Source organism: Gracilinanus agilis, chromosome 2 (assembly GCF_016433145.1).
Source record: "Gracilinanus agilis isolate LMUSP501 chromosome 2, AgileGrace, whole genome shotgun sequence".
Taxonomy (NCBI): Eukaryota; Metazoa; Chordata; class Mammalia; order Didelphimorphia; family Didelphidae; genus Gracilinanus; species Gracilinanus agilis.
This window is the reverse complement of record NC_058131.1, coordinates 584,850,689-584,922,777: the sequence shown is the minus strand read 5'-3', so window position 1 is coordinate 584,922,777 and position 72,089 is coordinate 584,850,689.

Below are 72,089 nucleotides of genomic sequence, written 5' to 3'. Positions count from 1 at the left end.
GTAGACAAGAGTAAGGTGATGAATGCATTGAATCCAAAGGACCAATAATGAAGAATACTACCCTACCTCCTAACAGAAAGGTGATGATGGACTCAAGATTCAGAATGAATGCATTTTTATGGCCAATGTGAGAATTGGGAGGTAGAGAAAAAGGGATGGAGGAAGACAAAGGGAGACAAACAGAGAGAAAGAGAGAATAAATGCTTACCAAGTATAAAAATAAGGAACAAGAAAGGAAAGTCAATAGAGACAGAGAGAGACAGACAGAAAGAAGGCTGTTATTTTTGGCAATTAAAAAATCATGGTTAACTTTGGAGAGCAGTTTCAGTTGAATATTGAGACTGGAAATCACATTACAAAAGCTTTAGAAGAGAGTGAGGAGAAAGTGAAGGAAATAAGTGTAAACAGCTTTTTTTTTTAACCTGTCAATTTGGTGTTTGTACTTTGTCATCCATGTTTGTCAATTCTCCCAGCTTTGTGTCACCTTTGAATCTGATAAACATGACATCTATGATTTTATTCAAGTTATTAATAAAATTATTGAAATACACCTCACTAAATAGCCTTTCCCCCTTTTAGGTTCTCATTATCCAAATTTATCAACCAATCCAGATCCTGACAAAGGCTTCCTACTGACTCCCAAAGCATTCTTCCTCTGTTCTCAATGATTTGAGTACCTAGCCTAATCTTCTTCTCCATCCCAGCCCCTACCCTTATACTCAAGGACTTCAAAATAAATACTGATGTTTCCTCAAATACCCTAACCCTCCTAAGTCCCACAGGAATCTATTCAAATTTATGGCACATTCCTTCACTCCATCTCAGTTACATACAGGCAATCTTGATCTTGTCATTTCCTAAAAATGTTCAACTTCCAGGTCAAAGAACTCTGAAAATCCTATACTAATCATAGTCTTCCATCATTCTATATCTCCATAAATCTTAAACTCTCTAAATCTATTCTTAGAATTCTTTCTATGACTTCCAATCCCTTTACTCCTAAGGATTTCCCCAAGACAAAAATCTCTTTTTTCAGCTACATTCTAATCTATCCATTCCACTTTTAAAATTTCCACAAAGTCTCTATATTTAATGTATCATTATTTACCACTAGATATTTTGTATTAGAGTTTGCAAATACAACACTAATCATCTCTGCTTCTTTATATTTGCTTGTCTTCTTTGTGGACCAGTACACAACTGATTTTTGTGAATTTTGGAAAAAAGTTTATTCTTTTTCTTGTTGAGTTCTCTATATATCTTTTCGTTTTTGTTTAATATTCTGCTTAGCTCTCTAATTTCTTTTTTCTTCCTTATTTTATTGGATTATAATATATTTAATTAAAATTTGTTTTTAATTACATGTATTTGGCAATTGTTTTCTGATGTTTTGCAATTCATATGCTCTCCCTCTCCCCTTCACTCCTTCCCTGAGGCAGTAAGTAGTCTGATATAGGTTATACCAATGCTTTAATACAAAATGTATTTCTATATTTCCCATGTTCTAACTGAAGACACATATCACATACACAAAAAAAAGTCATAAAGTAAATAAAGTGAAGGATAGGGAGCTTTGATCTGCACTCAGATTCCAACAGTTCCTTCTTTGGCTGTGGATAGCATTTTAAAATTTTTATCCTGAAGACCTCAGAATTATCTTGGAACTTTGTTTTGCTGATAATAGTCCTTCAGAGTTAATCACCATATATTACTTCTATTACTGTATATACACTGTTCTCAGCTTCTGGTCACTTCACTTTGCATCATTTCATATAAGTCCTTCCACATTTTTTTTGAACTCATCCTATTCATGATTTCTTATGACAATAGTTTCCTTTTACCACGATATGCTACAGATTGTTCAGTCATTCCCCAACTGATGGACACTCACTCAGTTTCCAATTCTTTGCCACTACAAAATTGCTCCAAAAATATTTTTGAGCAAGTAGGTCCTTTCTCCCTACCTCTGATCTCTTTGGGATAGTGATATTGCTGGATCAAAGGAAATGCAGAATTTGATGGCCTTTTGAGCATGGTTCCAAATTGCTCTCCCGAATGGTTGTATTAGTTCACAGCTCCACCAATAGTATATTAATATCCCAATTTTCCCATATCCTCTCCAACATTTGTTACTTTCTTTTTTAGTCATATTAGTTACTCTAATACCAGGTATAAGGTGGTATTTCAGAGTTATTTTAATTTGCATTTCTCTAAATAGTAATTTAGAGAATTTTCTCTTATGGCTATAGATAGTTTTAATTTCTTTACCTGAAAACTGCCTGTTCATATTGTTTGACCATTTATCAGTTGGAGAATGCTTTGTATTCTTATAAATTTGGCTCAGTTTTCTATATTTTTGAGAAATGGACCCTTGTCAAAGAAATTTGCAATAAAAATAATTTTCCCACTTTGTTGTTTCCCTTCTAATCTTGGTTTCATTAGTTTTGTTTGTATAGAAACTTTTTAATTTTAAGTAATTAAAATTACACATTTTATTTTTCATAATGTTCTATATATCTTGTTTGGTCATAAATTCTTTCCTTATCCATAAGTCAGACAGGTAAACTTTTTCATGTTTCTCTAATTTTTTATGATATCCCCCTTTAATTCAAAATAAAATATCCATTTTAACTTTATTTTGGCATATGTGTGAGATATTGGTTTATGCCTACTTTCTGCCATATTGTTTTTCACTTTTCCCAGCAGTTTTTGTCAAATAGTGAGTTCTTCCTCCCAATATTTTAGATCTTTGGATTTATTGAATACTAGATTAATATGTCATTAACTACTTTGTGCTGATTTCCTAACCTATCCCATTGATCCACTATTTTATTTCTTAGCCAGTACTGGATCATTTTGATGATTTCTGCTTCATAATATAGATATTTTATATGTTGATAATGAGGTAATAAAATCTCCCACTAGTTTAGTTTTTTAAAAATCCATGATGCTTATTTTTTTGTAATCTAAAAGATTTCCTTGAATTTTGACACAGTATTAAGAAAACATGTATTTAATATTAAGATTCTCTTATTTGGTATATAACATTTTGGCATGATATAATGTCCTGGTTCATCTCTTTTTATACATTTCTAATTAATAGCATATTGCTGTACTCTGCTTTTTACTTCATTCTTTGATTCTTTTTCATTTTTATTGAAGCATTTAACTTATTTGTATGTAGTAGTTACAATACAGTTTGTATTTTTCTTTTTTTCTTTATTTTTTAAACCCTTACCTTCCATCTTAGAATCAATACTGTATACTGATTCTAAGGCAGAAGAGTGGGAAAGATTAGGTAATGGGGAATTAAATGATTTGCCCAGGATTACACAGCTAAGAAGTATCTGAGGCCAAATTTGAACTCAGAACCTCCTATTTCTGGGCCTGGGTTTTAATCCACTGAACCACTTACCTGCCCCCTAAATTTGTATTTTTTCAAACCACCCTATCATGAGGAAATACATTTGCTTCCTTATTTTTTATTTTTCTATCATTAATCCAAATTTTGAACCAGTCTAAAAATTTCTTTGTTTTATATTAAGAAATATTTATTTCTTTAACTTAGATATCTCCTTTATTGATAAAAGGTTTGCTTTGGGATTATACTGCCCTGCTCCCTTACTTTTCTTTTTCCCCATCTCTTTTATTCTTGTTTCTCTGAAACCTTTAGTCATGTATCAACTGTCTTATCTTAAAGGTTTTTAATACTTATCTTCTGTCTGAGAGCTAGATTTGAGAACATAATCAAAATAAATGTTTCTCTATAATTTTTTAGTCTCTTTTGTTTCTCAAATGCCTATCTGTTGTCATCATAAAGACTGCCAAATTCTCAGTTCTATAAATTTTCTATTCCACTTTTAATGATTCTTCATTGCACCTTGAAAAGTCCTCTGTGACCCTAATTATGGTCCCATGTTAAGTGATTTCTGCACCTCTCTGTAGCATTTTTCCCCTCATCATTGTAATGCTAAAATTTAACTATTTTGTATCTAATCCATGAGTTTTTTCCTTATTAGCATGTTGTGGGCGTTGTTGGGTTTTTTTTTTAATTACTCACCAGTTCTAGGAAAATTTCTTTGATGATTTCCTGAAATATGATATTCAAATTATTTTGTTTTTCTAAGTTCTAGAAATGAATGTCCTGAAATTGGTGTGTCATCTGTCTTATAAGTCTCTCACATGAGACTACATGTTTTCCAACAGTTTGGATTAAGGGGTGATTTTGAGATTATATTTCAAATTCTTCCTTATTGTGTATAATTCAGCTTTCTGCCAGAGTAAATTTGCTTTTGCTCATTTTTTCATTTTGGTCTTTATCTTCTTCTATGTTTTAAGCCATTTTCTTCTCTTTTGCATTTCTCTTTGTTGTTTTTATGTGGAATATGTGAGTAAATTGGCTTCCTTTAGTTTTATCACTCCTATCTGAGGTAAGGTAGGGGTTCACATTTGACATGACGGTTGCAGTTTGGACAGCTAAAAGGTTTGCCATCACTGGCATAGACTGTTCCTTCCACCACTGCCCCTATTCCCTCTTCATTGGTACATCCTACAATCCTTAGCTTCCTTCAAAATTCATCTCTGGTGTTTTCCTTATCTTTAAGCCTTTCCTGATTCTTCTAATTGTTAGTTCTCTCTCCTTCCACAAATTAGATTGCCTTTACCTAACCGCATAAACTTCCCAATAAAACATAAGCTTCTTTTTAAAAATTATAAAACCCTTACCTTCCACCTTAGAATCAATACTGTGTATTAGTTCCAAGGCAGAAGAGCAGTAAGGGCTAGGCAATGGGGATTAAATGACTTGCCTGGGGCCACCCAGCTAGGAAGTGTCTGAGGCTAGATTTGAACCCAGGACCTCCTGTCTCTAGGCCTGGCTCTCAATCCATTGAGCTATCCAGCTCCCTCCAAAACAAACACTTCTTTTATTTTATTTGAAAATTTTTATTCAATTAATTAATTTAGAATATTTTTCCATGGTTACATGATTCATGTTCTTTCCTTCCCCACCTCCCAATCCCCTCCTGTAGTCAATGAGCAATTCCACTGGGTTTTACATGTGTTGTTGATCAAGACCTATTTCCATATTATTAATATTTGCATTAGGGTGATCACTTAGAGTCTACATCCTCAATCATGTCCCCATCGACCCATGTGATCAAGCAGTTTTTCTTCTGTGAAAAACATAAACTTCTTAAGGGTAGAGATAAATGTTGTTGGAGTTGTTACACATCATAAGATGCTTCTTAAAAGAAAGGATCCAATTCTCCTTGTTCCATTTCTTATCCTAAGTCAGAGCCTAGAGATTTAACCAGCAATTAGAACACCAAACTCTCAGTATCAGAGATGCCAACAGCAGAAAGCTCTGTCTTTCACAGCCAGTATAGGGCATAATCTACTTGGGGAGACATTTCCAAATGTCATGGTAGGATAGAATCCTCCCAAGAATCATTTTCAAGTTTTTTAGATGTTGGTTTGCAAGGAAATTTCAATGTGGGTCTTCACATCGCCATATTTATTGTTATTGCATTTTTTATAACAGCTGAATCTGGTATAAACTCATTATAATAGTATGGGCCCTAATGGCCAAGTACATTACAATACTATACTGCTGGGACAGAAATTGCCTTGACGTGTGGCAACTGTCTAGAAGTTCTGCCTTGTTAATAATTGCCAAAATATGATGTATCCCTCCTACAGTCCAACAAAAGTGTATGTGAAACCACCCCAGATTGTTGAGATGATGTCAGGGACCCTGAAGCCAGAGCCTCTGCCCAACCCTTGGAGGGAGGCAGGCAGCCCTGCCTTTAGGTCCCCAGGTAATTTGGATACCCCTGTAGGCTTCTTAGTCCCTCCCAAGGATAAAGCCCTGCCAGCCACACACAGAGAAAGTTCAGCATGCTGCTGGCTCAATGAGGCTGGCTCAAATTCCTGCCAGAAGACTTTAAATCCAAAGGAGCTGGCCAGAGACGATGGAGTTAAGCAGAGAAGCCTGTTCTCTCCCATCATAAAAGGCAGCAGAGAGATTCCCAGCAGCTGTGTGTGTGACCAGAGATTTCAGGAAGCTCCACTGCTTAGCATTTCTGTTCCTTTGTCCCACAGATTCCCTGGTCACCACTTTAGACTACTTATAATATGGTTGACAGCTTTCCACCCTTGGCTAGATACCTGGCTTAGTCATGACCTGGACTAATCGGAACTGCCTTATTATCCCCTTGTGGCTGCCCCCCCCCCCAGTGACCTAGACTAGTGACCCTGAGAGTGCTCCATCCTTGGGGACCCAACCCTGAGTCACAGGTGCAAAGGATTATTGGAGGCACTGCTGGATGGAGGCATCCTTCTGCTTAAGAATAGCTCACTGACCACTTGCTGTGAGCATATTCACCTCACTAGATGTCAGACATGGAGACTGAGCTCTCATGGCTTTGCTAGTACACTCTTCTACTCTGGTTCCCATCCTTTCTACCAGATTATTCCTTATTGGACACTGATTGGCCTGATCCCCTTCACCAGACACACGAGAGAAAAAGAGCATTCATTGAGAACTGGAAGGGACATCGCAACATCCTCCTCATTTTTCAGATGAGGAAACTGAGGCCCAGAGCAGTTTAGAGGTTTGCCCAAGGTCACGCAGGTAATATACTTAATAGAAGCTAGATTCACCTGATTCTAAAAGAACACCACGTTCACAGGTTGGGCCATCTGGTGGCGCAGCCAGGATGGTACTTTTGCCATTCTACTAGGGGTCCCTGGCTAAACCAATTGGCTGGTAAGCCGAGGAGGAGCAAAAGATGACAAGTGGCATTACTTTACTATTACTCATTTTTCATATTTGCTTTGATTCCTCTGAGAAATCTGAATTTTTTTTCCTTCTTTTTCTGCATAGGTTCTCCAGATGTTTCCACTGAGTGCCTGAGCTTCAGTAAGCCCTTCTTAATTAGGACCTCACTTATTTGGAATTTGTGAAAAATCTAACTGGAGTTGAAATGAAGAGTATTTTTTCACTATGCATTTTTTTCTAAAAGACTGTTAAGCCAATAAAGAGAGCTCTGATTTAACTACAGAGAAGTTGTTTTCAAGCACTTTTCCAACAGGAGGTTACATCTGATCAATTGATATGGGAATTACAAAGCACTCTTATCTGCTCATTAAAGCAAATCCCCCAAGGATCAGTACTTTCTTGGCAGTCCTTCCATAGCCTAGTTCAGGTTACTGTTTGTACTTGAAAGCAATGAAATTGCAGGTCTTGAAAGTCTTTTGGACTTCAGATTTGTTGGCCTAAATTAGTGAGATTTTACTCTCAGATCAAGTCCTTGATGTTATTATCATTACCTTTACTGCTAAAGGTCTGTCTTATCCTTTGGGGTATTTTTACCAGACATTTGTTTTCCATGTTCAATATTTTCCTTTTGATTATGCAATGCTCCATTAAGAAGTAACTCTGGGAAGGGAAGGCACGCTGTCCTTCTAGTGTTTTGATCTATTGTTATCCATGTTCACTCTGGTCCCCACAAGATCAAAGAGTTTAATTTATGATGGGTGGATAGATCAAGTCCAGTCGTCTGAAGCAGACATTGGGCAATGAAAACCTTGGAACAATAGCTCCTCAAATGTACAAATGGTTCTGCAGAGAAACAGCCTTCCTGATAAAGGAAGTTCCCATTTTTCTTTGCCTTGCTGCTCAGGGAACTAAATGATCTTCTCTAACAGGGACCTCAGGACAGCTGCAGGCTGTCTGTCAATTTTTCCTCTCTTCCTCCCCTAAGTTCAATATCCCCTGGGCATAACCCGACACTACCAGACTCTTCCCGAAGAATCCAAATCAGGCTGCTATGGGGGGAGAACAGAGCACACACTCCAAAGTGGCTCATTCACAGGTTTGTGCCCAGTGTGTGTGCCTTTGGGAAGTTTCCTTCATTTTTCTGTGCTTCAGGAGATTTCAGACTGACCTGACATTAACCACGCAACAGATGGTTTAGCAAAGACACGAGATGTTTCTCCCTGGAAGCTGGTTTCAAACTGGGGTGGGCAGTAGGGAGCCAAGAGAAGACAGGCAGAATAACAGCTTGGTGGGTACCTGGAATATCCTATGAGCCAGTTTCCTCAAAGACCAATGTGTTATGGGCAGAACAGATTCTTTCCCTTTTTCTGCATTTCCTGTTAGCCCCGAGTCTTCTTTAAAATGAAGAGCAAAAAGACTGACAAGTATTTTCAGCAGGAGTGGGAGATAGATGCAGTGAAAGTCAGAGCAGACTGGAACCTTTATCTAAAATTGAAACCAAACCCTTTTGGAAGTTCAAAGGTTGGGCTGGGAAAGAGTGGGGGAGAAATTTCAACAACTCTCTGTTAATTCCTGAGTTATTTTTCAATTTTTCTCCACCTTCCAGGATCCAGCTGGCTGTGTGAGCCAGAAAAAGGGGATCTTCTAGAAATCTGGGGAAAGAGAGACACCCAGGGAGACAAGAGACAGACAGACAGACAAACAGAGATGGAAAGAAAGGAACGAAACAGGGAGAAACAGCCAGGAAAGGGACAGGGAGATAGACAAGAGAAGAGCGACAGAATGAAAGAGAAATTGAACTTGATCTCACCTGAGTGGAAGGAAGCCTCTTCATTTTCTAATGTTATCCCTTCCCCTATATTTTTTTTTCTTTCCTGACTTCTGATTTCATCTGGGTAGGGAACAACCTCAAGCAAAGTGGTCAGGCAACTCCTGTAACTTAATCTTACAGAATTGCTTGGAACTGAAGTTAAATTACTTGCCTACAGTCACACTAAATGTTGTCAGAGACAGGACTTGAACTCAGGACCTCCCAACTCTAAGATCAGCTCTTCATCTGCTACACCCCTATGTTGTAACTCTTTGTATTTAAGGATGAGAGTTAGAAAGAACCTCAGAGGCCATTAGTCTAATTTCTTCATTTTGCAGGTAAAGAATTGAGATCCAAGAAGGGTCAAGAGGCATGTGTCTAAGGGATTGATCCTGTAGTTCTTAAGATATTAATAAAATGCTCTGATAAGGTGACCTAAGTATTTCCCAAAAGAGAAAGAATCCTCCCCCTTTACAAATGTTTTATGAGGCAGCCACGTGCCACAGTATAGAGAGCACTGAGTCTTACATCAGGAAAACTCATCTTCCTCAGTAAAAATCTGGCCTCAGACACTTAACAGCTATGAGACTCTGGGCAAGTCACTTAAGCATGTTTGCCTCAGTTTCCTCATCTGTGAAATGAGTTGGAGAAGAAAATGGCAAACCAACCTAGTATCTCTGCCAAGAAAACCCCAAAGGGGTCATGAAGAGTCAGACAGGATTGAACAACAAAGGCCTCTCTCAATACAGCTCAAGATTGCAAACGTTTTATGACTGATGACAATGGCATGGACTCTTATGTAAAGGCTTATTGTTCAGTCCTGTCTGACTCTCTGGGAACCCATGGACCATACTACTCATGGGATTTTCTTAGCAAAGATACTGGAATGGTTTGCCATTTCCTTCTCCAGTGGATTAAGGCAAACAGAGAGAGTTTAAGTGACTTGCCCAGGGTTGCATAGCTAGTAAGTATCAAAGATTGGATTTGAGCACAGGTCTTCCTGACTCCAAGCTTAGTGCTCTATCTACTGAACCACCTGTGTCCTAGGCAATAGAAGTTAAGTGACTTGCTCAAGATCATACAGCTAGTAAGTATTTGAGGTGGATTTTGAAAACAGGTCTCCCTGACTCTAAGCCTGAGCTATCTAGGTGCCCTTGTGTAAAGGCTTCTTCTTTTTTATTCTGTTAAGTTGTGTCTGACTCTTCATGATTTCATTTGGGGTTTTCTTGGCAGAGATTCTAAAGTGGTTTGCTATCTCCTTCTCTGGCTCATTTTAGGGGTAAAGAAACTGAGGCAAACAGGGTTAAGTGGTTTGTCCAGTGTTACACAGCCCAATGTCTGAGGACAGATTTGAACTCAGAAATATGAGCCTTCCTGACTTCAGACCCACCAGGCTATCTACTATGCCATCTGGCTGCTCCATGGGAAAGCTACCAGAATTTGAGACAGAAAATGAATAAATTGTATTGGAAAATACCTGAGTTCCATGAGGAAGGCCACAAGTATTCTGATGGCCTGATGGCTACCTAATACTGTCAGACCTTGGATAGGGTGTTTAGTGACAGTTCAAAGATGTTTCAAAAGCAGTGTGTCAAAAGCAAAAGTATTTCAGAATGATCCATGCTGCTTGTGATCTTAAGAGTTAAACTGGAGATGGGGAAGAAATTGATAAAATTAAGCAGCTCTGTGGGAAGGTAGTCATAGAAAGAAGACTTTGTCTTCTGGTATGCAGAGGCCATCACCTGCTCCATCTTGAAAAGGAGTAGTGAGGATGGTGGTAGTGGTGGAGACAGCCAGAAATTGTTATCCAAACGATAAGATCTTTCGTTTATAATAAATTTAAGCCATTCTTTAGATCCAGGGAACAACAAAAGTTATTTTCAATTTAATAATTGAAGCAACTGCTCGATATACTATTTATGGGGCTATGAATTGGTCCAATGATTCTGGGAAACAATTGAAATTATGCTTTCAAAAAATGACTAAAGTGTCTCTACCCTTCGGCCCCCTTAATTGCTAGGCATATACATCAAGGAAGTCAAAAAGAGGCAGAAAAGTCCCATGTACTCTGAAATATTCATTGGTGCACTTTCGGGAGAAGCAAAGAATTAGACACAAAGTAGATCCCCAACATTTGGGGAATGACTAAGCAAATTTCAGTACCTCGATTTAATGGAGTATTACTATAACTATAATAAATGATGCCTTTAAAGAATTTGGAAAATCAAGAGAAGACTTGTGAAATTGTGTAAAGTAAGCAGAACCAGAAAAGCATTTTATACAACAACTAAAATGATGTAAATGAAAAGAACAAATTAAATTTCTATACACATAATTGCAGGGAATTGGTTTAGACCCCCAGAAGAGTTAAGGTGGCATAGCTCTCCCTTCATGGAAGAGGTCAAGAGCTAAGGTTGCAGAATATTACATACACTGTCAGAAATAAGTTGGTTAATCATGGTGAATTTTTTTTCATTCTTTTTGCAACAACTCTTAGATGGAGCTCTGGAAAAGCCTTTGGGATTTGGAGGTCTTCCCAGCTTAGGAAAAGAGGAAACTAACAGAGGTTAACCATCAAAAGAAGATGGAGAGGTTTTTTTCATACATGACTATGGTGAGATGGAGAACTGTTGAAGGCAACAGGGAGAGAAGGGAAAAGTAGTGGTTGTCCCACTGCAGTAGCATAAGACCGAAGCAGCAGCTGTTGCTGGCCATATCTTTAGTTACCTTCTGTAAGGCTACGAGAGATGATAAATCACCTCTGTCTGAATGGACAAACTGAGAAGTACATATGACCATGTGTTTTATCATGGATGCTCTGCTCACCCAGGAACAGAAAAAATTCAGGAGACAGGAGTGAGTGGGCCCTGCCTTTCTCCAGTCTTACTTCTTTTTTTGTTTTTCCCCCTTAAACTTACTCAGTTAAGGAATACATCTACCATGTAAATAATTTTCTATTATTTATAATAGGTACCCAGAGTCATATTAACTTTGTTTGTGGCATGATGGCAGAATAGTAGCCACAAGGGTGAAGGGGACCCTTCCTAGCACAGGGATGGAAGCTCAACCACAGCCCATTGTTAGAAAGTTTTCAAGGGGGTGTGGGAGAAGAGGAAAGGAGAAAGATAAACATAAGTCATTTCATGATTACCATTCGAAGTGCAGAATCACTGTTAATTTGTTTCATAAACTTGAGTGCAGGTAACATTTTAAAACCTAAACTATTTAGAGAGAAAGTGAAGGCAGTGCACTGAGACTTTTGGAAGTGTTACATTAATGTAAGAAAATTCAAAGAGGGGCATGAACAAGATATAATTTTTTAAAATTATTCTAGGGGGGACAGCTAGGTGGCTCAATGGATTGAGAGCCATGTCTAGAGATAGGAGATCCTAGGTTCAAATCTGGCTTCAGACACTTTCTAGCTGTGTAACCCTGGGAAAGTTACTTTATTTTCCATAGCTTAACCTTTATTGCTCTTCTGCCTTGGAACCAATACATAGTACCGATTATAAGATGGAAGGTAAGGGTTTTATAAAAAACTTTTTAATTATTCTAAATACCAAAACAGAACATTTCTATATGCACAACTCAACCAAAAAAGAAAGAACTGTTATCTTTAACAGACCTCCATTTTATCCCATACATGCTAATTTAAAAACTATACTTCCTTCTGAACCTTCTGCTCTCTTGGAGGCATTTTTAAAACATCATTTCTGCTATCCACTTTCCCTTTATACTCCCTTCCACCAATTGCAATTAAAACAAGATGAAAACCTCTTTATCAAATCAATATGGTCAAGTAAAAAAGAGCCAAAAGTGAATATGTCCAAAAACATGTCCCTTTCTACACCTTGAGTCCCTTACCCAAGCAGTATCATAGTTCCTCTAAAAATGTGGTTGCTCATTGCTCTAAGCAGATTTCTTAAACTAACATATATTCTACTTTCAGGTAATAAAGAATATTTCCCAGAGTATATTTCAAAGTATGGAGTAGTGGATAGAGTGCTAGCCTTGCAGCCAGGAAGACCACTGACTTATCCTTGTTATGTGCCTTCAGGTAAAAGTCTCCTAACTTCTCTGTGTTTTAGCCAACTCTCTGGACTATACATTTCAGAGAAGATATATTATTAGAGTGTCTTCATTAAAGAGTTATCTAAACCACTGAAATCTCAGATCTGGTCCCAGATGTGAGAAATTGCCTATAAAGGTCATGTGTAGTGGCAGAGCACCAATTAACTGCTTTAAAAATCAATAACCTTGACTTGAGCCAACATGAATAGCAATTATATGACACTTCAAGGTTTACGAAGTGCCTTTCCCATGACAGCCCCATAGAGTAAATAGGAAGTATCCTTTATTCCCAAGTTACAAATAAGGAAATGAAAGCTTGGGCAAATCACTTACCCAAAATTAATGCAGATAATAAAGGGCAAAGTAAAAATTCAAATTCAGATCTGACTCTGAGTCCAATCTGATTTCCAACCTATTAATTAGACAATGCAATCGGCTGCCAACCAGAATGAACAATTCTCTGCCCCAGGAGTGATTAGTTTGGAGTAGTAGAAACAGTACTAGACTTGGAGTCAGGAGAGGTCTGGTTTTGAATTCAGCTTCTGGAAAGATCTATAGTGTGCCCTTGGGCTAGTTACTTAACCTTCCTTAGCTTTGATTTCTTCATTTGCAAAACAGGGGAAATAATACCGATAGCTTCTGCATTATTAGATTTTTAGGAGGTTCTTATGAGATAATGTATGTCAGGAATTCCCAGCTTTGTTCTATGAATTCCTTTCAACAACAACAAAAGATGTGTTGTGAATGGCCAGTGTAATTTAATATTCTACCCATAATATTCTTTTAGATTATTCATTAAGTGCTTACAATAAGTATAATAACCTCTTGCCCTATAAATTAAGATTTTCTTCATATAATTAAATTAACTCATGATTATTTTATGTGTAATATTCCAAGAGAATGAAAAGAAGCATTCCTCATATGTTCACTATTATCTGCAGGACTTCACCTCAATCTCCTTATTCTACCAGTTTTGTTGAACAAAAATAATATTTTAACAAAATAAGTTACAACTTGGAATATAGCTAACATAACAATAATAATTATATGTAAGATGAATTTATATCTTGGCCTTTTATTCTGAACAAAGGTTTAAAAGCTCAACACCAAAAAAGCACAGCCTGAATCTGGTTAAACACTGAATTTGCTTTTATATTTTGATTAAAAGGAAAGCTATCATGAGAACACTTGCTTATGTGGCAGGAGCATTTTATAAACTCTCATACTTAGAGATAGAAATTAAATTTTTCAACTAATCAATCAATGAAAATGAGCGGTTAGCTATGATATAAAATATTTACTTTTCTACTCATTCATGATAAACTATATTAGATAATAAATGTGCTTAAAGTTCAATGAGGTAGGTTGCTTCATTTTTAGCAATGTTTATATGTAATCTAATTTGTATAAGGAAAAAAAATCTTTTCAGACATGACTTTCTTCTATTCTAGCCCAACACACTGGCTATACTCTCACAGAAACTTGACCAGTGTTACCAACAAGTTCATTTGAAAATCCACCAGATAGAAAAATAGCAACATGGGAGAGGATCAGTTTAAAGCAGAAAATAGACTTAATCCTGCAATGAGAGATGATATAAAATATATTTCTGCAGAATATTTGTGATGGTCCATGATCATTTCAAGATGGGTTATAATAGGCATGCCCAGAGAGCACTGCCTTCAAACACCCTGATAGTTGTGCTGCAAGAACACAAATGTTCATAATGTCTTGTCACATGATTACATAGCTGCTGTGTAATTAGGATAACAATAGAATAGGAGAGTTACTCTGGTACAGCGGACAGAACACAAATGAGAATATGCATATGTTTCTGATAATCCATTAGAAATAGGTTTGTGCTTGAATGGCAAAGGCTCGTGGCAATTTGGAAATAATTTGATGATAGGTTGAAAAACTACAAGAATATATTACACTTGGTCAGGATTTGATGAAATTGCTGTACCAACACCAAAATCATTACATGCACAATCATGATGGTTAAAAACCACTGCAGAAACAAACCTATAATGCTTCAAACCTGTTTGTTGCCAGAGAGGAAAAATATTTGAAGCATAATTGGGAAATTTATTAATACTTAAGGTGCCATTAAAAAATTTTTTTTGCCAGTCTCTTGAACCATTATCAGGAACTCCAAAAGGATTTGCAAGCCACTAAATAAGAACCACTAGTGTATGTTAAATTTTATGTAAATGCCAAATGTTATCATCATGCTTCCCTTCCCTCTGTCTTTCAGAGTCCTCTAAAAAATTTCTCAAAGCTGGAGTGTCTCTCTTCTATGGTTCATTGTTTTATTTGTTCTGCTCATAATCAGAAACAATATAACTAATTATCCTTTTCAAGCTACTTTGTCAACAAATTTAGTCAGAAACCCTCCAGTCCATTACAGAAAAGCCAAATGTCATCTAGTATAGCTTTTGAATTATTTATTTGGGCTGGGTCTGTCATTTCGTTGATATAGGGCAGATTTGTCAAACATGCAGCCCACAACAATCCTGAGAGCAGTCAGATTAAAATGTAATTGGGGGCAGGGGCAACTAGATAGCACAGTAGAGAACACCAGGCCAGAAGTCTGGAGATGTGGATTCAAATCTAGCCTCAGACTAGATGTATGACTCTGGTCAAGTCATTTAACCCCAGTTGCCTAGCCCTTGTTGCTCTTCTGTCTTAGAACTGATACTAAGACAGAAGGTAAGAATTTTTAAAAATGTAATAGAGAAATATTTAACAAAATACAGTAAAACATAGATAGTATTGATAAGTGGTTTTCCAAGTCGATATGCAGCTCTAAGGAATCTTTGTGTACAGTTTAGTGGCCTACATTTCTATTTAAGTTTGATGCCACCAATATTAACGTAAACACCTGCTCTGTCACATGGAAAATTAAAGTCACTGGGACAGCTAAAAGGCAAAACGACTTCCCTACTCAGGATCACATAGCCATTATTTGTCAGTGGCAGTTCTTGAATACAGGTCTTTCTCACCTGGAAGCCAGTTTTCTATCACTCAGATGAAAGGCTTCTCTTTGGCTTGTTACTCAATGCAAATTTGAGAGATCCTTTAGGAAAGTGTTTGCCTTATAGCTTACTGGAACATCTCCTGAATTTGCTATTCACAGAAATGAATGACTCCCTCACAGTAAATAAATGCAACTCTTTTGTGTAACAAGAGTTTGACACTAGGTAGGTCCCTGGTATCTCCCATGTTAATGTCTCCATTTTACATGGTCTGGGCATGTGCCAAATATTATTACAATAGCAACAAATGCTTGTTGACTGATTAATTCATTGATTGATAGTAACTCGCATTTACATAGTACTTCCCCTATCTGGAAGGTAGTTTCTTCCTTGTTCCTCTAATTTGATCATGATGTTACCTTTTACATATTTGGAACTTATTTTGGTATGTGGTCTGAGGTCTTGATGTATACCTCATTTCTGCCAGTTTGCTTTCCATTTCCTTCCACAATTTTTGGCAAATAAAAAGTTCATGCTCACATTACCCAGAATCTTTGGGTTTATCAAATTCTAGGCTAGTAGGCTTATTTGCTTCTTTTTTTAAAAAAATGTTTTTAAAAGTATTTATTTATTTACTTGTTTGTTTGTTACATTAAAATTCCCAGGTATCTCCCTCCTTCTCTCCTTTTCTCCTAGAGTGACATCATTTCACTAGATGAAGGTATCATTTGACAAGAAGATATGTGTATATGTAAAACTATGTCATGCTTATTTCTATTTATCAGTTCTTTCTCTGGAGGTGAACATATATGTCACTCTTCAAATAATATTTCTGTTGATATATATATATATATAATGTTCTCTTAGCTCATTTTGTCCTTTATAATTTCATGTAGGTTTTTCCATTTAAAAAAAATCTTTAGTTTCTGTCTTAGAATCAATACTAAGTATAGGTTTTAAGGCAGAAAGGTGGTAAAGGCTAGTCAAATGAAATTAAGTGATTTGCCCAAGGTCACAAAGCCACAAATTTGAACTCAGGTCCTCCTGACTCCAGGCCTGGCTTTCTCTCTGCTGAGAGTTTGCTTTCCTCATGATTTTTAAAAAATGAACCTGCTCATCATTTCTTATGGTGCAGTAGTATTCCTTCACAATTATATACTACAACTTGTTTAGCCATTCCCTAATTGATGGGCATCCCCTCAATTTTCATTCTTTGCTATCACAAAGAAAGCTTCTATAAATATTTTAGACCATATAAGTTCTTTTACGTTTCCCTGATCACCTTAAGGAAATAAACTGAATGGTGGTATTACTAGTGTATCACTAACCAGATCCACAGAGATCTTTCTACTTTTAAACGGTAGCTAATCATCTCGATGTTGATGGCTTTGTAGTATTGTTTTGAGATCAGACTAAGCCCTATTCCTTCCTACCCTTTTTCATTATTTCTAATGAGATACCTGACCTTTTGTTCATCGAGATGATTTTTTTTACTAGCTCTATAAACTCCTTTTGTAGTTTAACATAAGAGTAAGAGTCAACTAAAAAATGGTCAAAGGATATGAACATCCTGTTCTCAGTAGGAGAAAATCCAAGATATTAATAGCCATGAAAAAGCTCTCCAAATCCTTAACAACTAGATAAATACAAATTAACACAACTCTGAAATTTAAATTTACACCCATCAGGTTGCAAAGTTGACAAAAAATGATAATATCAAATGTTGGAAGGCTACAAGAAAACAGGAATACACTGCTATTGTAGCCATGAGTCTAGCCATTTTGGAAAGCAATTTGGGACTATGCCCCAAAAGTTACTGACTTTCATACTCTTTGGCCCAGATTTATAGGGACCACTATATCCCAAAGAAATCAAAGAAAGAGGAAGAGGACCAATATGTACAAAAACATTCATAGCAGTTCTTTTTTTGTTGACTGAACTAGAGACTAAAGGGTTACTGATCAGTTGGGGGTTGACTTGAGCACATTAAAGAGTGTGAAATTAACATAAAAATGCAGCCCCCTAACTGGCACATGTGCATTCTGGTAGGACACTATGGATTGCCAATATGGCAGAAATTCAGTCCCTAACTTTGGGAAAGGGAATGGTGGAAACCCCTGCGTGCCTGGTGATGTGCCTGGTTCAGTCAGAGAACCCAGCAGGAGTACCATCATTGGCCATATAAAAGATGGAGATGTGGGGCAGCTGTGTGGCTCAGTGGATTGAGAGCCAGGCCTAGAAATGGGAAGTCCTAGGTTCAAATCTGGACGCATACACTTCCTAGCTGTGAGACCCTGGGCAAGTTGCTTAACCCCCATTGCCCACCCTTATCACTTTTCTGCCTTGGAGCCTATTGGCTCCAAGATGGAAGATAAGGGTTAAAAAAATTTTTTTTAAAGATATATACTTTTGATCACAGTCATTTCATGAATCTGTTTTGCTTTACTGTGAATATTTGTTACAAGGGGTTTTGGTTTTCTTTTTTTCCTTCTCAATGGAGAAAAGGGGATGTGGGAGAGAGAGAAAATAAACTCTTAGTAGGTGCAATGGATAGTACTGGACCTCAAGTCAGGAAGACCTGAGTTCAAATTCGGCCTCAGAAAATTGTTAGTTGTATGATCCTGGGCAAGTCACTCTGTCTGCCTTAGTTCCTCAACTTTAAAATGTGAATAACACTTACCTTACAAGGTTATTATGAGAACCAAATAGGATAATATTTGTAAACTGCTTCGAACATATAATAGGCACTTAGTAAATACTTATTCTGTGCCCTCTCTTTCCCTTCACTATTAATTGAAAAAAAAATTTACATTTTAAAAATTAGCCCTCCACAATGAACTTGACAGATAAATAACTATCCAAAGGATGACATTTCTTACAATCATTTTTTTTAAATAACACTTTAAAGTTCCCAAAGTGCCTTCCTAACAAAAACCCTATGAGATATTCAGAAGAATTACTGTACCCATTTGGCAAATGAAGAAACTGAGCACAGGAAGGAGATATGTAGCTTGCTCTGCTGAGTCACACAGCTAAAAAGTATAGAAACCATAACTTAAACTCAGCTCTTTTGATTCTAAAGTCAGTGCTTTTCCCAGTCTACCAAGTTGCCTCTTACTGTAAGAAGAATCTAAAAACCCTTTATTTCTCTTCTTACTCTCTCACCCCAATTTTCTTTGGCATTTTCATCTCTCTCAATATTCTTTGATTAAAGGTTTACCTCACTTTCACAACTCAGCATTTAGATCATATCATAGATCTGGAGTTGGAAATAATTTCAGGGCCCCTTTAAGCTATTCCCTTTTCATTTTACAGATGAAAAAACTAAAGCTCAAAGGTTAAATGACTTGGATAACTCCAGTCTTAGAGAAAGGATTTGAATCTAGGTGTTGTGACTCTCGCTAGAGCCAGTGCCCCCACAGATATTTTACTTCTTTTTTTACAAATATTAGAATTAGATACTAAACTCTGTGGAAAAAGACAAATCAGTTTACTATGAGACATGGAGCAAGATTATAAAAATAATTTTTGTATTTTTTAAAAAATCTCAATCATTAGAATTCCCATTGACTGAAATCGGCACGATCACGCGCTAGTCTCAGGGTGACTCACAGATGATGCAGCTGGTGATTGTCTACTCTGAGGTAATTGAATTAAATGAGTGTTTTAAGATGCTTAGTCTTTTAAAAAAAATAGCAAACAATGTACACTTCCTCTCCCAGACTTGAAGCTTATTGTTCACTATGAGGCATATAAAAGTTCCATTTGGAGAATCAGTTGTTTTCCACTTGGCTTTTCAGTCAGTGAAGTTCAAGAAATGCATTATATTCTCTGACCCACTGTATGTTTATAAAGATAATTCAGTACTAACCTGAATTATAGAGTTGTCTTACTATCTCAACATAAAAATGAATTTTTGTTTAGCTGTAAAAAAAATATAATAATAAAATCTTTTTAAAAGTTGGAAGAGACAGAGACAGAGAGGGAGAGAGGAATAACTATTAAAAAAAAGAAAATCCAGAGCTCAAAATTTTACCATTAGTTATAGAGCTTGGGGTAGTGGGAGGAGTCAAAGAGGAAGATGAGAAACACTATAGTGTCTACTCCTGTTCTGGAGGTATCATGGGCTTTAGTCATAGGCAGAAACACCCCCGAAAGTCTGGGAATATACCAGTGTGAAACTTCCCTGAAGAGTACTATACTCCTTCCCTTCCCCTCTGGCTACTTACTATTTCCCCACCTCCACCCCCTCATGTAAGCTATAGAACACTGAGGTAGAAACCAAGAAGGAGGGAAGTAGTAGAAAGATCAGGCCAACTCAAACCAAATCTTTGTGCCATTAACCTGTGTCCCAGGCCCTAATGTATTTTTTTGGGAAGCGGTCAACTTCCAAATTATTTTCCAGAATGGTTAGTCCAAGCCATAGTTCTACTAACAATGTATTTTGGTCTTCCTGTCTTTCCAGAGCCTCTCCAACGCCCATTCTTTTATTGTATTTGAGTTTGATGAGTTTAAGAATCTGAGAACTGTTTTAATTATCCTACTCTTATTAGTGATTTGGTGCTATATTTCATTGAACTGTTGGTCATTCGCATTTCTTCTTTTTAAAACTGATAATATCCTTTATTAGTCAACTTATTCATTGTAAACATGTCTAAATGTACATTTTGGAGGTAAAATACTAAGATCAGTTTGTTCTGGATATATAAAGCACTAGAAAAGATTAGAAGAGCAAAGTTGGAAAACATTTTGGTGGCAGTATAGTCCAATGAAAAGAGCACTGGATTTTAAGACTTGGTTCAAGTCCAGGTTTTCTTTATTACCATCTCAACCTTTGGGTAAGTCACTTACTATGTTCTCTCTGAAACTCACTTTAAAAAATCTTATATAATGAGGGGATTGAATTCTTTGGTTCTGGCAGCAAATCCATGAAGCTTGATTAAGAAATTATGGCAAGATGGAAAAAGTGGGCAAGATTAAGAGTTTAACCAATATATTATTTGAGGTCAGAGTCAGTATAGAGTCTAAAGAGAGCTGGCCTCAAAGCCACAAAGACGTGGCTGCAAGTGTCACCTCTGACCCCTATGTAACCATGGACCAATTATTTAATGCCTCAGTGCCCTAGCTAACTAAGACTAGCAGTTGCAAAGGAGGTACCAATCTGCTTTGGTAAAGAGAGTTTTCTCACTTCTGAGTTATCAATATCAATGAAATCACAGGTCCAGTCTCTATCCCTATTTGAGACAAAAATACTCAGATGAACACACAGTGTGCTGATCCCAACCTAATGACGGTCTTCTTCAAATACAAAAAACAACATTCAGGAAAAGAAACATGCAGTATGCTTGGTATAAAAAAAAACTAAAAAGCTTGTGAGGTAAATTGAGAATATTAGTAAATCATGACTAAAAGTGATTATTCTTTGGATAGAATTGGAGATCTGGTGGTCAAATGCCAAAAATGTTTATTTTTGGTCTTCAACTGCACATAACTTCATCTTTTCTTCACTAAAAATGAAGGCACATAAAGCCACTTTGTACGAACATTTTATACCAAGATATTCTGTTCTAGGACTTCTTCTATTCTTTCTCTTAGAGATCTCTACTCCCATGGATTCATATCTAAGGAGATGACTCTTAGTTTATCTCCACTCCCAACCTCTTCCAGGAAGAGTCCCATGTTTCCAACTGTCAGTCTGCCTACATGTTCTGTTGGTACCTAAAACTCAACTTGTTTAAACCTGCACTTTCTCTCTCTCCACAAAACCAACAATCATACCTTGAACTTCTCTATTTACTGGTAATCAGTACCAACAGCCTTCTGGTCACCCAATTTGGGGACTTATATTCTCTTCTCAGCTTTCCTTCTCCCTTGGCTGATACATCCAATCAATTGCCAAATCCTGATGTTTTGGTCTTCCCAACATATCTCATACTAGGTCCCTCCTTCTTCTCTCACCCCAATCACTCTAGTTCAAGCCCTCTTTTACTCTCATCTATTACAATACCTGACCCCAGGCTATTCCTTCTCTCTTCCATTCTTCACATAGATGAAGAGTAATTTTCCTAATAGTCTGGGATCATGTCAATCCTTTACTCAAAAAATTTCCTGGGTTGGGAATGTTGCTTTAGTGGATTTATGTTGGACTATGAATCAAAAAGATCTGGAATCAGTTCCTATCTCTGACTTATTAACTGCAATGGGCGATTTACTTAATCTTGCTGAGCCTCAGTTTTCTCAACTGCAAAATAGGGCTAATAGCCCCTACCTTGCAGAACTTTCATGAGGCTAAACTGCAACTATGTCTTGAAAGAGTTTTGCATACTTTGAAAGCACTATATAAATATTAATTTCCCCCCCCCAAAAAAACCTTCAGTGGTTATCATTACCTATTGAAAAAAATAACGCTAATATTCAGGGGGCAGCTAGGTAGCTCAGTGGATTGAGAGCCAGGCCTAGAGATGGGAGGTCCTGGGTTCAAATCCAGCCTCAGACACTTCCCAGCTGTGTGACCCTGGGCAAGTCACTTGACCCCCATTGCCCACCCTTACCACTCTTCCACCTATGAGCCAATACACAGAAGTTAAGGGTTTAAAAAAATAACACTAATATTCAAGGACCTCCACTATATAATTCAATCTCTAACTGTTCATTCTTATCTACCATTACTCCCCTTCTCAGACTTAACATTTTATTTTTTTTAAACCCATAACTTCTGTGTATTGGCTCCTAGGTGGAAGAGTGGTAAGGGTGGGCAATGGGGGTCAAGTGACTTGCCCAGGATCACACAGCTGGGAAGTGTTAGACTTAACATTTTAGTTGGAACTACTTCCCACCACCCCTGCCCTTTTTTGTCCTGCTCTTCATGAACTTCAAGATTTAGTTCATGTTATTTATGAAAATTGGAATGGAATCCTTTTGCATCTCCATCTGTTTATGTTTCTCTCTTTCTTCAATCATCAACTCAGTTGCCAACTCCTCCAGGAAGCCTGTAGTGATTTCACCACTTCATCAGATGAAAATGACTTCTTTTTCCTTCTTCAATTTTTTTTCACAACACTTTGCCTGAACCTTTCCTTTAGATTTACCTCACTCTCTTTTGTATCATAATTCTTTTATACTTATTCTACTCTGCATTAGCCCATATACTATACTTAAGAATGGAGCCTGTGCCATAGCTCTCTTTGAACCTAATAGGAGTCTTACACATAGTAGGTGCTTAGTAAATATTGACTTTAAGTGAACCGTTTAATGGTTAAGTGAACCATTTAAGGTTCCCAAACTTTTTTGGCCTACCGCCCCCTTTCCAGAAAAAATATTACTTAGCCCCCTGGAAATTAATTTTTTAAAAAATTTAATAGCAATTAATAGGAAAGATAAATGCACCTGTGGCCATCACCACTCCTCCTGGATCACTGCAGCACCCACCAGGGGGCAGTAGCACCCACTTTGGGAATCACTGCTTTAAGGTGTTCATTTATTTTAATCCCTTTGTCCTCAATGCATCTCTTTAATATCTTGATAGGAAGTTCCTTGAGAGAAAAAGCCAGTCTGAGTTTTCATCATTGTATCCTCAGTTCTTAATTTGTCATCATTTGTGTTCCCCTCACCTCCCCATGAAATTACTTAATGTTTACTGTTTATAAACTTTTAAATGTACTTATCTGTCTTCACCTTGTTTGCCCTCTTTAGAAGGTATATTCCTTAAAGACAGGAGCTGTTTAATTTTATTTCTTTGCACCCCAGACATGGCACATTTCATTTAACAAACCCCCAACCATTTTTTGACCAAAATACTTGATTCAATGATCCTCTAGATAAATCCTTAGTCTATATCTCCCACAGAGATCACATTTTGAAGCACTCAACCAGCACATGTAATATTTTAGAGCTATCTGCCAAAAAGAAGTAGCTGAATAAATCCTTACTACATATAAAATAGCTGGAGAGTAACTGGGAAGAAATGTTAATAATTATTTGTTATTATTGTTGTAGTTTTTTTCAGTCGTGTCCTAATCTTTGTGACCCCATTTGGGATTTTCTTGGCAAAGATCCTGGAGTGGTTTGCTATTTCTTTTTCCAGATCACTCTACTGATGAGAAAAAGTTAAGTGACTTGCCCAGGATCACACAGCTAGTTTCTGAGGAGGGATTTGAACTCAGGTCTTCCTAATTCTATCCATTATACCACCTAATTATTTAGCTCCAGTCAATTCTCATTTGTCAGAGAAGCTAGATTTGGAAGAGACTTTAGAAATCGTCTAGTCCAATACTTTCATTTTATGGATAAGGAAGTTGAGGTTCAGCTTCTAAAGTATTTGTCCATCACCCAGATACTGAACAGCACTCAACCCAGGACTTCTGGCTCAAGATTAATTTCTTCTTTCTACTATACCAACTCTGAATGGCAGGATCAAGAGTTCTAGGCAATGAAAAGCCAATGAAGATTTTTAGTAGGTGAGTTCCTTTATCACTGTAGGCATTAAGATTACATATATATATATACAAATAATCTTAATATTATTATTAAGAATATATGAAGAAAGATCTTTATATATATATATATATATATATATATATATATATATATGAAGATTACTTGGATGGGGGAAACTAGGTGGCTCAATAGATAGAGCCAAGATGAGAGCTCCTAGGTTTAAATCTAGCCTCAGACACTTCCTAGCTGTGTGATGCTGGGCAAGTCTCTGCTATTGTCTAGCATTTACTACTGTTCTGCCTTGGAACCAATACATAGTTATGACTCTAAGGCAGAACGTATGGATTTAAAAACAATTACTTGCATAACAGATATTGGAGGTAGGATGACAACAGTGTAGCTAAGAGGAGGTGAAGGCTCAAAATAAAGTGATTAAAATGAAGACAGAGAAGAGGAGCCAGCCCTAAGAGTTATTACAAAGTAGCTATTTGGCAACAAACTAGATGTGCAGGATGAGGGAGAAAGAAGAATGAAAGATGACTCGAGGTTGTAAGGCTATGTGACTAAGAGGATGAATAAAGGAATTCATGAGAAAGGAAGATTTCACTGGAAAGGGGGTGACTAGAAAATACAGTGGGAAAAGTATTGGATCTAGAGGGATCTAGGTTCAGACTCTAGTTATAACATTTATTATCTCTGTAACACGGGCAAGTCATTTTTCTATTCTGTGACTTAATTTCCTCATCTACAAAGTTAAACCTTTGAACTAAATGTTCTCTTAATTCACTTTCAGTGACTGAATTCAATCTTAGACATGATGTGTTTGAAGCTACACATCTAAGTAACAATATCTAGAAGGGAGATGAGAAATCAGGACCAGAGCTGTAGTTTTTTCTTCCTTTTGGATATTTTGTTTCCTTTTAATATTGGACCTATTTTCCTTACCCTGGCATTGTTTCTTTCCCAAGTTTTTTTCCAATTTAGTTAATGATTTTTTCCTACTATCATTTTGCATACCAATCAGTCAACAAGCACTTATTTCAGAGAAGTATGAGTTAAGATTTTTAGTACAATGCCTGCACTGTATGAATACTTATTCCCTTCTCTTCCCCTGTGAGTATGTCATCAGAACCTTGAGAAAGCAAGAAAAGGTTGGGGGGGGGGGTCGGAAGGGTCTGGAAAAGGTGCATGGAAAGGTTGTGGTGAATGTGGTGAGTAAATTAGGGAGGGGTAAAGGAATTGCCTTGCTCCAGTGAGGGCCCAAAGGAGATTATGAAACATAAATTTGTAGCTGATCCAAATGAATTCTTCTGTTCATCAGTGAATGAGAGTAAAAATGGTAGGCAGTGGGAGTGTTTTATGATAGGAAGAAGGGATAAATCAGAGTTGAAAAATCAAACAGATTCAGTTCTCCTTTGGTCTTCATTTTTAGCCTAGATCTATACACCCAAAAATTAAACTAAATTAATTCAATCTTTCTATTAAAAAAAATAGAGGTATCCCTTCCATATGATGACTTTCCCTGTCAAAGTTTCCATATATTGCGATAGGTATAAGAAATGAAATGGAAATTGGGGGGGGGTGTTGCAGAAGCTGCAGAGGACTGCATCAAAAGCCAACAGACGACCAAGAAAAAGTTTAGAAACTAAGAAATCCACAAAATACAAATATAATATTGCATAATACAATGACATATTTTATCTTTTAATACCATAAATATACACAACTTTTTTTAAAGTTAAAAATAAGTAAAAAGCTAAAGTTTGTGAAAAGAATGCAAAAGCCAGAAGATGACACACAAAGGCTAGAAGCATAGACATATCTTTAAAAATTTAATTCATAAATATGTAAAATGTATATATTGTTATTATGTATGTGTTTTACTAGCTGATAATATAAATGAATAGCTACACAATTTTTTTCTTAAAATTAAATTTTAGTAGTAAAAGAATTGCCATTCTACGTACTGGTTTGGGGATACTGAGTATGTTTATAGCAATCTTTTCCAGTGATCTCAAAGAGGTTTTGGCATCTTGAGTCTGAAGGGGCCCCTAAACCCGGAGATGTGGAAGAGATACATGTAGTTGTGCTCAGTAAAAATGTAGAGTTTGGTGTATGTGGTAATAATGGTGGTAGTGGTGGGTTCTGTGTCACCTAAAATGATTCTACTCAAGTATTTCCTTTTCAACCAATTATTCTAGTAAGACCAGTGATGAGCAACTTTCCAGACACAGGCCAAAGGTATCTTCAAGAAATCCTCAGGCCTTATGAGGCACAATGTGGAAAGAGATTCACAGACCCTGCTCCACTGACGGGCAAAAGCATGAACTAGACCACACTGAACAACCTCTTGACTCCTTCATAAACTTGCTGACTATGTTTTCCAACCACTAAGTCAGTATACATTGTCTGACAAATAATATTCTCTTAACAAAGCCTTATTAAAAATGCCCTTTCTTTTCTCAAAAAAGCAGGACTGGGCCCCTAAATCCCCACACCATTTCATTTTCCTTCTCTTGGTGCCTGGGGACTTGTTAAACCCTCCACCCTCACATTCAACCAATCTGCTAACCCCAGCTAAGGTTAACACCTTATAACTAAGGTATTAACTGTGATTTGACCTGTGACCCCTCTCCTGGGTATCTGCATTTTAAAAGGTACTCCTCTAAATTTTGGAGAAGAAAAAAAAATTACCCCCTCCCCTCCCACATTGATCATCTCCATTCTCCCAATCCCCGGCTGCCATGTTTATCATCCCCATCCCCCCAACCCTCCTATCCAGTGGATAAATAAACGAAGAGACTGGGCAAGACACAGCAGACCCAAATTCAGAATTCTATCTTCTCCTTACTTCTCCTGGGGTTGGTCAGGGATGAGGGCAGTTGTTACTGTGTTTAAGGGATAAGGATTCTCTAATGATGCCTTTCTTAAAGTCAACAGTAAAACATGGATGAGGTTTTTCTTGCTGTCCACTAGGAATAAAAACAAGCAACATTTATACCAAACTGTAATTTTATAGCTGCAAAAGGTTAATTCTACTGAGAATTATCGCCCCCCCCCTTGCTCCGCAACCCCTCCCCACCCCTACACTTAAAGTGGTCCAGGGAACATGTGAACAGAGAAAGGGCAGAGAACCAAATGTGGGTGGTCTGCCTGCCATGCAAACGTTTCCACTCTGGTTACTGTGGGCAGAGCAAGGGAAAGCTGTACTTTATCTCAGTAATGAACTCTGACTGTCCGGGAAAGCATTTTTTTTTATTTTTACAAAAATTTTAACTGAGGGGATGAGGTTTGAAAGGAACAGGGGGCAGCAACCCCAAAAGAGTCATTGGGGATGGGCTTGGGAGGATGAAGATAGAAGGAAGAAGCAATAGTGCTGATTAACCCAGAAATGGTGGGGCAAGTTCTACCTTGCCTTTCCTCACTCCTCTTTTCTGAATGTTATTGGGAACCAAAGTCCTGTGGTAAATGGGGTAAAGTACAAGTCTTGTGGTCAAAGACCATGCGCTCTACTTAGTGACTCCAAGAGCACTTTGAACAAATCTCTTATTCCCTCTCGTCCTCAATTCTCTCATCTGGAAAATGGGAACAATAATACTTCACAGAGTTGTAGTTGATCAAACGAGTGTAAGTAAAGTTACTTTGCCCCATTAATTATATAAATTTAAGGAATTATCAGGGATAGAGAATTATTTTAATGATTATTTTAGGATGGAAAATGCATTAGTTTGGGCCTTAGAAACTCTGGGGCCAATTCCTGCCTTGAACAAGGCACTTGGCTTCCTGGGCCTCAGTTTCCTCATCTATAAAAGGAAAGTAAGAACTAAATGGCTATTGAAGTCCCTTCTAGCTCTAAATCTATGATCCTATGATTATTTTTTGCACTTCACTGTTTCTAATATTTCCCTTGGATAAAGACATTATCTTCAGGAAAACCTTGTATTATGAAATTAAATTCGATAAACATTTATTTAGTACATAATGTGCCTAGGGCTCTAGACCCTCCAGGATATAAGCATATAGTTCTTACTGCTGAGGACTTAAAAAAATCAAGGAAGGAAGATAAAATAAGGCTTAAATATAAATCATAAATGCCTGGAAAAGGTTGTAAACAAAATACTAAGAAAAATAAAGAGCAATAGAAATAGAATCTCCCTCATTAGGTTGTAAGCTCCCTGAGGGCAGGCACTTTATTTTGCCCTTCTTTGAATCCACAGGCTTTGCCCAGTGCCTGGCACATAGTATGCACTTCATGTTTATTAACTGCCTGGAAATAAGAGACTAAACATCTCTCCACCAAGTAGGCCAGTTTGTCTCCAACCATGCATACATAATATGAAATAAATCTGGAAATGTAGACTAAAAGAAAATTGGAAAGGGCTTAAATTAAATGCATGGGGAGGGAGTTTTGTACTTTACCCTAGAGGTAATAAGGAAGCTCTGAAGCCTTTTGAGAAATTGTTAGTAATAGAATCCAAAACATAAAAAATAGACTATTACAATGGAAGACTCAGGGGTAGTTGGAGTAGATTATAGACAGCTTAGAATGCCAGACTAAGGATTTTATACATTATTTTATAGGCAAAAGGGAATGTTGCAGGGTTTTTGAGAGATGGAGTCTGCTTATTATTTTTTGTTTGTTCATTATTCATTTTTTAATAGCAGCACTGTAAAATACAAATATGTTATTTGGAAATGGGGGAAGGGGAGAAGGCTTGGGACCAGCACCCCTTTCTTCTGAACTATTAGTACAGATTAGTTGATCAAATTCACCAGCTGTGACCTTGGAAAGCAGATACCACAACTGTAAGAAAATTAAATGTTCCAGATATGTATTATTGGGATAAAGAGGAAGGCAGTGGGAATTATTTAAAGTATTAGGATATTTTCCAAGTCAGACAAGCTTTGGTGAGGCCCTGTAGTGGGGAATCCAAGGGAAATCAGAGCCCAACACACCAAGAGCCTGAAGAGGAAAAGAGGGGAGGATTGGGGACTATAGAAGACAAATATGACCTTTTCATAATTTTCCCTAATGCCACACACATTTTCTATCAAGAGCAATAAACCAGCTAGCACTAAGGCTGTTCTAAGCCACCTTAATCAGTTTATCAATCTGTTAATCCACCTAGGAATAGAAATAGCCTGATAAGAAGTTGAAATGGCACCAAGGAAAGAGTACTGGACTTGTGGGCAAAAGATATAATTTCTGCTCCATTGTCTGCCAGCTGAGGGATCTTGATAAAGGCACTCAATCTGTCTGAGCCTCAATTTCCTCATTTTAAAATGGAAATAATATGGCCTATCTTACTAACTTCATAAAGCTATCATGAAAATCAAATAAGAGTAGATGCTGTGAAAGCATTCTGATGCACTGAAACCAGGGGCTGGGAGTTCAGATCTCTCTGACTTCCAACTCACAATTTTGGAGCAGCTATGTGGCAGCAGGAGATAGAGGGCTGGATCTGGTGTCTGGAATACTCATCTTCCAGAGTTCAAATCTGGCCTCAGCTTTGTGACCTTGGGCAAGTCACTTAAGCCTGTTTTGCCTTATTTTTGTCATCTGTAAAATGAGCTAGAGAAGGAAATGGCAAACCACTCCAGTATCTCTGCCAAGAAAACCCTAAAATGAGATCACAAAGATTGGACACAACTGAACAACAAGAACCAGTGTAAGGGGTTATTCTGAAGTAGACCTTCTCAGTTACGAAGAAGAATGTAGATGTGGTATAGTGAGTCACACCTTCCTCAAAGACAAAACATAGGATATAATATATTTGAGAGAATAAGATCATGGGAAAAAACCCTAACATACTAGACCACCCAAAAAGGCCTGATCCAATTTTCAGCTTTCCCTTTTGGCCCTAATTCCATATCAAATCATTGGTCAGAGTACAGTATGCTATGTAAGGAACACCAAGGGAAGAACTGAGGCTACATTTGCTGAGCCAAGCAAATTGGGAGGCTGAGGCCAGAAGGTTGCCTCATCACTTAATCTCAGGAGCATCTGAAAGATTTGCTGCCACTAGATTTTATCACCAATTCATTTCTTCCTTATCCCTTCAATTAAATACTAAGTGCTTCTTGTATTATGAGCTGGGTCCAGATTTGAGGGAGAAGAAACAATTGGACTTAGCTTTTTTTGGTAAATTCCAAAGTGTTTTTAATGGTCCTCAAATGCCTGCCCTTAATTATGTAAAATTAAATATATACTTTTTAAAAAGCTGAATGTAATAGAGATTCACAATGTCCTCTTTGTATAAGGAAATGTTCAGGTTTTGTATAATTTTGCCTAATTCACAATAATGAAAAGTTTCTTTAAAAGGAATAAAAATAAGAGCAAGCTAGGTAGTTCAGTGGATAGAGCACCAGGCCTGAAATAGAAGGATCTGGGTTCAAATTTGGCATCAGACACTTACTATCTGTGTGACCCTAGGCAAGATAGTTAACCCCAGTCACCTATCCCTTGTTGCTTTTCTGTCTTAGAATTGATACTAGGGAGGAATATAAGGGCTATTAGAAAAAAAAAAGATTTAAGGAACAAGAAGTAGAAAGGCTTTCAGCGAGTGGGACAACAACAATACTAATAAATTCTTGTATCACTCTAGATCTCACACTATATATTCTAATAATCATCATTTTTTTAAAATAAAAGTATTGGATTATCTTATTTTTTTAATTCTCTTTTAGAGCAAATATACAATAATGCTAGTGGAATAGACAGTAAAATATGGAGATCTGACTCTGGGAACTCTCTTTAACTCCATATTCTCTCATCTTGCCACTCCTCTCTGACACTCAATTAACATAATTCTCACTTGACCTGACCTTTCTCTTTCCTTCCCAACCCAAATGGTATAGCAAAAAGTCAGTGTCTCAGTGACAAGCAATATTGGCCACTGCTCTTCCATCAGCCCTGTTAGCCAACCAAGACACATGGTAGAAGTGATTTCATATTAGTAATAGCCTGAGATGGATTGGCTTTCACATCAGGGTAGGGTAGCACACTCAAGGTGACAAAGGTAAGGGTTGGACAAAGTATATAGAACTAATGTGGTCAATGAAGGGGAAGGACCAAATTATACATAGCTCTAAAGCAGTGGTTCCCAAACTTTTTTGGCCTACTGCCCCCTTTCCAGAAAAAATATTACTTAGCCCCCTAGAAAATAATTTTTTAAATTTTAATATCAATTAATAGGAAAGATAAATGCACCTGTGGTCATCACCACTTTCCTGGATCACTGAAGCACCCACTTTGGGAATCACTGCTCTAAAGGAATGGAGCATTAAGATCTGAGCTCCAAGTACTAGTAGAAATCTATGACTTTAAATTCACTTTAAATTTAATTTCCCTTTAAAATTAAAATTTTAAGTTTTTAAATTTAAATTTAAGTTCCCTTTAAATTCATGATCATGAGCAGGCATTCAAGTTCAAGGGATTAAACAAATCTCCTTTGGTTTTTTTTTTTTGCCTCTGAGAAAAACTCACCATTGTCTTCAAACTTTCTGCCAGCAGTATTTACACACAATATACAAAATATATATACATGGATGGATGGATGGATAAATACATACATAAATAATAACCATTGCTATAACAACAAACAGCAACAACCATAATAAAAAAATAATAGCATTTATATAATTCCAATATGTGCCAGGTGCTTTCTTAAACATTTTACAAATATTACTTCACAACAACCCTGGGGAAAGAGGTTCCATTGTTATCCTCATTTTATAATTGAGGAAACTGAGGCAAAACAGAGGGTAAACAACTTGCCCAAGGTCACATAGCTAGACAGTATGTAAGATGGGATTTGAACTCAGGTCTTCCTTATTCCAGACTCAGTGCTCTATCCATTGCATTACCTACCTGCCTATATGAATCCATGCATCCATACACTTTGATAAGTCTTTGATTTATCAAAAGAAGTACTCTTTCCACTGGTGCATGCTTTGACATATCTATGCATTCTTGTTCTCTGCAATTTGTGATCCTCTCTTTCCATAAATTCTCCATCAAAAGTCCATTCAATGTACTGACAGTCTTCTTCTGGCCTTCCATTAGTGCATAAAATGCAATACAGCATTTTGACTGTGCATTATATATGTGTGCCTATATTTCTTTATAGCAATCAAGGAATTAACATTTTCTCTATATACACATATATCTAGGAACCCATGATGGAGAGAGAGAAAGAGAGAGAGAGAAAGAGACAGAGAGACAGAGAGACAGAGAGAGGTTTCTTTGAGAGTATTTTTTTCTTATTTGAAAATTTTATTTAATTGATGTGGAATATTTTTCCATAGTTACATAATTCATGTTCTTTCCCTCCCCTACTCCCATCTCTCTTCACAAAGCCAATGAACAGTTCTACTGGGTTTTACATGTATCATTGATCAAGACCTATTTCCATATTATTAATATTTGCACTAGATTGATCATTTAGAGTCGATGTCCCCAATCATATCCCCATGTGATCGAACCATGTGATCAAGCAGTTGTTTTTTCTTCTGTGTTTCTACTCTCTTTGGGGGTATTACTATGAATCTTTGATGAATCTGTGATTTTAGCCTTCTCTCTCAACCTCTCCTCAGTCTATATTATCCTTCTTGTTTCCCATAATCTACACAAAAGTCTAGAAGCCTTGTTCCATTTTAAAAAACAACAACAACAACCTCTTAGTATCTTGGGATGCCAAAGCATTAGTCAGACTGTTCATCTATTGTTTCTCATTCTTTGTATATCCCACTTCCTTTTCCAGTAACACACATGCTTCTTGAGCACAAGTTGTAATTGGTAGTATCAGGCAGTCTACTTTCACCTATCACATTCAAATGTAAGTTCTTTTTGAGGAAACACTGTTTTGTTTTGTTTTCCTTTTTTAAATTAATATAATTTTCATGTGTCTAAGTCCCTCCCAATCCTACCCACATCATAGAAAACATCAATTGGGAGACAGATATATACATATACATATATGCATATATATAATATGTTTCATGTTTCTATTTTTCAGTTTATTTTCTGGAGGTAACATTCACAATTTATTCTTCAAATATTAAATTGGTAGCTGTGTATGATGTTCTCTTCGTTCTACTCATTTCACTGTTCATTATCCTGTGTAGTTCTTTCCAAGTATTTTTTAATTAGCCTGCTCATTCTTTCTTGTGGTATAGCAGTATTCCATCACAATTATATACCACAATTTGTTCAGCCATTCCTCAACTGATGGATATCCCCTCAATTTCTGGTTCTTTGCCATCACATTGAGCTGCTATAAATATTTTGGAACATATAGATTTTTTTCCTTTTTCCCTGATCTCCTTGGGAAATGTTGCTGGTTCTAAGGGTATATAGTTTTATAATTCTCTGGGTATAATTCCAAATTGCTCTCTAAAAGGGCTGGATCAGTTCACAGCTCCACCAACAGTATGTTAGTTCATGTACTTTCCCATATTCCCTCCAATATTTGTCATTTTGCCCTTTTTTTTCATTTTAGCCAATCTAATGGGTATGAGATATCTCATAATTGTTTTGGTTTCATTTCTCTAATCAGTAGTGATTCAGACTATTTTTTATCTTCCAAAGTAAGAAGAAAGAGAAGTCTTCTGTATGCCAGGTTCTCTCTATTTCCCATTAGCATAGGAACTATGTCACAAAAACCTTAGGGACCTTTTATTCTGATTCTTCATTTTGCAAATGAAGAAAATGAAGCCTACACAGGTTGAATATGTGATTTACTATGTTACATATACAAGGATATAATTTATGCCCCAATTCAAAGGCTGGAACTAAGACTATTTCACAAAACTTCACAAAATGGAAGAATGCATATTGTAATATTGTGACGGCATCTCTCTGTCTTTCTCCAAGTGCCACACCTCTGCCACTATTCAAACACACTGGTTTGATATATATTTCTTAGTCGTCTTGCTAAATTCACATTTGGCAATTAAGGCAGTTAATGTTCCTGGGTCAAGTACAGGATGTTTCCATGAAAACACCTCTCTGGTTCTGTAGTTAGCGTAGGAACCCTGTGTCCTTTCTGTTATAACATTTTTACTCATGTAGCTCTTACACTAGAAGATGGGGAAAAGAAGGAGAGGGAAGTTTCTATTCTGGTAGAAAGTCAACCACTTCTCTTCCATCTGGGTCCTTCCTTTCATCTGCAGGATCAATGCCAATTTCTCCTTGTTAGAGATTGTTCCCACATTGCAAAAAAAAAATGGTTATCCTCACAAGAGAAGCCCCTTTCCCTTCTTCTTCCCAATCTCCAAGAATTTCTTCTGTCCTTTCAAAAGTCTCCTGATTTTTGTTTCAGATTCTAAATTGGCTTAGTTCATCTTTTCTGGGCAGCAGCATGATCTTAAGAAAAGCAAACTTTCCCTATAGTCTTGATTTCCTTGTTCTGGCTTAAGCATGCCAGGTCTTACTTTGGTCCTGATAACTTCACATGTTGGCTACTCATCACATTCAGCTTGGTCAGTTCTCTCTGGTCCCAAGTAGGGACCTCCTTCTTTCTCCCATCAATCTCACCTCCTATTGAATTAATGCATTAACTTTTGTCCTGTGGCATTATAGGAAAGTGTTTTTTCTTGCTAGTTATCTTTTCTATTTTGCAATTCTTTTACACCACAGTTATTCCTGGATTTCTCTTTTCCTGTAGGTTTCTTGATCTTCTCATCTTCTAGAGAATTTGATGCATTCCAAATTTCTGATTTTTATAGATTCTTGGCAAGAAATACAAATATTCCTGCTGATTTCTCAATCCAGATATGATACAATGATTTTCCAGTGCATTAAGCATGCTGTATCAGTGCTATAAACATATTCACATATTTCTAGGTTTGGGGTATATTCAAAGTAGGAAAATGAAAGGTATGGGTAGAAAACAATGAGCAGGCCAGTTTAGGTAAAACATATTGCACAAAAAGGGGAGATGAAGAAAGGGAGGATAACTTCAGATTGTGAAGAACTTGAATGCCAGGCAAAAGAGTCTGAACTTTATTTAATCGGCAGGAGGGAACCATTTAAGGATTTTGAGGAGAAAAATAACTTGACATTTACTTAAAGAAAGTAAGTTTAGCAACAAGGTGGTTTGGAATTAGGAAAAAAGGGATGAAGGAGGACAAGAAAAAAATGTTCTTCACAACTATTGATTCTAGGAAAAAGCTAATTTGGGGGGTTTGGGTGGAGAACAAAAAGGCTGGAATAAGATCTGTGGAACTATACCCATTGGTAGAAGAAGTACCTAATGAGAGAATGTTTACCACTGAGGATCAGCACCTACTCTGCAATTCAATCTTGGTGGGTTGCCTGGAGCACTAAGAGGTGAAGTGAGACCACTACTTCTTTCAACTGCTGTGGGACTTTCAGAGGTAAGGCTGAAACCCACCTTCCTGATTAATGCTATTTGGCTACTATCACATGCTATGTCTCACAAGTACTAAGAGGAGGAGGTTCTATTTTGTCTATAGCAATGATATTTAGCCTGATACTTTAAAAACTAGGCAGGGCTGGAAGTGCTATGACAAATGCCTGATGATATGGTAGCTAGATGGTACAGTCCAGTGAACAGAGTATTGTACTTGAAGTCAGAAAAACCTGAGTTCAAATCTAGCCTCTGACACTTGCTAACTGTGTGACGCTGGGCAAGAACTTTGCATCACTGTGCCTCAATTTCCTCATCTGTAAAACTGAGATAATGGGACTATCTTCCAAAATTGTTTCAAGGAGAAAATGAGATATCCGTAAAGTGCTACAAACTTTAAAGTAGTATAAAGGCTAATTATTATTGTTATGGCTCTTCAAGTCATATGATATTATATTATAAGACTGTTTCTATAATATGTCAAAGTGAAAGCTGATTGCTTTCTCAGTTTCTTCTAAATCAGACATGCAATATTTTTACTTCTCAGAGTTGTTGATGTCTACCTTCTGAAAAATTTTTCTTCATTCTTCTGTCTGAAATATAGATATAGTGACAGTATGTGTCCTCTTGAAAAATCATGCGTAATTTAAACTTTTGTTCAACTTCACTAGGGGTGTTTTCTATTTAAAAGAATCCTGTTCTCTATTTAAAGGAAATGAATAATTGTATAAAGCAAATAACCAATCCCTAAATTATCTGGTAAATCTGAATTTTTAGACACTCAATTTTCTTAGAGCAGGGCAACCTGCATATTTGAATATATATCATGTATACTGCCATGCGGGCTGTCATCTTTCTTTGCCTTTAAACATCTCATTAGGATTTATTAGTCAGGTTTTTTTCAAGTACTTGGGATTTTTTGGTGGGGGGCAGTGGAATGACCAGACTTGTGATTTCATTCCTATCAGGAACTTCCAGTGAGAAAATTCCCTCTACAAATGCATATTGGCATCTGCTCTGCAACTTGTAGTCTTAGAGATTTTAAGAAATTAAATCACTTGCCCCAAATCCCACAATAACAAGGCATTTGACTTGAACAGGGCCTCACTCTAACTCCGACATCTTCTCCCTGTTACCTCTGGTGTGAAGGCTTGCAGAGCCCTTTTCAGGGTTGCTCATTGACCTTTGGTGTCCACCTTTCAAACAACTCTCTCACCTGTGGCTTCAAGAAGCTATAGCATTGCAACAGCCACACTCCAGTTAAATCATCTCAGTAGATGGACTAAACCTTACTGAGGGTAATTTACAGGCTTCAAACACTTAGGTGAGTTAAGAAATGTCTACTCTAATCATTTGAAGATTTCTCCCCAGAAGAGGCAGATGAAAACAATTTGTTCCAATGGCCATGAGGTTGGCTAAAGCACATGCTATCTGGAGTGCTTAGAACTTGATCACTATACTGGGCCATCTCTCGTATTCCTGACTTTTGTCTTGCCATTAGCCTTTGATGACTTTATAAGACAGAGTGAGGCTGATGACTTCGTTCCACTCTGCCTCACTTAAATCCAATTCACTTTTGAGTCAAGGCATCACTTCATGACGTCACTGGTCCTCTGAAAGGGGATGAACAACAACTTAACCATGCTACACTACCTTTTGGTCAAGTTATTTTAACATCTTTGACATAAAGAGTAAAGAGAGAAAGAGAGAGTATCTTTTCTGGGAGACAAATTTCTTTAAACATAGGAGAAGGCATTGCACCAATTGCCTTTAGAAGTGAAAGGGAAATAAACTTAAAAAATAAATAAATAAACTTAAAAAAAAGAAGTGAGAGGGGCCTCAAGGTACATTATATGGGCACCTCTGGGGACAGTGGGCTGAAAGATGAGATTGTTGCAATTTGTTGTGGGATTTAGGTTTAGAAGTTAAAGTTTATCACTGCCTGGGAAACAAGGGCAAACTCATCTTCCAGATGGATAAATGAGCTTAATATATATGTCAGACAGGGCTAGGCCCAAAGAAAATAATGAAGGAGGTAAAGCTTGTCTGTAGAAACCCCTTTTCCATCCACTCTACTCACCTTTTTGCTTTCTATTACTTTCTTCCATCAGAAATCTCAACTTCAATTGATCTTTTATTCAAAATTGAATAGACTTATATACCAAAGAAATGAAATAACATTTTTTGTTTAACTAAATCTGTTACATTACCTTTTACGTCAATTTTCCCCTGCTCTGCCTCTCATGTCCTCTGTGGACATGGAGAACAGCTGGCTAAATTCTTATTATAACCTTTCATGTAACTGGAGCCAGTTAACTCATCCCTCAGTCTTTTCTTCTACAGACTAAGTAACTCCAGCTCCTTTGACTCTGATGAATCCATAAATAATTTTAGATCAATCTTTTCCCCTAGATCTTTTTTCTTTCAAAATGTGGAGGCATTGCATGATTTCAAATAAATGGAATAAGAAAAAGAGAGAATGAGCAGACGTTTAGAAAATAAGAGAGTGAGATAATTTGAAACTTTATTGCTTTAAGCCCTCCCCCTATTTTTTATTTTACTCTTAAAAATGTGTGTTTTGGGGTGGGGTAAGCACAGTCATATTGTTCTTGTCATTGCTTCCTATCCCCCCAAATTATTCCCCTAGTATTTGTTATATAAAAGCATCAAAAGTTCAACTCCAAGGTCCCAACCCCTAGATTCACCAAGTTTTCAGCAATTCCAGATTCCTAACGCCTTAATGAGGAGAAATTACGTAGAAAGGCGAAAAAAATTATTGCATTTCCCCCCACGAAATGGGGGTAGGGTGGAGAAGAGGAAATGGTAACTACGCAGGAGGAGATAATATGTGAGTAAATACAGCAGCTTGGGGATGACACCGAGGCTTGCCATGCTGAGTGCAATCATCTGAGCAATGTCTATTGACATCAGTGGGAGTGTTTCATGTGGGAATCCGGAGCACTCCCCAACCCAGAGCATTTGTACTAGATTTAAAACATGACATTTTTCTGGCTATTGCTCTAGAATATGAATGGGATGGAAGTATTTCCACTCTCCATCCACAGAGGGGGAAAAAATTCCAACTTCAAACAGCTCAGATATTCAGCTACAGAAAATGTATGACTTTCAGGCAAGGCTGGAATTCAGAAACATTCAAATGGAAATGTCATGGGCTGTATCCAAGTTCAGGGAACAACAGCTTTCTCACAAAGGGGCCTTCTCTATAACTTAAACTAAGCTAATTTAAGTTAAAGTTCTTAACTTGGGCTCCACAGATTCCAGAGACCCATGGATAGATTTCAGGGATTCTCAAGCTATTGGATAGGAAAATTACATTTTCCTTTTAACTAATATCAACCTGAAATTTTGCATTTCCTTCAATTGTTTAAAACCACTGTTCTCAGAAGGGGTCCATAGGTTTTTACCAGATTGCCAAAGGAGTTCATGACATGAAAAGAACCACCACACTATAGAGTTACCCTCAGAAAATGGCAGACTTGCTCATGAGTCATGTTGGCCTGTGGTTAGCACAATGATATGCAGCTAAGAAATGAAGCTTAATACCAAGTAATTTGATATTATGGTAGGACCAGTAGTGTGACCATTACTATACATATTCTGAGATAAATGGTAAAGACATTACAAGAGTAGGAAGACTAAAGAAGTAAAGAACAAATGCCCAAAAGAGACTGAAAATAAGTGTCTGAGCTTAAGGAGGCAACATGATATAATAGAAAGAGCAATGGCTCTGGAATCAGGGGAACTCGGTTCAAATCTTGCCTCTAACCGTTATTACCTATAAAACTGTAGGCTTAATCTATCTCAGTCTCAATTTCCTCCTCTGTAAAATAAGACAGATGGCATCTGCAGTCCCTTCTAGATCTAGGGTCTTCTTTACATGTGGGCTATTTAAGTGAGAAAATACAAGAACCCTCTAAACTGTCCTGCTTAACTCAATTAAGAAGCATTCATTAAGTCCTTACTGTGTGCCAAATATAATGCTAAGCCCTAACAGGTATGAAGACAAAATAAAACAGTGGTCTTCAAGAAAGTGGAATTACTTTCAGGAAAATCCCATAGTCATGATATATAAATACGAAGTCATTTTTGGGGGGAGGTCTGACAACTGGGGAAAATAAGAGAGATTGGAGCTCAGCCTTGAAGGATGCAAGAGACTCCAAAAGGAAGGGATGAGGAGGGAAAACATTCTAGGACATGGGAGGAAGGGTAGTCTCTGTGAGGAGAAATAAAATGTCTCATTCAAAAATATTAAGTTGGTGAATTTGATTAGAGAGTAGAGTGATAAAGAGTAATACATAATCAGTCTAGCAAAGGAAAGTTGGAGGCAACTGGCGAAAGACTTTAAATGTCAAACAAGATTTAATTATAAAAATAAATATATAAATATTTTATTCTAGAGGCAATGGGGAGCTACTGAAGCTTCTGGAGGAGTGTTGATAAAATCAGACTTTAGGCAAAATTTGAGAGTTTAGAAAAATAAATAACAATTTGGAGGAAGATCTTTAAGATACTACTCAATAAAAAAGAACTTAGAGGTTATCCTAGGACCCAACTTCATGGTTTGTAGATCTCAGTCTCTGCTTTTGAACTTGGAGGTCTAACTACCCTCAACTCTGCCACAGAAATACGATTAATTCAAGTTTTGGTAAAGCTCTTCAGATAATACCTTCACACCTAGATCCTTACAGGCTTTCTAGAAACATCATCATTGTGTACTATAATTAATGACCTTGGTTGGGTTCATGCATTTGCTTCTGTTATTATACTGGACTCCTTTTAATTGATGACGCTACTGAAAAATTTCAAAATATCCCTATAGAATACGAAAGTACACACTGAACTGCCAACCTCTTTGGCTGGTGAGGATCAGACCAGGTAGAGAAGCTCCATGTCTGAATAAGTATAATTTTCTTTGACAAATAGGCATTGGCTCATTATGCCATTTGGTTATACGCTTTCCCTAGAGTTATTATTATTAGCAAGTAAGAAAAGCAATGCCTCACCAGAAATTGTCCACAAACCTGCGAAGATCCTGGCTTTCGCTGCTTTGTTAAGGGGCTCTCTGGGCATGCGTGTGTTAATGCCTAAGAGCATCACTGTCTGTATCTGTGTGTGTCGATGCACGAAATGTTGTAGACAAACCAAACTGGGCCTCCCAGTCTGGTAATGGAGAGCTAATATTGATACTCCTTTTAGTATTACTCAGCCTTTTCAGGTGTCTGACTTCCATACTACCCGGGGCATAGGGGGAAATGTAAACATTGCTCTGTTATTCAACTTACTACATGAGAGCATTGATTTTGACAAGGTCCCAAGTAGTCCAGTGTTCCATTTTTACCAAGATTAGACACTGATATCCCTCCCCAGTGACACACAATCTGGCAGGGTTGTCTTCCACCAAACAATTGACCACTGTACGTGGGAGGTGACTAGATGCCTGTCTTGTGAGAGGCCAATTCTAGAAGCCGAGTAGGAATCTCTCAAGCTTATTCTCAGGGCCTCCATCACTTGTGTATAATTAGAAAGAGGTGCATTTTACTTATAACAGCCCAAGGATGATTATATGAGTCTTCTGATAAACACCACATCAAAGGGCTCCAGGTCAGAACCCACTTCCCCTTAGTCATTCTAAGAAGTTAAATATTCTCAGGTGCCTATTCTCTGTGTGTTTGCTTTTGTATTTGTTTCTAACTACAAATAGACTGTAGCACTCACTCCCCCCTTAATGCTTTCAAAGGTGGAACAATAATAGTAATATATTGAATAACCAAAAACAAAAACCAACAACCCACAATTTGTCTTTGAAACCAACTGTATGTTTTGAGAATAGGAATTTTTAAAATGAAAAAAAAAAACCAAGAACTTTTTAACCAAAATTTAAAATATCTTCCATGCCTTCCTGCCTGGTAGAAAAGTCCAGCTGGAATCATCACTCAATTCTCTTTTTGTTTAAATTTTGATTCATTCATCTCAAAAGCAATTTACCATTTTGCACACACTTGACATAACTTTATCAGATGGGCTGGCCAGGTGGTACTCTTAATCCTGAAGTGTATACACAGTTTAAAAAAAAGACAACCTAAAAACAAATTAGTCTAATACACAATATAATCATGGAAGTAAAGTCCTAATTTTTAAGTCTCAGTTTTTGAGTAATGAGCCCATAATTTCTGCTCCATCATTTTTTAGTATTTATCCATGTCAGGAACTCATAGTGTGTTGAGCATTAAATGAAACAATGCCTGGTTCCTGTTTTCAATGAGTTTTGAATATGTGTGGGAAATGATAAGAAAAAAAAATCCAAAAAATTCAATTCAAGTTCTTTCCCCCATCAATACTTGCTATCTATGTGGCTCACCCTCCTTGGACCTCATTTTCCTCATTTTTATAATGTGGGGAGAGGATTCTACTAACTGAATTCTGAGAAGAATTTAGATCTATGATCCTATGACCCCAAAAGAATGAAAATGTCACTCTCTACTATGCTAGATTTGTCCCCACTTTGAGGTTTTAATGTTTCAGTGATTCAATGATTCCCATCTATGAAGGTAGTCTCCAAGGGGTATTCATAGAAACTAATCAAAAACTTTTCCCATATGACTCTATACCTGACTTCCCACATATTAAGTTTTCTTAACCTGAGGGAATTTTAAGGGGTCTGTGAACTTAGATGTAATAAGCAATTGCATTTTTAGTTTTAATAATTATTTTAATTAATGAAAACATTATTTTGAGAAGGTTTCCATAGGCTGGGCTTCACCAAACTGCCAAAGTAGATGATGGTACAAAAAAGTAAAGAACTCCTTCCATAAATTTCTTATAAAGGACATACCCAGTACATTGGTACAAGCTTTCCTCTATGTCTCGTGATTTTACAGGGATGTGTATCTAAAATCTCAATGGTTTCTACTACACCATTCCTATTCTTTAGCCCATGAGACTATATGGTACTATTTCAGTCAAGATAAAGCCTGCTAAAAGAAGCCGTGTAATTCTTTTCTGAGCTTCCACATTAACTTTTTAGATCAAGGTTTGCAAAACTTCTTCCCTCATTGACTGCTTTTAGAATTTCCAAAACTATCTGAAATCATGGATTTATACAAGGGCTACACACTTCTCTATGCCAAATCTAGCAATCAAAATAGCTAACTTGTTTACTACTCCATGAAAGACAGAAGAAAAGATGTAGGGAGTGGGCAGCAGCATAGTATGAAATAATATGAGAGGAGAGAGATGGGGCAGCCCACTCTTATAGAAGCTTGCTTAGAAACAAAGGTTCAGTCTTTCAACTACTTTTAAGAACTACTGTTCTGCATCAGAAGTAAACCTTAGTGAAATTTTCCCAAAGGATCTGTCTTTGTTATTCCGTTACTCAAAAAACTACATTGGCTCCCTATTACCTCTAGGGTCAAATGCATTCTCTTCTCCTCACCTTTCTCATACTGATTTTAATATACCTTTACTCTCATGTTATCCATTAATCTTCTTCATGTATTCTATTCTCCAGCCAAACTGGCCTCTTTGCATGCCAGAACCTAGGGCAAAACTGGCACACAGATGTTCTTAGTACTTGTTGACTGATTAACTAATCATTCTCTTCTCTATCAGAATTTCCTCTAAGAAAAAGAATATAATAAATTAATTTACAAAGATATAAAGGAATAATAAGGCTTATAGTTGGAGCCATTTATATTCCAATGTAAGAAAAGGACTTGGGACTAAGGAATATATACATAAACTCAGAATCCCAAAGATAAGCCGATTTGTCAGGATTTGGCGATTGGGGGGAAGGATGATTTCCAACACCTCTGAAATAAGGCCATTTCACTAAACCATTTAGTCTATTTATACTATTGGCTATGATGTGTGTTTGTGTATTACTCCTCTTTTGGACTAGGAAGCATGCCTTGGAAGCTTATACCATTGAAATCTTACTGTTAAATCATATTTCTTTTACTGGCATGGGGAAAGAGGAGAATGGGGGAAGGGAGGAGTGTGGGGAGAGGTGACCTGAGATCCTTTCCAGCTCCCTTTTCCTATGGTTCCTCCAGACAAAAGGGCAATTTATTTCATTAGACAGCTAACACCCTGAACTCTAATTTAGGCATTCAGGCCAAGTTCTCCAGCACTGTTAATTAAATTGGCTGTTAAATGTGCACATGCAGCATTCAGCAGGTTAATTACATGTGCAAAAATATTTTTGGGCCAACAGCATCCTGTTGGCTCCTGTGTGTGCAGTCAAGGGACCTGTTTGTGAATATTGGGTCCCTGATGTCTGAGTACATTTTGATGGAATCCAATCTCTTCATCCAAAGGACATTAATAGCCACTAGTGCCTAGCATGACAGTAAGTTTAAGCTATTACACTTGAACTTTTTCAAGGAAATAAGAAAAATGCTTAATTATTTGAAAGTAGTGGATGCTTTATGAATAAAATTATTACACTTATTTATAGGAAGCCTAAACAGACTAGAAAATTATATTCTAGTTTGGTCCTGGATAATTTTGGTTAACTTGAGATTTGCACTGGAAAGAACTATTTCCTGTCAAATTTAAGAATGAGTCCAACTAACCAGAAATGTTATTAGTACATGGGGAACTGTTAAATCCTTAACCTTCATGTGAAATGAATTTTTTCTTCATAGTGACCAGGTATCAGATGTTCGTTTCATCATTCAGAGGGGATATATTGAACTGATACTCTGAAGATTTGTTCCATTGGAGTTGTCTAGAAGGCAGAAATTTCATAAAGAGATAGATTCACTGGGCTGGCTTTGGGTGCCTGTCAAAAGCTGAAAACTAAAAAAATAGATGTATAGGAAAAAACTAAAGAATCTTCCACTAGTGAATTCTTGGAGGGCTAAGCTGGGAGAACAAAATCCCCAAACTGCTTGGTCTGGATAACATGAAAAAATCAGGAATTATAATAATCATGTAGTTTTTGTGCCAGATGCTCTTCTGGAGGAAATTCTTCAGTTCCTTCTCTAACCTTCAATTTTCAGAGACCAAAAACAGACCGGTCCAAAGTAGACTTACTCCTACTCTATCCACCTTACCAATAACACTACTCTTATTCCTCTTTCTAGGAAATATCCTACTCAGACACTCTTCTAACAACAAGATGAAAGTAGCCAGAAAATAATGTTATGGAAAAAAATACAATTTCTGGTGTTTTATTTTTTTGTCATTTTGCCTGCCATCATGTCCACCCTCTCCACCTAGGTTGGTCTTATTTAGAAATAACAAATGAAAGAAAATGCAGTCCTAATACCTTTCAATATAAATAATTTTTTAAATGGTGCAAATTGTGTTGAGTATGAAGACGAAGGATTTGGGTGCAAATCCTAATTCTGTCCTTTGCTACCTGTGTAACCTTGAGCAAGTTAAGTTCCCTGGGTCTCAGTTTCCTCACCTATAAAATAAGGGATTTTGACTAGATGAACTTTAAGGCCCTTACCAGCTCCAAGACCTATGATCCAATGAAATGTAACTGAGAACTTTCCCTCCATTTTTAGCAATTAGGCTTGCCAAAATATTAATAATCTTGGAGCAGTTGGTTTAACAAAGAAAAAAGGACAAGGTTTAAGAGAGATTAATCACTTCATGAAAATTATGTAAGATATTTTCCCCTGTTTCCAAGTAAGCAATGTTTTGTTTTTTGTTTTTGTTTTTGTTTTTTGAAGATGGAAACTTTGGGAAGTCAGTATGAACAAAGATAAGAATACCAAAAATAATTATAAGCCACATTTTTTAAATTACATATCTTTATAAACATTTAACATGTTTTCAGTTTTTAAAAATAAGATTTTAAATCACTAAAAAGTATTTGGAATATTGTTTAGAAGAGGATTTGCCAATGAGATTGAAATAAAAATTTGAAAAATAATATAATCATAAAAGTTTGTTGGCTAATGCCTTTTAATCCATGCTATAAGAGGAGGCTGAGGCTGGTGTATCACAAGTTTGGGGGTTCTGAGTTTCAGAAGGGCTAAAGTCAATTGGATTGCAGAACTAAATCTGGCACCAAGATGGTGAACCCCTGGGAGAAAGGCTTCCTAAGAAGGGATAAACTGGTCCAGATCAGAAACTGAGCTGGTTTTTCTACTTCAATTAGCAGTGGGGTCAGGCCTATGAATGGCTACAGCAATTCCATCCTGGGAAAAATGGGATAACGCAGTCACTTTAAAAAATGCAGTAACATTTAAACATATTTTACTTGCACATGATTTATCATTGAACAAAGTCTATAGGCTTATAAATATTTTGTGAACATTCAGTGCCTAAAATTATAGTTGTCACATTACTTGGGTATAATTAAACACTGAATGGCATTTATGTTGTTTAAAAGAGAAGCAAAATGTCAAAGCTTTTTTGTCTGACTTAAATGATAGGTCAAGCTGTGCAGAAATCAGTTTGGTTTTGGAAACTGGCATTTTCTTCCAGATTGTCCAATTATCTGTGTAATCAAGCTTCAGGTTGGGGCTATCTACAATAATACATCTTGGGTTCAAGCCCAGGATCCTTAAGTGGGCAAAGCTTCCATTGGCATCAGTGAGATGAGTCTCTGTAATATGTTACATCAAAGATCTGTGACTTTTTAGAAGGGATTATATGAAACTATTGGCTCTTTTGGAAGACATTATTTAAACCTAAAAAAGCAAAAAGGTCCAGGTAAGCCTATCTTTATTTAAAGAATCTTTATCTTTAAACATAATCCCAGGATAACCTTCCACATGATGCCAAATCAGCCATACCAGCTCTAAAATTGTATATGTAGATGCAACAATTTTAGAAATGTGATAGTTCTATTATCTATAATCATGCATATTTATTTGGTAAAGAATCCCTTGGAAGACTAACACAGATATAGCTGTATACTAGGTCTAGAGTCAGGAAGACCTAAGTTCAAATCCTGGGAAAGTCACTTAACCTCTGTCTATCTCAGTTTTCTCTTCTGTAAACCTGGGGTAGTAATAACATATGCCTCCCAGTGTTGTTGTGAAGATGAAATGAGATAATATTTTAAGTACTTTGCAAACATTAATGCTATATAAAAATGCTAATAATCGCTTTTTCTTTTCAACGGGCATTAGGAAATTGCCGATGACTTCTGAGCAGGAGGAACATGAGCAGGTTTGTGCATAAAAATGTGACTAGTGGCAGTGTGAAGAATGGATTGGAAAGGGGAAAGAGAAAAGGTAGGATGGCCTAAGTAGGTAAAAACTGCAGTCTGCCTTAGGGTGATGATGATGGAAATAGAGAGGAGAGGATAGAAGAGAAAGATGTCATGGCAGTTAGTATTAATAAGACTTGGCAACTAATTGGCTCTGAAAGATAAGGAAAAGGAAAAATCAAAGATAATATACCAAGGTTACAAATGCAAGACTAAGTAAAAGGGAGTACCACTCATAAAAACCTTGAAAGATATCATCTGCCTCCAGAGAAAGAATGGATGAAGTCTGAATCCAGACCAAAGTAGATTATATTTCATTTTCTTAATTTTTTGTTTGCATTTTCTTCCACAAAAGAACTAACATGGAAAAATGCTTTATATCGATTGCACATGTAAAATCTATGTCAGATTGCTTATCATCTCATTGACAGGGGAATGGAGGAAGAGAGGGAGAAAACTGGGGATTCAAATGTTTAAATGAATGTTAAAAACTACTTTTACATGTAATTGAGGGGAAAATAAAATAAAACAAATATTGTATCTGAGGGTAGGCAGGAAATGGAGGAAAGGAAGCAAGAATATATATATTGAACCTACTGTGTGGGAGGAAAAAAGAGCAGGCACTCTGTTAAGAGCTTTACAAATATTATCTCATTTGATCTTCATAACAACCCTACAATGTTATTATCCTATTTTACAGTTGAGGTAAAAGAAGTTCAATGAAATTGTACCAGATCACACAACTAATAAGTGTCTAAGGCCATATATGAATTCAGTGGGCTGCTTCAAAGGAACAAATAGATATTAATAAAGTTAGTTTTGGTCATGGCAACTCTGAAGCACTAATGGAACACCCAGTCTTGTATGCTATATGCAGCTGACGATGACAATCTGGAACTTAGAAGTCAAGGTTAGAGATTTGACTTGGAAGTTATCTATCCTTACAGACACCTAGATAGCACAGTGGATAGAGAGCCAAGCCTGGAGTCAGGAAAACCTGTGTTCAAGTCTAACCTCAGATACTTCCTAGCTATGTGATCCTGGGGAAGCCATTTAACCCCATTTGCTTAGCTCTTACCATTCTTCTTTCTTAGAGCTGACATTGTCAGAAGGTAAGAGATTATTACAATTGGAGAAAAAACTTCACAATTTTTGGCTCTTGGAAATTATCCGGTTCCATTCTCCAGTGAAGCCTATGGTGCTAGTCATCCACTAATGGGTAGGTGGAAAGGAGATCATTAGAGTCAAAGAGATGGAAGTAATGTATGGTCAGGGATGTAGAAGATTCATCAGCACAAATATTAAAATCACTAAGAATGATGGTAGGAAATGAGATAAAGAAGAGCACTTAAGTTATTAATAAAGTTAGATGAGAGATCTGAAGGTCAGTAGGCAACAGCCAAGAGGATTGGCAGAGAATAATATAAAATAGATCAGAAGAACTTTCAAAATTTTTCTTGAATTAGCTAGTTGCTCAATAATTAGGGATATACAAATAAGTTTTGATAGTAGAGAGGGAAAGTTACCAAGTTTGAAGTCTTTAGCAGCCCAAATTAAAAACTATAGTGGAGGGGGCAGCTGGGTAGCTCAGTGGAGTGAGAGTCAGGCCTAGAGACAGGAGGTCCTAGGTTCAAACNATAGAGTAAAAATGAAAGGATGGAGCAAAATCTATTGGGCTTCAACTGAGAAAAAGAAAGCAGGAATGGAGATCATGATTTCTGACAGAGCCAAAGTAAAAATAGATCTGGTTAAAAGAGGTAGGGAAGCTAATTACATCCTAACCCCCTCATTCTTTATGAAGTTATTTGATTTTTGTTTCCAAGGTCATATATATATATATATATATATATATATATATATATATATATATATATATACAGAATGGAATTCAAATCTTGGTTTTCTAATTCTAAATCCCATATTTTTTCAATTGCACCATGCTCTATCACTTCCTAGTTTAGGATTAAGGGAGCATATTACAATGGAAAAGGGACCTGTCTTTGGAGTCAGGATCTGGGCTCAAATCCTGCTTCTATTACTTACTACTTGTCTGACCCTGGACAAGGAACATAACATAAGTCTTTGGGATATGAAGGTCCACAGCGGTAAAATGAACAGGTTAGACTCCATGACATCTGGGTCTTTTCTGGTTCAAAACCTATTATCCTACTGGCTTTGAAGAAGAAATTAAAGGACCAAGATGTTTTAAATTTTATTTTGAGCTCCATCAACTTCTTGCTTGAATTATCAATTTTGTCATTCTATTCCTGTCTGACCTAGACCACAAGCTTGTAGAGGGAAAGTCCCTTTGGACAGGATCCCTAGTGGTTCCATCAGTCATCCCTACAATCTGCAAACACCTTAGCCTTTAATTCAAATGACTCTTGTTAAAATCATTATCTGGGATAAGATGGATGCCACCTTGACTGACAGGGATGGCAGTTGAGAATTTAGAATGTTCCCAGATACCCTGAGCCAGGGGCAAAAGTCGGTTGGCTCCACCCTATAAATACCCCCTATGAACAACAGTTGAGGTCGCAGAACTCAGAGCTGAGACTTGAGCAAACTTCTTTTGGAGCAAGAACTGGGATAGAGGGAAGTGAAGGGTGGAGAGGGTAGGCCTGAACCTGAGAGAGAGCTAGTGATCCCTCAATACTAATGGTATCAGAGCTGAGAGAATATATAGATCATATATCAACATCTACATAAATAGCCTTTCCTAATCTCTGGCTTGGCTGTGGCCAAGTCAGGTCAGAGTTAGTGAGAGGGTGAAGACCTCCAGCCTCTACCAGCCTAGCAATCTCCAGCCTGATCAACGATTAGCTTAGTAGCCAAACAATAGCAATAGGGCTCCCAAAGCCCCAAACCTATTACCTTGTTTTCCTTTCCCCATTAATAGTTAATACATTGATTTACCAACAAGTACCTTTCCTGAGCAGTTATTCTACCACAGCCCTTGGGAAGGAGAGAATCAATACGCAGTCAGATACCAACATTTCCAATAGCCAATCAATAGCCTATTAACAATCAATCCAACCTTAGGTTGGGCCTAATAAGGTTAACCATTTATTTAACCTCTCAAGGGTACCAACCTGGGCAACTGTTAGAAGGAAGCAACTGACAGGCTTAACCAACCAAGCCTGTCAGGGAGAAGAGGGTTAGATATCATCCATAGCTATTGTGAGAGGAGTGGGTGTTCCTCCCTCACCAATATAGCTGGCTTAGGCCTGGGCACCTGATCCCTCCTTCATTCATACTATCTCTAAGATCTACATACCCTCCATCCTCCCAGATCTAGAAAGGAAGATCTATAGAGACATAAGAGAAATATACAGAAAGGTATATATCTCCTCTTTATTTCTTTTAACACTCTTAATGATTGCCAAGGATATATGGAAAAAAGTGGATGGGGGCATGTTCCAGCAGCTGGTGTTAAAAAACAAAATTTAACAAAATGAAGAAAGAAAAAACCTAATTCTCCTATGATACAATCAACCTAAAAAACATTCTTCCTCTATACGATACCGCATTACTTTGATCTCTTGGCTTATCTCTCTTCCTTTGAGTCTCAGCTAAAAATTCACCTTCTACAAGAAGCTTATTCTAGTCCTATTTAACGCGGAGATTACCTTTTATTTCCTCTCTACTCATCTTGTTTATACATAGTTGTTTGCTTGTTGTTTCCCCCTTTAGAGCATGAACTCCTTGAGGGCAAAGATTAATTTTGTCTTTCGTGGTAGCTCCAGGGCTTAGCACAATATGTGACATTTTTTTTGTTCATTTATTTCATTTGTGACCTCATTTGAATTTTCTTGGCAAAGATACCAGAGTGGTTTTCCATTTCCTTCTCCAGATCATTTTACAGATGAAGCAATTGAGGCAAAAAGGATGAAGTGGCTTGCCCAATGTCACACGACTATTAAGTGTCTGAGGCCAGATTTAAACTCAGAAAGATGAGTCTTCTTGAATCCGGGGCCTGTTGCTTTGTTCACTGTGCCACCTTGCTGCTCAGTAGGGCATATAGTAAGTGCAAAATAAATGCTTGTTTATTGATTAACCAAAAAAAAATTGAGCAGAGTAGCTATCTCTTCCTCTTCCACATACTCTTCTAAGAAGTTATTTCCTTTTTGTGACTTCTTCACTCCTTTCAAAGATATAGTTTGGTGTTCATTTTAACCAGATTTTACCTGTCAAGAAATAGTAGCAATGAAAGAGGATGGAGTGGAATTTGCTCTGGTCCAGTCTCCTCTTTAGAGACAATCTTCAGCCTTGAGGTCATGTAAATATTTGATGAATACTGTCTTCTGGCAAGAGTGTAGTGTCCTTCAGTGCCTAGCCTGGCAGGCTGCTAGTCCAAGACAATGCTTTACCTCTTACTCTGAATTAATAATTTCCTTTACCTTTGCAAATGTACATCTGTTTCTTGATGGTTTAAGGAAACTGTTTATGATAGTTCAAGGCTCCCTAAGAGGTTTGGAACAATGATGGAATGGTACATTCTAGAATCATGGCTGGAAATCACTCCATCAGTAAAAAGCCTTATTAGCTCACTCCTCTATACATTGTCTGCTTCTAAAAAGTGCAAGGGGTAAGGAGAAGAGTGGAAGGTCAAGGCGTTGTATTAACAACTGTATCCTCACTGTAGGACTTTTGTCCTTTGAACTCCACAGCTGTTAGACAGAACTTCTCTCCATACCTGAAGACTGCAAAAACCAATGAGAGGAAAACAAATCAGTCCCAAAGCTGCCATTCCAATCCCCAAGCAGTTGCTAACCGAGGCAAAAACCAAAAAACAAGGCATAACTAACTCCTCCCAAATGCAGGTGCATCAACTAACTCCACTAGAGAAGCTCTCTAACCTCCACCTTTGACTTCTGCATCTTAAAGGCAAATCACACTTTCAGAATGAAGAGATCTTCAATTTTAAAGTGAAGCTACTAAAATGGATTTTTTAAAATATAGTTTGAATAATTAGATTTCTATAACCAAGCAGAATAACTTGCTAAATCATCAGTTGGAGAGGAGGAGAGGAATGGGGTAGAGAAGGGATTGTTGGATTTAGGGTCATTGATTCAGTAAATGAACCAGAAGAAAACTCTGAATAGCCTTTAGAATAAAATCCTATATTCTTGGTGACTTGGACTTTATTGGCCACTAGCAAAGTCATTCAACTAAGGATGGCTCTTCAATTCAACAAATGTTAGAAACCTAATCTCCAGTAAGTGCATTCTGAGTACTACATGGACATTCCTCCAGAAACTTATGATCAATCTAACTAAAATTCCATTTGTCTTTTTGCCCTTCCTCAGTTCCACCATTCTTCAGTCATTCAGGCTTTTAAGTTTATAGTTTCCTCAAAATCTTCCCCTCTCCCTCATGCCATCCACACACCCAATAGGTGACAAATATCATTTTTCACATCTAGCCCCTCCTGTTCATTCCCACAATACAGTCTATGATAAAACCCAAATAACCCAGATTTTTGAAACAAAAACCCACTATTTGACAAAAAGAGCTGGGAAAATTGGAAAACAATATGGGAGAGATTGGATCTAGATCAACATCTCACACCCTATACCAAGATATACTCAAAATAGGTAAATGACTTGAATATAAAGAAGGAAACTATAAGTAAATTAGGCAAAAACAGAATAGTATACTTGTCAGATCTCTGGGAAAGGAAAGGTTTTAAAACCAAGCAAGAGTTAGAAAAAAATTACAAAATGTAAAATAAATAATTTTTACTACATTAAACTAAAAAGTTTTTGTACAGACAAAACCAATGCTACCAAAATTAGAAGGGAAGCAAAAACTTGGGAAAAAATCTTTATAACAAAAAACTCAGACAAAGGTCTAATTATTCAAATATACAAGGAGCTAAATCAAGTACAAAAAATCAAGCCATCCTCCAATCAATAAATGGGCAAGGGACATGAATAGGCAATTTTCAGATAAAGAAATCAAATCTATCAATAAGCACGTGAGAAAGTGTTCTAAATCTCTAAAAATTAGAGAAATGCAAATCAAAACAACTCTGAGGTATCACCTCACACCTAGAAGATTGGCTAAAATGACAGCAGGGGAGAGTAATGAATACTGGAAGGGATGTGGCAAAATTGGGACATTAATGCATTGCTGGTGGAGTTGTGAATTGATCCAACCATTCTGGATGGCAATTTGGAACTATGCCCAAAGGGCTTTAAAAAACTGTCTGCCTTTCATCCAGCCATACCACTGCTAGGTTTATACCCCAAAGAGATAATAAGAAAAAATACTTGTACAAAAATATTTATAGCTGCACTCTTTGTGGTGGCAAAAAAATTGGAAAATGAAAGAATGTCCTTTGGGGAATGGCTGAACAAATTGTGGTATCTGTTGGTGATGGAATACTATTGTGCTCAAAGGAATAAAGAACTGGAGGAATTCCATGTGAACTGAAACGACCTCCAGGAATTGATGCAGAGTGAAAGGGGCAGATCCAGGAGAACATTGTACACAGAGACTGATACACTGTGGTAAAATTGAACACAAAGGACTTCTCTACTAGCAGCCATTCAAGGATCCAGAGCAAGGCTGAGGGACTTAGAAGAAAGAAAACTAGCCACATTCAGAGGAAGAACTGTGGGAAGAGAAACACAGAAGAAAAACAACTGCTTGAACACATGGGCTGATGGGGATATTATTGGGGATGTGAACGCTAAATGATAACTCTAGTCCAACTATCAATAATATGGAAATAGGTCTTAATCAATGATACATGTACAACCCAGTGGAATTGTTGCTTCAGCTAAGGGGGTTTAGAGGGGTTTGGGGGAGAGGGAAGAACATGAAACATGTAACTAGGGGAAAATATTCAAAATAAAAATTTTAAAAAAACCTTCAGTAGCTCCCCATTGCCTATAGAATAAAGTAAACTTAATTCAATTTAAGGTGCATTTATTATCTAGACACCGTACGAGGCACTAGCGATACGAAGACAAAAAAAAAACAGTTATTGTCCTCAGTGAGCTTATAATCTACTGAGGCATGACAACAGGTACACATATAAGTATATATACTTTATATGAATGCAATTTATACAGAATGAATGCAAAATAATTTTAGAGAAGGAGGAGCAGAAGAGTATTAACAACTAAGGAACTCTAGAATCTTTTATACCTAGGGGAAGCTAGGGCTTCTAAGAGGAGGATATGAGAAAGAAGAGCATTTCAGACCTGGAGAGACTACTTATACAGAAACAGAAAGGCAGAAAAGGAAATGGAAAATAAACACTGATGTGTACTAGAGCCAAGTCAGACCAGCTTATGAGAGTAAATTGTTAAATTTTCAGTACAACATTTATAATTTGAAAACTCTATAAATTGTGACTTGATTTTTTTTCTGTCTAAACTCAAGAAAGTGGTGGAGAAAATGTTAATAATACAGATTTAATTTAAAGATTTTTTTTTCCAGAGATCCAGTTGTTAAACATTTACCGACATACCCTTGTATTCAGGAATAGCAAAAATACCAGTTTGGCTGCAACATAGAGCTATGGAGGGGGAAGGAAAGTATAATTAGGTTGGAAAGACAGGCTGGCCTATTTTCAACCTTAACCAGATTAAAATGTAATTGGGAGATATTTAAGAAAATAAATACAAGTACAATTTGACATATATAATGTTATTTTTCTGTTTTCTAAGCCCATATGAAGCCAGTAGGATCCATAAGATTCACACTACTGGTCTACACAATCAACAAAACAAGAAGCCAAAACTTGACTGGTAGCTCACTGACTTTCTAGGTATAATGCTCACAATGAAAATTTAACAATTGGCACTCTACCAAGCAGTTCAAGCTGGCTTCAGCATCTCCCTGGATATTAGAGATGTTATGGAAAAAGTAGAATGATAGAGCTTGGCATCTGATTGGATATAATGTTGAGGGAAAGTGAAGAGTAGAAGATGACTTTCAATATTTGAACCCAGAACTCGTGACTAAAAGATGAGAGGCATCCTCAATAAAAATGGGAAAATTAGCATTCAAGATTCTCTACATTCTGATTCTAACTTCTCAGTTCTGTCTCCTATACTACCCCACTTTACAAAAAAAAAATTTTTGACAAGAAAATTGATAGACACCCCTTTGATTTCCAGTTTGTTACTACTACGAAAAGAACAGCTATTAATATTTTTGTGCCTATAGATCCTTTCCTCTTTCTATAATCTCTTTAGGGTATGAACCTTGTTGTTATATTGCTGGTTCAGAGGTCACAGTCCAGTAACCTTCTGGGAACAGCGTAGGGTACTCAGGGGTGCACTGGACCAGTCAATGTGAGAATTTCCATGTTGGAAATTAGCAAACACTACAATTCAAGCCATGATTTGTTGTTTTGTTGCTTGTATGGAATTAAGAAAGAGATAGAGAAATGTTAATAATTCAGATTAAATAAAAGTGTTGTGGGTAGCTGGTTGCTAAAAATTCACCAGCATATCCCTGGATTTACTCCATTCTCAATAAAGCACATGGTCAAAAGAAGGAAGGAGATTTATAGATTGATTTGAGATTGAATAAACAAATGTTTACTAAATACCTACTGTGCTATACATCATTGTGCTGCATATTTAGAAATATAAATGGTCTAGGGCAGGGCTTATAATCTGTTTGGGAAGATAAGATATAAGCGTGAAAAGTTTAATTAAAAAAAGTATTTGAATAACAATTTAAGACAAGTATAGAAAAGTCACAAAGAGGTATATAATTATTTAAGAAATGAATGGAATAGGTAAGAATTTCTATAGGAAATCAGAGAGAAAGATCACTCCGCACTAAAACAGTCAGAGCAGACTTTATAGAGTAGGTGGAATTTTAGCTGGATCTTAAAAGACATGAGGGATTTTGCTATTTGGAGCAAAGATGAAATCTCTGATATAGTATAATTTTTGTTTTTTAGTGCGAAGGTAGTGTTGCTAAGACACTGGATAATATTGAGAGTAGTGAAAAGTAACATGGAGTGACTCCATCTGAGAGATTAGGTAAAGGTAAGATTGTGTAAATTTCTCTTTCCCATTTTAAGGTTCTATATAAGTATAATTGTGCTATGGGCCCTCCCTTTTATCTGCCAACCTGAACAGGTAGAATTTAGATAGGCAAATTTGGAAAGCTATAAATTCCCAGATATCATCCCAAATTCCTGGAAATTCACCCTAATGCTAATCTCATAAACAGAAATATAAATATGGGTCAGCTCTTTAGCAGATCATCCAGTAAATGATGTTAACCTATTCTGGTTTTTATCCTTCCCAAAACACTGAGATTAAACCAATTCCTGACTTCTTCAAAGTAATACCACTTCAGTTTCTCAGATGTTTTAAGGGCTGGGGGAGGAAAGAAGCAGAATAAGCAGGAGAGGAAGGTAGAAAAGAGGCATTGAAAAATTAATAATAATATTGCAGGCTTCATGCCTTCATTTTTCTGAAGCATGGTGTTGTGAAAAAATATGGGCCTATGAGTCAAGAGGCTAGGATTGTAATCTTGGCTCTCTCTGCCTCGCTTTGTAATCTTCCCATGTAGCCCCTTCTGAGACTGTAGTTTGATCATCTTTGGCTTTGCTATTTCTTTCAATATTTAATTGCAGACACTGTGCTTACAATTCTACTTCTGCTGAGTTCACTGTGCAGCAATTCATGTCTTTCCTTATTTATTGTATTTCTTTATATTTGTCATTGTATGGCATCTAATATTCCATTAACATACCATAATTTATTCAATAATTTGCCAATATTTGAACATATTAGCTATTTTTAGGGGGGGTTGCTATTATAAATAAATTAGCCAGGAATGGTTTCAGACAGGTCCTTTTGATCACCTGATCATGGATTTAGTATAGGAAAGAAGATTATAGTACATAAAAATGGAGACCATAGTAGAAAGCAGGCCACCACTGGCATCAGGAAAACCTGTATTTAAGTCCTGCCTCTAGCCCACCTTAGTTATAGGTGACTAAGAGCAAGTCAGTCTCTGAGGCAATTTTTTAAGAGCATATCTTATAGATGAGTTGCCAAGAAATCCCTGCAGTGACTAAATAACATTTCTGACCAAGAAATAATTTCTCCCCCCCAAATATTTATTTTCTTATAATTTTAGAAATTGTTTTTTGCACAGAATCCTATTTGTATAATCATTGATTTTCTCTATAAACATTTCTTTCATTTATTATTCATTATAACAACATTTATATAGAACTTAAGCACTGCAAAGCAGTGCCTTCACAAACATTCCATCAAGTAAATAGTAAAAGTATTATTATCCTAATTTTAAAGATGGAAATTTAGAGTTTAAATGACTTACCTGGAATAACAAACTTGGTAAGTGTTTGAGGTAGGACTTGAACTTAGGTTTCCTATCTGCTTCATCACATTATTAATAAAAAATTTTACTCTTCTTTGTCAAAATAAATACTTTTTCCTCTAAGGATTTTTATTATTATTTTCTGTATGTGGATCATTGATTCAGATAATTTATTATACTATGAGGGAAGAGATAGCACAGCACAGTAGGTGAAAATCTAGAAGCCAGGATTCAAGTACTGCCTCTGACATAGAACACCTTTTAAAGAGTATACATTGTGAAGCAGTTGTTGGATGTGCATTTGTAGAAAGTGTATGTTCCTCAGGAGTTCCTTACACTGATCAAACATGGGTCTGTTTTTTATAAAATGATGTGAGTTATGAATACAAACACATTTTTTTAAAAACAACTACCTGATTTTTCCAACAGATTTTTCTTTCTAAATTGAATAGTAATTTCATTTCCTTGTATTTCTTAGCCATGGTTTGCTAAACATTCTCCTTGATTGTTCCATGTGCATTCACTGCTCTGTTCCCTTGAACTATTTTCCTAAATTTTTTTCCTCGGTACCCACTTTTATAACTTACTTTATAACTTTATTGCTCTAGGGCATTGTGAGATCTGGCAGGACAAATTACCCTTTCCCCATTCATTTGGATAATTCTTTTTTATTTTTTAAATTAACTAATTTGTTTGTTACATTTAAATATACAGCTAACTCCTTCTCTCCCTCCCCTCTCTCCATTAGAGAAGCCATCGTTTTACAAAAAAAAAAAATTGTATATATAAAACTATGTCTTACTTCTTTCTATTTATCAGTTCTTTCTCTAGAGGTAAACATACACAAGTCATTCTTCAAACAGTATTTCTGTTGTTGTACATAATGTTCTCTTGGTTCTGTTCATTTCACTCTTCATAATTTCTTGGAGGTCTTTCTATGTTTTTCCAAAATTAACCTGTTAATCATTTCTTAGAACAAAGTAATATTCTGTCACAACCATTTGCCACAACTTGTTTAGCCAATACCCAACTAATGGGCATCCCTTCAATTTCTAGTTTTTTGCCACCCCCAAAGAGAGCTGCTATAAATATTTTTGAACACAATTTCTTTCCTATTTTCCTTGATCACCTTAGGAAATAAAGCTAATAGTGGCATTGCTGGGTCTAAAGATCTAAAGTTTTGTAACTCTTTAAGCATAATTCCAAATTGCTTTCCAAAATTATTAGATTTGCTTAGTTCCACCAACAGAATATTAATGTTCCCATTTTTCCTCATTCCCTCCAACATAATTCTTTTTAATATTCATCTAATTTTTTATATAAATTGCCTTATTTTTCTAAATCTATAAACTAATCTACTGATAGCTTGATTGGTAGCATATTGTCTAGAAATTAGTTTGGAAGCACAATCACTGTTATGCTACATGTGCTTATTCTAACCACAGGTAGGGGAAACTGCTCCATTTGTTCAGGTCTACCACTTTTGTCTAAATCATTATAAAGTAATTTTTAGGAGTTGCTTAGATGTTCCAATTGTGTCTGACTTTATGACTCCATCTAGGTTTTCCTTGGCAAAGATCCTAGAGCAGTTTGGCATTTCTCCAAACTATTTAAATATAAGGAAACTGAGACAAACAGAATGGAGCGACTTGCCAGTAAATGTCTGAGCCAAATTTGAACCCAAGTCTTCCTGAATCTGGGCTTGGCACTATCCACTGCACCACCTAGTTGCTCAGTTTTTAGATATACTTTATATGTCTTCATAAGTGAATAAGCTATTAAGCTTAAAGCTACACTAGAACTTTGGGGATATTTTGAATTTAAGTAATTTTGTCATTATTGTAAAAAGGTGTTTCTCCTTGCAGTTTCCCTTGATTCCTCTATTAGTATAAAGTTTTTGTGAGTTTATCTCATATCCTTCTAAGTTATTAAGTTTATTTGTTGCCTCAGCTAATTTATTTGTTGATTATCTGAAGCTTTTGTAAATTTTAAGTTATATCACAGGCAAATCAGATCTTTTAACTTCTTCAATTGTCACTGTTTATGCTTTTAGTGCTTTTTTATGTTTTACTGAAAATATTTTAAAATTACATACAATAAAAGTAGTAAGTAGAAAGTCTTATTTTGTGTCTTCATTGAGTAAGAATGCTTCTAATGTTTGTCCACTGTGTATATTAACACCAGAGTTTTATGTCATATTTTATTATATTAAGGAAGATCCTTTTGTGCCTTAATTTTAATATTTTTACATAAATGAATGCCTTTTTATGAAAGGATTTCTATACATATGGATATAAATATCACCTTCATTTTTCTCTTTTAATGACATATTGTTTTTCCAATTATTAAACTACTGTTTATATATCAGTTATGACCTACTTGGTAATGATGGATTGTTTTTCCTTTCCTAACTAGAACAGGATTCTATTTAGATTTAATTAATTTATTATATTTTGCATCAATATTTATTAATGGCATTGATCTATAATTATCTTTCTTAGCATTTTCTTTGCTTTAAGAATAGATACCATACCGGCCTCATAGAAAGATTTTGGTAGCTGGTGAATTTGACTAGGTCTAGTGTCTTTTTGTGGGAAAGTTAATAGCATGTCTGATTTCTCCTTCTGAGATTGGTCTATTTAAGTTGTCAGTTAAGAGGCACTAGTGTGCTGCAGTAGCTAAAGTATTATACTTGAAATCTGTAAGTTCTGAGTTCAAATCTCTATTATACATTTAACTAGATGTGTGAGCCTTGGTAAGTCACTTAACCTTTGTTTGCCACTTACCTCCCAGGGTTGTTGTGAGAATAAAATGAGATACTTTCTAAACCTTAAAGCACTATGCAAATATATTATTGTTCATAGTATTTTGTAAATTTTAGTATTTCATATTTTTCAAATAAAAATATAAATAAAAAAATCAAATTTGTTAGCATGAAGTTACCATAATATCCCATAATGTTACTGACTTCTTTTACTTTCCCTGAGCTATCTCCTTTGCCTTTTAAAATTTGAGTTTTCTCAAGTTTATGTTGTGAGTTGATTTTATTTTCAGTTTTATTAAATTTCTGATTTTTGTTTCTTCTGTTTGCTTTTGGTTTTCTTGTGGGATTTAAATTCATGTTTAACTAACTCAGTCTCTATATCTTTCTTATTGATATGGACATTTAACTTTAAATTTGTCTCTGAATAATGCTTTTATTACAAATCACAGATTTTGTTACCCAAAAATATTATTTCATGTACATTTCCATCATTTATAATTTCCTTTTAGCTAGACATTATTTATTTAATCATTTTGTTTCTTTCTAAGTCTATACATTTTATTCATTGTGCCTTTTTTACTAACAACTTTGTCATATTATCTGTTAATGGGGTATACAAAATCTCTTTTCTACATTTACCTATATATCTATTATAAGTCAGCATGTCATCAATTTTTAGATAAGTTTAAGGTGGAAAGAATATACATTCTTGAACATCCCTACAAACTTTTCTGCATGTATATATTATAACTAATTAGTTTAATAGGCTAGTTCTGTAATCTCTTTCTTTGTTTTTGTTGGGTTTACCATGCTCTAATGGTAGGATATTAAAATGTCACAGTATATTATTGATCCATTATCTATTTCTTGTCACAAGTCTACAAACTTTATAAGTTTTACTTTAGAATTATTACATGCATTCACACTTAGATTTTAAATGTTCTCATTCTGAATATACCATTTTTTGCATAATGGTTCAGGGCATTGGTTGGTAAAGTTGTGAAGAAGGTCAGCAAGGGAGAGAAAATGAGAAATTTGTCAAGATTATGCTTTTTTATTCCTTAGTATATTACTTCTGTCTTCTTGAAAACTTAAATCATGTACTTTCTCCTATGGGGAGCCTTTCCCAGTCTCTCAGTTGTCAGTGCTCCCCAACTCTCTCTCAAATCATGAGGTCTGTATCTATCCATTAACATGTATCCCCAAAGCAGAACCTCAGCAGCTTGAGAACAAGAACTTTTTTTATTTTGCTTTGTATTAAAGTCCTAAGTCCTAGCAGAACCCTCTTCTCTATCTACTTGTAGGATTTTTTCTTATTATTACAGTGTCGAAATTTAATTATAATTTCTCTCAGAAAAAATGGAAACTTTATTTTTCTCGTTGAGGCCTATGAATATTTTGTATTTATAAACTGTGACTTGTTTTTGATAATTCTGGAAAGTTTTCTTGAATGATTTCCTAGAGTATAATGTTCAGTTTATTTTGTTTTTTAGTATACAGTATTTTCTTCATTTTTCAGCATCTTTTAATTCTAATTTCAGTTCTTCCTATAAGCCTTTTGCTTCTTTATGCTTTTTTCTGTGACTTTCTTAGTAGGAGTAATTGTTGTTTAATTTCTTTAAAATTTGTAATTTACCCACTTGAGAATGTTTCTCAGGATATCATACACTGTTTCTTTTTCCATCTATATCACTTGTTACTTCAGCTGCTTTAGTTTCTCCTTAATATTTTTATTACAGTAAAAGTTTTCTTTTCTTTACTCATCTTCCATTTGAGTTGATTTTTATTTTTTTATGCATGTTATTTTAGGTGGCTTTTCCCCCTTGCATTCAGTGTTTCCTTTTGTGTTGTAAGGAATATCTGAAGAGTCTGGCTTCCTTTAACTCTCTCACGCTGCCATATTGCCTGGAAAGCCATTGTAGGGTTTTTGATTGGTGAAATAACATTGGACCATTTCCACATTGTGCTTTTTCTTCTTAAAAGTTGATAAATATGTCAGCCATATGAACCAAGATGTAAACATATAGTTATAAAAAATTTTCCTTTCATTAGCTCTAGGATTATATGTAATGATATTGACATTATAGAGACTTAACATTATTTCCAGATTCTCAGGGTGTAACTCAACAAATGAAAACTTAATTATATATAAAATGTCCATCAAATAAAAAGCTGCTTTTTAAGAATGAAATATAGTATTTTGTTGTCTCATAATTCTTAACTATTGTGAATCCCCAAGAATTCTCTGAGTATGTTTTATGCTAATTTAAATAAATATATGAATTTTGGTATGTAAATGAACATCAGAGACCTTCCTAAATTAAAATTTATGTAAGAGAAGCAATTCATAGTATATGTTATACCTGGAAGGGACCTAAAATAATCTACTCCAATAGCTTTCAAAGTATGTTCTGAAGACTTTTGGGGTCCCTGAGACCCTTTCAGGGAGTCTGTTAGGTCAAAACTATTTTAAATAACACTGATGTTTTATTTTTAATATGATAAATATCCATAGATACAAACTATGTGAGCAAACGGTACTCTCAATAATTTGTAACCGTGTAAAGGGATCTTAAGAACAAAACATTTGAGAACCTCTGATTTAGTCTGTCCTCTTTATTATATGCTCTTGCCCAACCTTCATAACTGATCTAACCATCCAACTCTTGCCCTGAGACCCTGAGTTTTGGATGGCTGAGTCTATAAACTATCTAGCCCCAACCTAGACCTACCATAATGCACTCAGTCATCTTCATGATATACTGTCTCACCCATAAGTATCTTTCCTTCCCCCTTTTACCTCTAACTTGTGAGAATAATTTTGATTTCAACACTACCATTGCTAGGAGATAAATGTGTCAATCAATTGCCCTATGACTTTAGTCATTATCTCCCATCTTCCCTTACCAAAAAAACCTCTCCTTGACCCCACCATTCCTTTATATGTATTGTTTTCCCTTATTAAACTATAAACTCCTTTAAGAAAGAAACTGTCTTACTTTTTGGATATGTATTCCCAGAATGTAATACAGAGTTTGGCACATAGTATAAGCTTAATAAATGCTTTGTAATTCATTTACAGATGAAAAAACCAAAGTCCATTGGGGCTCAGGCATTTTTTCAAGATCATATAGGTAATAAAGAGCAGATCTGGGATTTGAAGCCAGATCCTCTGAGTCCAAGTCCAGTGTTTCTTCCTTTAGAAATCATTTCTAGCTTACTTCCCTTCCCTCTACAGCAATTCATCCCCCAGATACACCCATTTCAAACATTCTTTAAGATAAGATCTTCTAAAGATTATTTTACACAAACAGTAAGTGGAAAGTTAGCCATCATAGAATCCTATAATCTTAGAGATGTAAGGAGCCATAGATCTGATATTATTTTTCATTTATTCCTAGATAAAACAACACCTTACATGTATATGGTGCATTTTAAGTACAAAGGGCTTCACGAGGATTACTTAATTCAGTCTTCCCAGTGACTTGGTGAGAGAGACAGCACAAGTATTCCTATCACCATTTTACATCAAAGAATTTAAGTGACTAGCCCCAAGATCATACCAGTAGCAAGGAGGAGAACCAGGATAAAAAAGTACAAATCAATAATGTGAGGTTAATAAGATTTGGTTTTGCCTTTTATAAGCCTATATAAAAGCAACCAATATATTCCACTGGTAGCTACACAATGTCAAAAGAACTAGAGGACCACCCGCCCCCCAGCATGCTGGGTATATACACTGTAAAGGATTTGTGGGCATTTATGAACAAGAATCAGGATGTGGCTGCATGCATGGATTGCAATTTGCGTCACAGAATGGGATGAAATTGATTGATGAGATCACTGCTAGATCAAAATATCAAAGCATGTCCTAAGATTCCATCACAGTATGGAAATTCAGTTATGTTGCATTCTAGATAAGGAAAAGAATGAACTTGGACCAGCCTAAAGTAGTCCAAAATAACATTTGATGTTGAGATTTGTTAAAACTAAAGGTCTGAAAGCAAAAATTTCCAAATTTCATTCTCTTTTAGATTAGCAAAGAAAGTATAGGTAAGAGTAAAAAAAAAATCGTAGGGCATAAAAATTAAAACTAATGAAGCCTGAAGCCAGGTATAATTTAGAAAACTAACCATGTGTTGGTAAAGTTGGATTGTTTCCTTAAGGAGGTAGAGCCAGGATAATTGTAAATATCTTTAGTATTGTGGGGAAAACAGTACAGTCTAAAGAAGATGATAATTAAGGAGACTGAATACATTTTCCTTTACAGATATCTTCCTAATGATCATCTGTGATAGACTTAGCTACTCTCAGCAATATGATGATCCAGGACAATTCTGAGGAACTTACAAATGTTATCCACCTCCAGAGAAAGAACTGTTGGAGTGGGAATGCAGATCAAAGCATATGATTTTTCACTTGTTTATTTGAGTTTTTGTTTGGGGGTTCTGGTTTTATATGAGTATTCTTTTACAATGATAACCAATATGGAAGTCTGTCTTGCATGATAATTCCTGTATAACCCCCCAAAAAATGAAAGTTAAAAAATATATATCTTCCTAATCCAGATAAATAATCAATCTATATGAAAAGAAACATGATTCCTAATGAGTTATGATCAGGTCAGCTAAGCAAATAACACCTAAGAGAAGCATGCTAAGTACTGTTATCAACCATAGAAAAATAATAATTATACCCATGCACACTACTAGTGCTACCAGCATTGGCTTAACTTCACTGATGTATATAATTCAGGCATACATATCAAGAGGCTCAATGAAAGTGCCTCTAAGAAACTGAAAAGTCCAAGGGAGCTCCGACACTACTACTCTCAAAACTAAGGAAGAAAATAACTTACAAGGAAATATAAGGAAATAGCATTTTCACTTGGAATCTGGCCCCAGTTGTAAGGTTTATCAAGTTCAAGATCATATGGTACAATGTGCCCTGTATTATAATAATGAGCAGAGAAGCTTTACATACAAAGACCTTCCAGTGCTATTATGAATATGGCTTCTTGAATTCTTTGCTCAGAACAGGCTTGAGCTCAGGAAAAACAAATAATAATTCACCTGGAACCAATGGCATAGTGACCTGTACCTGGGAACTTGGGGTACTAAAAAAACTTACCCAATAGCTGGATCTGGAGTCCCTACTGGAATACAGCACTTGCCTGAATTCCTGGTTAATAATCTGTGAATATATCTATTGAATCCACTCTCCTATGTAGAGTCCTGATAACTTAATTCACACGGTTACCTTCACTGTAAAACTAATTAACTCAAATGAAAATTATATTAGTACTTTATCCACTTCATTACAGTTTTCAGACAAAATAGAACTCATGTCTTACCATCCTTCATGCTTAGGATGTGAAGGTGGTCTCCTGGTGACTATTTTTTTAAAGCCACAGCCTTGAAATTAGCTCTTTTTTGTAACACCCTTCCCTCCCTGCAACAAGTGTAATAAATGTGGAACAGTTAAGTGAATTCAGCTCTGCTCCTTGCTATCAGTTGAGCAGATACAGAGTTAGTTATTTCTCTGAGCCTCAGTTCCCTCATCTGTAAAAATCAGGCTATTGGGTTAAGCAATTTCTAAAGCCTCCTTGTAGCTGTAAATCTCTTAGAATAGTTGATGGAATGTTGCACTTAGCAGGAAAACCTACATTCGAGTCCCGCCTGATGCTTAATTAATTCGTTGTGTCATCCTGGACAAATTACAAAATGAGATAATATATTTCTCTCTAAGAATCTTAAAGTGCTCTGTAAATGTTATTGGCTTATATTATTATTATTATTACTAGTATTTTGCTATTGTACTAAAACTCTCCATAGTGACTCAACCAGAGGGGGAAAAAAATTCAGTGTTTCATTTTCCACGCACAGGGGAGAAACATTCTCTCCCGTCACCAACCTCGCAATTTCGGTGACGGGTGCAAGCATGGGTCTGTTCCATGCACCTCGTCAGAGCACACATTAACAGGGAGACGTGCAGAACACCAAAGAAGGCCTGTGGTTTACAACCAGTGAGATCAACTGAACATACTGAGATACCCTTGGGTAAAAAGGAAACTGGAAAATGCTTACAGACATCTGATTCTCCTCAAGTTTGGTTGGCTCCAAGTTCAGCAGAAGAGACTTGTGTGTCTGGTTGCACTCCAAAAAGATAGAGCAAAATCACCTGGAGTTACAAATCAATTGCAGAACCTTCTCCCTAATCACATTAAGAGCTATGAAATCTAAGGCTTATTTTTTTGCCAAATGAAATACTCTCATCTACTCTTTGCAGAAAAGAATTACATATTGTGTGAGTAATGTTTTTGATTTTCTATCTGCAAAAGGACAATTTTCTTTTTTTTTTAATTTGAACTTCTACTTGGGTTCCCAATGATCATTCCAAAAGTTATAATGATACTTGTTATTGAACTGAGATGACCTTTGTGTTTAATGCATTTCAGTAATAGCATTTTAATATTTTTTTGTGAGAATGGAATATCATTTTACTACTAAGGAGATAGCTGTCCCCTACTTACTTCTCCTCCATATATAGGACATAAACCTCAGACTCTAATCATTTGGGGCTGTTTATGGATCCCAGCTAACTAACAATTCTTTTCCTATAAAAGGAGATAAGAAAAGCAAAGGCCAGATTTTGTAGCTAAGAAAGAGGGGCAGAGGAGAGAAAACTAAAACCACACTGATTGATCGTGAAAGGCTAAAACTAAACTAAAAAAAATCATGGGAGGAAAGGCTGCTTTTCAACTGGTCATCTTAACTATGTGCCTGCAGAATCTTACTAGATGAAATTCACTTAAGCATATATTAAGGACATTTTGGAAGTTTGAGGAGCCTTTTTCCCCACTTCTCATTGGGTAATATATATTCTAGTTTATAATTTTTTATATTCAGATTTCCTTTATTGCCACAGACAAGGATAAAGTAAGACAAAAGTCATTGACCTAATGGATTTTACAATTTAGTGAGGGATATATATATAACATGTAGCCAAATTATTATAAGACCAAAGGACTTAGAACAAAGGGGAAGTCTAAAAAGGTATTATGAGAGATTCTAAAAGGGAGAAATAAGGGGGGAAAGGAGGAAAGGGGGAGAAAACAGATTCCATACTTAGAATTTGGGCTGAAAAAAAAATACTTTCCTCCTTGTCCCTTCTTACAAGTTCCCTAGCCATAGCACAGGCTACTGAATTAGGAAGAAAAATAAAAGCTTTGGTCATAGGGCTATGAATTGAAAATGACTTTGATAGCTTGTTTTTTCCCTTCTTAAAAAGTTCTAGGGCTACCTGTGGGGGGGAGAAGGATGGGGAGGGCATGTGGAGAACAAGTCAGGATAGTGTAGACAGTGTCCACTGACTCAGTGACATAGCCTCATTTCCAGCCTGTCCTAATAGGGGGCTCCCCTCTCCTGAACAGAAAAGCTTAGAAATAGTCCAAATTGATCCTTCATTAAACAGAAGAGGAACACAGGACATGAGGTAATTTTACCAAAGTCACAAAGCTAGCCAGAACCAGAACCAGAACTGTAACTCAGGTCTTTTGACTCCATATCAAATATATACCAGACTATATAATACTTGTATCACATATCCAGAGTCTTTAAGTTTGCAGTTTTTGAGTAACTTGCTATTATAGTTACCATATAAATATGCCTTTGGGGGCAGGTGATGATCTAGATTCGTTATTTTAACAATGATAGTAATTTCTGGTGTGGAAACTCCTTCCACTGATGAAGATAGGTAGCTACAGTGCAAATTAGTCTTAATGAGGAGCCTAGGACACTGAGAATTTAAGTGTCTTGTCTATGGTCACACAGCTAGTAGTGTCAGAGGTAGAATATGATCCCAGGTCTTACTGATTCCAGGATCAATCCTCTATTAAACCATTCTGCCTCTCTTAAAGCAAATTTGTCTACAAGTTAGGGAGGCAAGACGGGGGAGGAAGAAAAATTCTAGAGTGTAATATTTGATTAATTAGGAAGGGGAAAACTCTCAAAAGTTCATTTTGCAAACTGAAATGAATAAGAAAAGGAGCACTGATTTACAAATAAAAAGAATTCTATAATGTAAATACTGAAGTAATTTTAGAGATAACTTGCATATATAACATCTAAAGTACAAGTTTTAGTCAATAAAATTAGCCTGCTATTGTTAAATTGTGGAATAGCAGACTGAATTTTGCAATAATGTCATCACTAAATTAAAACAATTAAAATACCAATTACTCCCATCTCTTTTCATATATCAATGACAATTCTCCAAGCCAATTAAGGAGAACTCCTATTCTGCTTAGTTTTAGACATTCTAACATTAAGTAGTACTCTCTGGCAAAAAGTAGGATTAGCACATTATTAAGATTAGCTCACTAACACTGACATTAGCTAGAGTTTTTGCACATATAAAGGCATTCATGTCTGCATTATCAAATATAGATTACTTGTGCACACACCCTTGTGTTTGCAAATGTGCCCATGTGTACAACTCAGCAGTATTCATATGAACAATTTACTCTAGTGATTTCAGGACCACAAAAATCTACCCAACAAAGACACTGATTTATTTTCTGACATGGTTAATGTCCTGATTTAATGAGCCTCTTATATCACACTCAGCACCCTAAATTATAGGGTACCCCATGCAATTAAACTGTAAGGTTTCAGAGAGCACTTCTCCCAAATAGCTGCAAAATGGGTTGAAATACAGCTGCTCCTAATATTGCCCATATTAAAGCTAGCAAAGTAAAAATGCTTTCATCTCTATTTTAGTTACATGCCTTTACTCTCAATTAAAATAATTATTTGCACCACCTTGTTGTTCCAGATCACTGTCTCTCGAGATTTTCTGTTCCAGGAAATTTGAAAAATACTCACCTCCCCCACTACAACCTTTAAGAAAAAGCACAAAGGGGTAAAGAGAGTATTTTTTATTATATTTTTTGTTGTGTTGTTCAATCCTCAGTCCAACTTAAAATAACAATTTTACAAAGGGTTATTTTTCATGATGATGTTTTTTGGAGGAAAGTAGATATATAAAGAATTTCACAAACAGGAGTCAATCAGTTGGTCCCTAAATACAGCCAGGTCCAAAGTGCAACATATGAACTAAAAGGTCTTTAGCACCTAATAAAAACACAGCTCAATGGTTTGGACAGCAAATAAAAGAGGCGACTATGTGTGCCCCAAATTAATTTGGAAGCAGAGAGACAGAATTGAATTGCACTATTATTGCTTATGCACAATACCTAAGTAAGAGGATCTTTATATTCATAAAAATAATTTTGTATTTAAATCTTGAAAAAATAGAGATAAAGAAATGTCTCTGTTTTTCATTTGCTTATTTGAATTAAGTGAAAAATGTCTCTTGAGTACATTAAGCATTTGGATTTACAATTGCTCTGTGAAGTAAAATTTTACTATTTAAAATTCTAAAATTTTAAATTTCTAGAATTTTAAAATTCTAAAACGTCAGAAAATTCCAACAAGGGCCAAAACTTGTTGTAAACATTTTGCTTAATAAGGTAAATGTATATGTGAAATAAGATATTTTCAAACAAGGCAAAAAGAGAACATTGCAAATTCAGAGAAATTAGAATTCTAAGAAAATGTATTAAAAAGTTAATGTCATATATTTTTTAACTGAAGCTTCTTATTTTCTAAATATAATTTGTAAAGTAGAAATCTCAGTAGAAATAAAAAAGATACAAGGTTTTCTTATTGTTCAGTCGTACTCAATTCTTCATGACCCAGTTGGAGATTTTCTTGGCAAAGATACTGGATGGTTTGTCATTTTCTTCTGCAGCTCATTTTACAAATGAAAAAACCAAGGCAAATAGGTTTAAACAACTTGCCTAGGATCATATAGATAATAAATGATTGTGGCCAAGTCTGAACTCAGAAGTTGAGTATTCTTAAGCCCAGGTCTGGTACCCTACCTCCATGCCACCTATACACAGCCTATAAATAAATAAATAAATTTGAACTTGGACTTTCTTGACTCCTGTCCTGATACTCTATTCCCTGGACCACTTAGACAAGACATAATAATCAAGAAATCTCTATTGACTGAAAACCTTTCAGCTTGTGTTCCAAGTCAACCTAATTCTGAATCCATTTATCCATCTGTAAAATAGTTATAATATTAATAATCCTAATGAGAAAATATTTGGGCAAACTTAGGAAAAGTATCTGTAGTTATTTTTACTATAACTAAATCAATTATTATTGATCTTCCTGAGAAGGGATTGTACTTTATTTTTTTGGTTCTATTTTCTTTCTTTGTTGATTTTTTTCAAAATAATTTTAGAACCGGAAAGTGCTTGAGACAACCCTTAATTGGCCATGTACTTATTTATAATACCTATCATAAATACAAATCTGAATTTGTCAACATTATTAAGCATTAAAAGAGTTGATTTTTAAGTTGTCACATGGAAAATAGAAGTACTATGGAACTAGAGTCAAGAGAACTGGTTTCAAATCGCAGCTCTGACACTGCTTGTGTGGTCTTGGACAAGTCACCTTACCACATATCTGTGAGCCTCAGTTTCCTGCTCTGTAAAATGAGTAGGTCTGACTTTTAGTTGTGTGATATCCTTTCTAGCTCTAAGATCTCTAAGAGAGATAGGAAAACATAAAGGGGAAAGTGAGAGAGAGAAACAGAAGGTAATGAATCTTTGTACTATTGGATTCACTTTATTAGTGGAATCTTAGCTGTTCTCTCAATAAAACAATGGAAGGAATTCCACCAGCTGCCATGCTCATGAGGGCAATTGAGAGAATTTAACTGAAAACATCCATAAGCCCAGTGGAACTGCAACTCAGTTGCAATTGATAGCATGTAATACAAAACACATTTTGATTTTTTTTCTTTTACCTAAATAAGAAGGAGAATGCCCAAGACAGCCCCCAGCCCCTAAAAATAAAAATAAAACCTTACTCTAGCAATCTGACTTGGTGAAATGTAGAAAAAGAATGTATACTCAAGAGCTGGTACTTATGATATACAAGGCAATAATATAAATGAAAGAATATTTTTTTAAAAGACCAACTGCATAGAGATGTAGTTGGAAGAGGGCAAATGGTAACCTAGCAATGGAACCTAATGAATCCCTTTAGAATTGCATCATTTCAATCAAATTGAGTCATTGTGGGAAGATCTGGGAAAACAAATCAAAATCCATTACTTGGAACCTAGTCACCGCTATAGTTACAGTTTTATAGGTTGTGTGTGTATATGTATACTTCAGTTTGTGTTTTATAACTCACATTTTTGAATGATTGGAGGCAATGCCTTACCTTTGAGACACTTGGCAGAAGGGGAAGTCATCTTAGAATGTAGGCAGCCATAGTTGCTTTCAATGAAAATAAAATGAAAAAATGGCCTTCTGGTTAAAGATTACCTGGCATTGAAGAGAAACTTAAGAGACACTACTTTGCCCTAAGATAACTAATAATTATGATTATAATAATTAGCATTTCTTTATATATTACTTTAGGGTTTGCTAAGTGCTTTGCTTCACAGAACATGGTCACAATTTACTATCTCCAGGAATCTGAGGTAAGCTTAGTCCCATTTTTTAATATAAGGAAACCAAGAGTTAAAGAGGTTAATCCTTGCCTGATTAACCCTCACCTAACCAACACCCAAAGGCAGATTCAGCCGAAGATCTTCTTCAATTCAAGTCTGGCACTATTTAGACAATCATACTATCTCTGCTCTAGGTTCTGTGCCCCACTCAGCTGCTGTGGAGCTTCTGACCTTGGGAGATCACTAACCTGAAGCTTCTCAGTTTCACTAAGTATAAAATGGAAGTAGAAATGCATGCCATCTGCTTTAAAATATGTGATGTCCTTCTGGGTGGCCTAATAGTACAGCACTCTGACAGAGGCACCAAGTGACATTTTTAGGATGAACATGGTAACTGTCCTTCCTTGATATTATTAAATTCAAAAGGTTAGGGATACATCCCCAACATTCCTAAGTCACCCCCACAATATAATCCATCACAGAACTGATACACAAAATTTATCTAAACCCTCACTGGTCTGCTTTCCATCCTACCTCTCAGGATGACCTGTTTTGAAGTGATTACTTAATAAAAGTTTAACTTTACATAATAAGCACCAGAAGATTTACAAAGCTCATTCTTCATGATATCTCCATAGGGTCTGAAGGTTTTAGAAATCATAATATTTAGAGCAGGAAGAGATTTTAATGATCACCATCTAAACACTGAGGTATATAGTAAAAAGTGTTCTGGTTTGGGAGTTAGATGACCTGAGTTCAAATCTTATCTCTCATTTAATACCTGTGTAACCACAGATAAATCACTTACCATCT